Below are 72,089 nucleotides of genomic sequence, written 5' to 3'. Positions count from 1 at the left end.
CTCTCTGTTACATACATTGCATATTTGTACTCCTGCCACGCACCGTGCTGACATCTGACATTTCTACGCGATAGCTAATGTCAACAAAACTCCCGGGACTCATAACAACCGGCTCCTGATTGGAGCACTTGATCTTTCCTCTATTGCACTATCGAGAATCAACCTCTCGGCGCTTGACTCGGTTGTCTCCCTAACAACAGACAACATCGCCCCTGATTGGCTCACATAACCACGTGATTACGTGATGGCATGCGCCAGATGACAACACCATTCCCTGATTGACCTACACTTATGCCTCGATGTAGCCCGACCGCGCCCACCTGGAAGCCGACTAGCACGATACATTTACTTAGCGCTCCCTGGGCCTCGCGCTCATATCTTCGGGGTCCAGTCGAGGGTAGATGCAGGTACATAGCGGGTGCCGAGCGTCGAGGGCGTGAGTAAAGGCAAAAACCATCCATCGATTACTTTACTAAGCTAAGTACCTATCCAATGCTATATGATTGACTGTACGTTTACTCCCTTTGTTTCGGCAATTTGCAGGGTGTGCCAATTACGTTCCCACCCCCCTCCTGTGACCCATGGTGTGAATCCTTGGGATGTATGACGTTATAACGCATACTTTTACAACGCCTACCTTTACAACGAAATTTTTACAACGCAAAAACTATTACAACGCATACATTTACAACGAAATTTTTTACAGCGCATATACTTTTACAACGCATACCATTACAACGTAAGTGTTGGTAAGTATATATTTCTTTTTTTAATGTAATGTAAGTAAAATTAATATAATTTCATTTCATTTAATTAATTTATTTTAATTTTTTTTTTACCCTGTACCCCTGTACCCCAAAGACCCAAAACTGACCCTGAACCCTAAAAATACCCTTTTACCCAAAAACCCAAAACTGACACTGAACCCTAAAAATACCCCTTTACCCAAAAACCCAAAACTGACCCTAAACCCTAAAAATATCCCTTTACCCAAAAACCCAAAACTGACCCTGAACCCTAAAAATACCCCTTTACCCAAAAACCCAAAACTGACCCTGAACCCTAAAAATACCCCTTTACCCAAAAACCCAAAACTGACTCTGAACCCTAAAAATACCCTTTTACCCATAAACCCAAAACTGACACTGAACCCTAAAAATACCCCTTTACCCAAAAACCCAAAACTGACCCTGAACCCTAAAAATACCCCATTCTTTACCCAAAAACCCAAAACTGACCCTGAACCCTAAAAATACCCCATTCTTTACCCAAAAACCCAAAACTGACCCTGAACCCTAAAAATACCCCTTTACCCAAAAACCCCAAACTGACCCTGAACCCTAAAAATACCCCTTTACTCAAAAACCCAAAACTGACCCTGAACCCTAAAAATACCCCTTTACCCAAAAACCCCAAACTGACCCTGAACCCTAAAAATACCCCTTTACCCAAAACCCCCAAACTGACCCTGAACCCTAAAAATACCCCTTTACCCAAAACCCCCAAACTGACCCTGAACCCTAAAAATACCCCTTTACCCAAAAACCCAAAACTGACCCTGAACCCTAAAAATACCCCTTTACCCAAAAACCCAAAACTGACCCTGAACCCTAAAAATACCCCTTTACCCAAAAACCCAAAACTTACCCTGAACCCTAAAAATACCCCTTTACCCAAAAACACAAAACTGACCCTGAACCCTAAAAATACCCCTTTACCCAAAAACCCAAAACTGACCCTGAACCCTAAAAATACCCTTTTACCCAAAAACCCAAAACTGACCCTGAACCCTAAAAATACCCCTTTACCCAAAATACCAAACATATAACATTTTAAATATAAATATATACTTACCAATACTTACGTTGTAATCGTATGCATTGTAAAAGTATCTGCGTTGTAAAAACATGCGTTGTAAATGTATGCGTTGTAATAGTTTTTGCGTTGTAAAAGTTTCGTTGTAATGGTAGTGCATTGTAAAAGTTGCGTTGTAAACGTTACATACCGAATCCTTGACACCACAAAAGTGAGAATTTTAAATCTGTTAGCGCGATCGCGCCTGCATCTTATTTTGATAGCGATTCTGGAAATAATCTCCCTTTTTAAATAACATTACCTTTCTATAGCACGTATAGTACACAGCACTACCCACTTTTAGCGTTCAGAAGTTTGGGGACCATGGTGGTGATAACTATATTGTTATTTTGCCACATAATGTCTCTGAAACCACTAACTGGAGCACAATGGATTGACATAAAGTGATCAGCATCATTAGTCAATGTATGTTCTGTCCTACGTGTATGTCCTTGTCATTTTTTATCTACAGGTGCAGAAACCGTAAGTTCGGAAGCCTCCTAAACCAGGAGTAATTAGGAAGACACCATTTCTTCCTAATTTTTTTGCACTTTACACATTTTTGGTAATTTTCACTTTCACGTCCCTAGGTAAGGGTGGGCCTTAGAGAGTCCATTCCACCAGGGTTTAATACACGCTGAGTCCTGATGAATGCCAGGTAAATTCATACCGTTTCGTGGCTGAAACATGTCGACTGATAATTAGGAAACTACCACTTAATTAATTGTGGACGAATTTCCAACACATAATTTTAATCAATAAGTCCTTAGTGATCATTAGAATAAAGTTTAATTTTGATACACTACTGACCTTTTTTAACTATCCACCACTCACTAGTTTTCTTTGCACAACACTGCCTGAACCCACCAACCCGCTCCGCAGTAGTTCTGGCATTGTAGCACACAAAAGAGACACTCGGTCTCATTTGTGGGGCCCGATGATGAAGCATGTCATCACTAGGTGGTGAGCGAGGGCTTTCCTTAACGCTTTAATTGAAGTCATTACAACATATAGCAATCAGCCATTTAAGGTTCGGAAAGGACTTGCGAAATTCTGGCCAATCCTTCACACGGATCCAGATCTAGCAAAATGTGTAGAAGTGTCTCCACAAGTCACATTTAGGAGAGCAAGATCACTCAAAGACCTCCTCTGCAGAGCAGTCGAACCTCCAAAAACGAGGATTTTGGGGATGCATGGTTTCTACACATGTAGGAAGTGTAAGGCGTGTAAGAATAGTAAGAATCTAAAAGAAGTAAAATTATCACCTGGTGGGGAAGTTTATCGCATCAAAGATCACACTTCCTGCAATACTGAATTTGCAGTTTATGCATTGTTCTGCCCATGTAAAAAAGCATACATTGTCAGTACAATCCATAAAGCCAAGATCAGGATCCTGGAACATCTTCGAGCGATCAAGAATGGCGATAAACAGTACCCTATGGCCCGCCATTTTCAGTCATCACAAACAAAATACAAATCTTTTGAGTTTTTGTGTATTAGACTGTGTCAAACTCAATGAAAGGGGAGGCAACAGAGTACAGTGCCTAGATTAATCATCCAATACAAGACACTAGCACCAATAGGGCACAACTGCGATGAGGAGCTCCAGTTCATCTGGGCTAGGACAAGTCAAAATTGTAAGAATGTATTTTTCTGAGGAATTGTCGTTGAATTTAGTGAGTGACATTTTAAAGAAACCAGTAGTAGTCACAGAATGTAGTTTTATTGTTCTCCAGGGAGTATTCCCATCTTACATTTAACTGTAGCTAGGCCAGCAGAGGCTCTGATTATTGTTGTTCATGTATTAATTTATGTCTTGTGAGTCTTTTTGTTAGTGGTTATGTTGTCTCACATTTAGAATTGGGGGTGGGGTCGCACACTACTCACACACCAGCGGGATCGCCCCTAAGGACTGTGGTAAGTATAGTTCGTGTTCCGCGATGCATCTTCTTTCGATTCTCTGCTATCTTCGTCATCCCTGGACATGTGTTTCGGGGTATTTACCCCTCGTCAGCAGGGATTAGGCCATGTTCTGGGGTTGCCGGTGGTTGCCAAATATTGCTAGGTTTAGTACCACTCAGGCGCGCAGGTGCGGAGTCCCAGGCTCCTCAGCCAACTGCTCGAGGGAGCTTTAACATTACAATTGGGGGTGGGGTCACACACTACTCACACACCAGCGGGATCGCCCCTAAGGACTGTGGTAAGTGTAGTTCGTGTTCCGCAATGCATCTTCTTTCGATTCTCTGCTATCTTCGCTATCTTCGCCATCCCTGGACACGTGTTTCGGGGTATTTACCCCTCATCAGCAGGGATTAGGCCATGTTCTGGGGTTGCCGGTGGCTGCCAAATATTGCCAGGTTTAGTACCACTCAGGCGCGCAGGTGCGGGGTCCCAGGCTCGTCAGCCAACTGCTCGAGGGAGCTTTAACATTACAATTGGGGGTGGGGTCGCACACTACTCACACACCAGCAGGATCGCCCCTAAGGACTGTGGTAAGTGTAGTTCGTGTTCCGCGATGCATCTTCTTTCGATTCTCTGCTATCTTCGCTATCTTCGCCATCCCTGGACACGTGTTTCGGGGTATTTACCCCTCATCAGCAGGGATTAGGCCATGTTCTGGGGTTGCCGGTGGCTACCAAATATTGCCAGGTTTAGTACCACTCAGGCGCGCAGGTGCGGGGTCCCAGGCTCGTATGCCAACTGCTCGAGGTAGCTTTATCATCACAATTGGGGGTGGGGTCGCACACTACTCACACACCAGCGGGATCGCCCCTAAGGACTGTGGTAAGTGTAGTTCGTGTTCTGCGATGCATCTTCTTTCGATTCTCTGCTATCTTCGCTATCTTCGCCATCCATGGATACGTGTTTCGGGGTATTTACCCCTCATCAGCAGGGATTAGGCCATGTTCTGGGGTTGCCGGTGGCTGCCAAATATTGCCAGGTTTAGTACCACTCAGGCGCGCAGGTGCGGGGTCCCAGGCTCGTCAGCCAACTGCTCGAGGGAGCTTTAACATTACAATTGGGGGTGGGGTCGCACACTACTCACACACCAGCGGGATCGCCCCTAAGGACTGTGGTAAGTGTAGTTCGTGTTCCACGAGGCATCTTCTTTCGATTCTCTGCTATCTTCGCCATCCCTGGACATGTGTTTTGGGGTATTTACCCCTCATCAGCAGGGATTAGGCCATGTTCGGGGGTTGCCGGTGGCTGCCAAATATTGCCAGGTTTAGTACCACTCAGGTGCGCAGGTGCGGGGTCCCAGGCTCGTCAGCCAACTGCTCGAGGGAGCTTTAACATTACAATTGGGGGTGGGGTCGCACACTACTCACACACCAGCGGGATCGCCCCTAAGGACTGTGGTAAGTGTAGTTCGTGTTCCGCGATGCATCTTCTTTCGATTCTCTGCTATCTTCGCTATCTTCGCCATCCCTGGACACGTGTTTCGGGGTATTTACCCCTCATCAGCAGGGATTAGGCCATGTTCTGGGGTTGCCGGTGCCTGCCAAATATTGCCAGGTTTAGTAACACTCAGGCGCGCAGGTGCGGGGTCCCAGGCTCGTCAGCCAACTGCTCGAGGGAGCTTTAACATTACAATTGGGGGTGGGGTCGCACACTACTCACACACCAGCGGGATCGCCCCTAAGGACTGTGGTAAATGTAGTTTGTGTTCCGCGATGCATCTTCTTTTGATTCTCTGCTATCTACGCTATCTTCGCCATCCCTGGACACGTGTTTCGGGGTATTTACCCCTCATCTGCAGGGATTAGGCCATGTTCTGGGGTTGCCGGTGGCTGCCAAATATTGCCAGGTTTAGTACCACTCAGGCGCGCAGGTGCGGGGTCCCAGGCTCGTCAGCCAACTGCTCGAGGAAGCTTTAACATTACAATTGGGGGTGGGGTCGCACACTACTCACACACCAGTGGGATCGCCCCTAAGGACTGTGGTAAGTGTAGTTCGTGTTCCGCGATGCATCTTCTTTCGATTCTCTGCTATCTTCGCTATCTTGGCCATCCCTGGACACGTGTTTCGGGGTATTTACCCCTCATCAGCAGGGATTAGGCCATCTTCTGGGGTTGCCGGTGGCTGCCAAATATTGCCAGGTTTAGTACCACTAAGGCACGCAGGTGCGGGGTCCCAGGCTCGTCAGCCAACTGCTCGAGGGAGCTTTAACATTACAATTGGGGGTGGGGTCGCACACTACTCACATTTAGTATTGTTTATATTTTTACAGATGTTCCGGCAAATAGGGAGTTGAAGAAATGTGCAAGAGCAAAAGTATCGATTTTTGTATCTAATTTTTTTTGACTGGCTGCACAGCATTTCAAAAAAATGTATTCCAGCCCACTGAGGCTGAGTTTGTTTAAAATGTTTAAATACTTAATAGAATACGGGCGGCACAAGTTTTGGTGCACTCATAGTAATATATCTCTCCCTTAAAAATGTAGAGGCATTAGTGCCTTGTTGGGGAAAGTTGATAAATAATGTTTACTTTTGAAAACAAGGTTAGCCCACTTGGGCACAATAACCTTAAATGCACGAGCATTCCCACTTAAGAGCGTGATGTGCTTTTCTAATAATTACATGCACCAGAGTTGATACTCGTCCTCTTTGGCCCGCTTTGTTCTTATAAGTTTATATAAATTTTTTTTTTCTTTTTTTCCAAATTTGGTAAAACCAGGAATGAATTATTTTGGTTTGATTTTTTCACGTAGTCAATGAAAGTTTATGCACCAGCAATCAAGAACATCCATTTATTATTTTCCTCTGCACACAATTGAGAATGGTGAACGGAAGTCTGTTTACAGTGTTTTTGGATACTTTGAGCACGTCATGATTCTTTATAGACCAATGCCTTAACCACCAACAGCACTTGTGACCAAGAGACGTGGTCTCGAAACGCGTTGAGTGGAACTGCCATCTTTTTGCTGAAAATAAAATATTGCTGATACTGCATTCCGAGTTCGTGGAGCTGTGTTTTTCTCGGATTGAGATTCCCGGCAAGTGCCACAGTATTTCTGGATAATATATATATATATTAAAAATATATATATATACATATATATTGGTATTGCGCAGGGCTACCGGTACCCTGGTCATGAACTGCTCTGGGAGACGGACTCTGTCAATACCGGACTCTGCTGTTATATGTATATATATATATATATATATATATATATATATATATATATATATATATATATTAAACACACAAGAGTTGCCCCAAATGATGGCGCCCACACAGGTGTAGATTTCTGTATTCTTTAATGAAGTCTGCAGCTGAACAGGTAAGATGCATGCCAGCAAAAGTTCATGCGCCAACGCGTTTCGGGCTCCTGCCCTTCGTCATAGGCTCAGTAATGCATTGCGCACACACAACGTCTTTTCAAATGAAGTACCTGCCCCAGTGGGCGTGGCCGCTCTCCCGGCTTCATGGTACTTGTAGTTTATGCAGCGGTATTCCTCAAGTGAGTGTGCGTGCAGGCCGCTATTAAAGTCATTAAAACCCCAGTGGGCTGCTGAAATCACCTTTCCTCTGCTCATCCGCCGTAGCTAGGCTCCAAAAACAGCACCTGTCCCCATACAAAGGTGAAAACCGCCTGGTATCACCGAGGTCCGTGCTCGACAGCGGGGCTCCCATCGCGGCTTAGGCTTCGCCGCTCAATATTAAACACACAAGAGTTGCCCCAAATGATGGCGCCCACACAGGTGTAGATTTCTGTATTCTTTAATGAAGTCTGCAGCTGAACAGGTAAGATGCATGCCAGCAAAAATTCATGCGCCAACGCGTTTCGGGCTCCTGCCCTTCGTCATAGGCTCAGTAATGCATTGCGCACACACAACGTCTTTTCAAATGAAGTACCTGCCCCAGTGGGCGTGGCCGCTCTCCCGGCTTCATGGTACTTGTAGTTTATGCAGCGGTATTCCTCAAGTGAGTGTGCGTGCGGGCCGCTATTAAAGTCATTAAAACCCCAGTGGGCTGCTGAAATCACCTTTCCTCTGCTCATCCGCCGTAGCTAGGCTCCAAAAACAGCACCTGTCCCCATACAAAGGTGAAAACCGCCTGGTATCACCGAGGTCCGTGCTCGACAGCGGGGCTCCCATCGCGGCTTAGGCTTCGCCGCTCAATATTAAACACACAAGAGTTGCCCCAAATGATGGCGCCCACACAGGTGTAGATTTCTGTATTCTTTAATGAAGTCTGCAGCTGAACAGGTAAGATGCATGCCAGCAAAAGTTCATGCGCCAACGCGTTTCGGGCTCCTGCCCTTCGTCATAGGCTCAGTAATGCATTGCGCACACACAACGTCTTTTCAAATGAAGTACCTGCCCCAGTGGGCGTGGCCGCTCTCCCGGCTTCATGGTACTTGTAGTTTATGCAGCGGTATTCCTCAAGTGAGTGTGCGTGCGGGCCGCTATTAAAGTCATTAAAACCCCAGTGGGCTGCTGAAATCACCTTTCCTCTGCTCATCCGCCGTAGCTAGGCTCCAAAAACAGCACCTGTCCCCATACAAAGGTGAAAACCGCCTGGTATCACCGAGGTCCGTGCTCGACAGCGGGGCTCCCATCGCGGCTTAGGCTTCGCCGCTCAATATTAAACACACAAGAGTTGCCCCAAATGATGGCGCCCATATATATATCCACAATGTTCCAAGTTTGCCTTGCATAGAGACGCCACTCAGGTAGAAATATAGCCATCTTTTATTGCAGGTGACGTACGCTGCGTATTCCAGTCTCACAAACAAAACGCCAAACATGTTTCGGGCTCCATGCCCTTGTTCACTGGCTGCATGTGCAAAGTTCCTGCAGCTGTGTGGACTATCACTTTATCCCCACCCAAATGGGAGTTCCTTCAGCACAGTGGCATTGTGGGGTAAGTAGTCCTAACTGAGCCATGTTGGTTGCTGTCAGGGCTGTGCACATTCGTAAAAATAATGAATACCAAGTGGATGCTGTGCAGAAAGAATGTCACAGTGCAAATCAATATTTCTCCTTGCAATACCGGCATTTCCAACTCCTCACGATGCAAACAAGTCTTCAAGCATCAGAGGTACCGCTAGCTGCGCGGCGGGGCATCTCCGCGGCGAGGCACGCCGCTGTTTAACATCCACAATGTTCCAAGTTTGCCTTGCATAGAGACGCCACTCAGGTGGAAATATAGCCATCTTTTATTGCAGGTGACGTACGCTGCGTATTCCAGTCTCACAAACAAAACGCCAAACATGTTTCGGGCTCCATGCCCTTGTTCACTGGCTGCATGTGCAAAGTTCCTGCAGCTGTGTGGACTATCACTTTATCCCCACCCAAATGGGAGTTCCTTCAGCACAGTGGCATTGTGGGGTAAGTAGTCCTAACTGAGCCATGTTGGTTGCTGTCAGGGCTGTGCACATTCCTAAAAATAATGAATACCAAGTGGATGCTGTGCAGAAAGAATGTCACAGTGCAAATCAATATTTCTCCTTGCAATACCGGCATTTCCAACTCCTCACGATGCAAACAAGTCTTCAAGCATCAGAGGTACCGCTAGCTGCGCGGCGGGGCATCTCCGCGGTGAGGCACGCCGCTGTTTAACATCCACAATGTTCCAAGTTTGCCTTGCATAGAGACGCCACTCAGGTGGAAATATAGCCATCTTTTATTGCAGGTGACGTACGCTGCGTATTCCAGTCTCACAAACAAAACGCCAAACATGTTTCGGGCTCCATGCCCTTGTTCACTGGCTGCATGTGCAAAGTTCCTGCAGCTGTGTGGACTATCACTTTATCCCCACCCAAATGGGAGTTCCTTCAGCACAGTGGCATTGTGGGGTAAGTAGTCCTAACTGAGCCATGTTGGTTGCTGTCAGGGCTGTGCACATTCGTAAAAATAATGAATACCAAGTGGATGCTGTGCAGAAAGAATGTCACAGTGCAAATCAATATTTCTCCTTGCAATACCGGCATTTCCAACTCCTCACGATGCAAACAAGTCTTCAAGCATCAGAGGTACCGCTAGCTGCGCGGCGGGGCATCTCCGCGGCGAGGCACGCCGCTGTTTAACATCCACAATGTTCCAAGTTTGCCTTGCATAGAGACGCCACTCAGGTGGAAATATAGCCATCTTTTATTGCAGGTGACGTACGCTGCGTATTCCAGTCTCACAAACAAAACGCCAAACATGTTTCGGGCTCCATGCCCTTGTTCACTGGCTGCATGTGCAAAGTTCCTGCAGCTGTGTGGACTATCACTTTATCCCCACCCAAATGGGAGTTCCTTCAGCACAGTGGCATTGTGGGGTAAGTAGTCCTAACTGAGCCATGTTGGTTGCTGTCAGGGCTGTGCACATTCGTAAAAATAATGAATACTAAGTGGATGCTGTGCAGAAAGAATGTCACAGTGCAAATCAATATTTCTCCTTGCAATACCGGCATTTCCAACTCCTCACGATGCAAACAAGTCTTCAAGCATCAGAGGTACCGCTAGCTGCGCGGCGGGGCATCTCCGCGGCGAGGCACGCCGCTGTTTAACATCCACAATGTTCCAAGTTTGCCTTGCATAGAGACGCCACTCAGGTGGAAATATAGCCATCTTTTATTGCAGGTGACGTACGCTGCGTATTCCAGTCTCACAAACAAAACGCCAAACATGTTTCGGGCTCCATGCCCTTGTTCACTGGCTGCATGTGCAAAGTTCCTGCAGCTGTGTGGACTATCACTTTATCCCCACCCAAATGGGAGTTCCTTCAGCACAGTGGCATTGTGGGGTAAGTAGTCCTAACTGAGCCATGTTGGTTGCTGTCAGGGCTGTGCACATTCGTAAAAATAATGAATACCAAGTGGATGCTGTGCAGAAAGAATGTCACAGTGCAAATCAATATTTCTCCTTGCAATACCGGCATTTCCAACTCCTCACGATGCAAACAAGTCTTCAAGCATCAGAGGCTATATTTCCACCTGAGTTTGGCGTCTCTATGCAAGGCAAACTTGGAACATTGTGGATGTTTAACAGCGGCGTGCCTCGCCGCGGAGATGCCCCGCCGCGCAGCTTGCGGTACCTCTGATGCTTGAAGACTTGTTTGCATCGTGAGGAGTTGGAAATGCCGGTATTGCTAGGAGAAGCATTGATTTGCACTGTGACATTCTTTCTGCACAGCATCCACTTGGTATTCATTATTTTATGAATGTGCACAGCCCTGACAGCAACCAACATGGCTCAGTTAGGACTACTTACCCCACAATGCCACTGCGCTGAAGGAACTCCCATTTGGGTGGGGATAAAGTGATAGTCCACACAGCTGCAGGAACTTTGCACATGCAGCCAGTGAACAAGGGCATGGAGCCCGAAACATGTTTGGCGTTTTGTTTGTGAGACTGGAATACGCAGCGTACGTCACCTGCAATAAAAGATGGCTATATTTCCACCTGAGTTTGGCGTCTCTATGCAAGGCAAACTTGGAACATTGTGGATGTTTAACAGCGGCGTGCCTCGCCGCGGAGATGCCCCGCCACGCAGCTTGCGGTACCTCTGATGCTTGAAGACTTGTTTGCATCGTGAGGAGTTGGAAATGCCGGTATTGCTAGGAGAAGCATTGATTTGCACTGTGACATTCTTTCTGCACAGCATCCACTTGGTATTCATTATTTTATGAATGTGCACAGCCCTGACAGCAACCAACATGGCTCAGTTAGGACTACTTACCCCACAATGCCACTGCGCTGAAGGAACTCCCATTTGGGTGGGGATAAAGTGATAGTCCACACAGCTGCAGGAACTTTGCACATGCAGCCAGTGAACAAGGGCATGGAGCCCGAAACATGTTTGGCGTTTTGTTTGTGAGACTGGAATACGCAGCGTACGTCACCTGCAATAAAAGATGGTCATATTTCCACCTGAGTTTGGCGTCTCTATGCAAGGCAAACTTGGAACATTGTGGATGTTTAACAGTGGCGTGCCTCGCCGCGGAGATGCCCCGCCGCGCAGCTTGCGGTACCTCTGATGCTTGAAGACTTGTTTGCATCGTGAGGAGTTGGAAATGCCGGTATTGCTAGGAGAAGCATTGATTTGCACTGTGACATTCTTTCTGCACAGCATCCACTTGGTATTCATTATTTTATGAATGTGCACAGCCCTGACAGCAACCAACATGGCTCAGTTAGGACTACTTACCCCACAATGCCACTGCGCTGAAGGAACTCCCATTTGGGTGGGGATAAAGTGATAGTCCACACAGCTGCAGGAACTTTGCACATGCAGCCAGTGAACAAGGGCATGGAGCCCGAAACATGTTTGGCGTTTTGTTTGTGAGACTGGAATACGCAGCGTACGTCACCTGCAATAAAAGATGGCTATATTTCCACCTGAGTTTGGCGTCTCTATGCAAGGCAAACTTGGAACATTGTGGATGTTTAACAGCGGCGTGCCTCGCCGCGGAGATGCCCCGCCACGCAGCTTGCGGTACCTCTGATGCTTGAAGACTTGTTTGCATCGTGAGGAGTTGGAAATGCCGGTATTGCTAGGAGAAGCATTGATTTGCACTGTGACATTCTTTCTGCACAGCATCCACTTGGTATTCATTATTTTATGAATGTGCACAGCCCTGACAGCAACCAACATGGCTCAGTTAGGACTACTTACCCCACAATGCCACTGCGCTGAAGGAACTCCCATTTGGGTGGGGATAAAGTGATAGTCCACACAGCTGCAGGAACTTTGCACATGCAGCGAGTGAACAAGGGCATGGAGCCCGAAACATGTTTGGCGTTTTGTTTGTGAGACTGGAATACGCAGTGTACGTCACCTGCAATAAAAGATGGCTATATTTCCACCTGAGTTTGGCGTCTCTATGCAAGGCAAACTTGGAACATTGTGGATGTTTAACAGTGGCGTGCCTCGCCGCGGAGATGCCCCGCCGCGCAGCTTGCGGTACCTCTGATGCTTGAAGACTTGTTTGCATCGTGAGGAGTTGGAAATGCCGGTATTGCTAGGAGAAGCATTGATTTGCACTGTGACATTCTTTCTGCACAGCATCCACTTGGTATTCATTATTTTATGAATGTGCACAGCCCTGACAGCAACCAACATGGCTCAGTTAGGACTACTTACCCCACAATGCCACTGCGCTGAAGGAACTCCCATTTGGGTGGGGATAAAGTGATAGTCCACACAGCTGCAGGAACTTTGCACATGCAGCCAGTGAACAAGGGCATGGAGCCCGAAACATGTTTGGCGTTTTGTTTGTGAGACTGGAATACGCAGCGTACGTCACCTGCAATAAAAGATGGCTATATTTCCACCTGAGTTTGGCGTCTCTATGCAAGGCAAACTTGGAACATTGTGGATGTTTAACAGCGGCGTGCCTCGCCGCGGAGATGCCCCGCCGCGCAGCTTGCGGTACCTCTGATGCTTGAAGACTTGTTTGCATCGTGAGGAGTTGGAAATGCCGGTATTGCTAGGAGAAGCATTGATTTGCACTGTGACATTCTTTCTGCACAGCATCCACTTGGCATTCATTATTTTATGAATGTGCACAGCCCTGACAGCAACCAACATGGCTCAGTTAGGACTACTTACCCCACAATGCCACTGCGCTGAAGGAACTCCCATTTGGGTGGGGATAAAGTGATAGTCCACACAGCTGCAGGAACTTTGCACATGCAGCCAGTGAACAAGGGCATGGAGCACGAAACATGTTTGGCGTTTTGTTTGTGAGACTGGAATACGCAGCGTACGTCACCTGCAATAAAAGATGGCTATATTTCCACCTGAGTTTGGCGTCTCTATGCAAGGCAAACTTGGAACATTGTGGATGTTTAACAGCGGCGTGCCTCGCCGCGGAGATGCCCCGCCGCGCAGCTTGCGGTCCCTCTGATGCTTGAAGACTTGTTTGCATCGTGAGGAGTTGAAAATGCCGGTATTGCTAGGAGAAGCATTGATTTGCACTGTGACATTCTTTCTGCACAGCATCCACTTGGTATTCATTATTTTATGAATGTGCACAGCCCTGACAGCAACCAACATGGCTCAGTTAGGACTACTTACCCCACAATGCCACTGCGCTGAAGGAACTCCCATTTGGGTGGGGATAAAGTGATAGTCCACACAGCTGCAGGAACTTTGCACATGCAGCCAGTGAACAAGGGCATGGAGCCCGAAACATGTTTGGCGTTTTGTTTGTGAGACTGGAATACGCAGCGTACGTCACCTGCAATAAAAGATGGCTATATTTCCACCTGAGTTTGGCGTCTCTATGCAAGGCAAACTTGGAACATTGTGGATGTTTAACAGCGGCGTGCCTCGCCGCGGAGATGCCCCGCCGCACAGCTTGCGGTACCTCTGTTGCTTGAAGACTTGTTTGCATCGTGAGGAGTTGGAAATGCCGGTATTGCTAGGAGAAGCATTGATTTGCACTGTGACATTCTTTCTGCACAGCATCCACTTGGTATTCATTATTTTATGAATGTGCACAGCCCTGACAGCAACCAACATGGCTCAGTTAGGACTACTTACCCCACAATGCCACTGCGCTGAAGGAACTCCCATTTGGGTGGGGATAAAGTGATAGTCCACACAGCTGCAGGAACTTTGCACATGCAGCCAGTGAAGAAGGGCATGGAGCCCGAAACATGTTTGGCGTTTTGTTTGTGAGACTGGAATACGCAGCGTACGTCACCTGCAATAAAAGATGGCTATATTTCCACCTGAGTTTGGCGTCTCTATGCAAGGCAAACTTGGAACATTGTGGATGTATATATATATATATATATATATATATATATATATATATATATATACATCCACAATGTTCCAAGTTCCATATATATATAAATTCACGATTAGGCAAATTATATACGTGTTTACCTTTTTTAAATAAAGTTATCTTTTTTTAAATGTATATTAAATCTAAAACATTTTTTTAATTGTTTAATACATTAAATATTTATTAATTCATTTTATATATGTATAAAAACTATTTTGGACATCGATATTTTTTCCCAAGATAGTTGTACTTACCATTATAAATATAGGATGTTGATATTTTTTACATCGCTATTTATTACTCGATATTGTGGTATGGGGATATTTTAGTTGTCGACATTCTGTCCGTGATCCCTGCTGGCAAAGTTGCCTGGCCCATTTTATTTGAGCAAGATTTTGGAGCCCTCATTGAAGTGCTCAACAGCTGTCTTACAAGATGTCACTGCCACCTAATGAAGAAAATTAGATAGCAACGCCACAACCCTATCTCCCTCAGCCCCTACACTTACACTGCCTGTCAGTGTACCCTACATGGAATTCTTCAGTGATCAATGCACACTTGGATGACGGTCACTTCAGGTATCCTGCAGCCTCTCCCCCAGAAAGATGTGTGGTGCAGGGTATGAGGTATACTGCCAGGATTGTCCCTTGAAGAAAAACATTGAGTAAAGCAGAGGCAGGAGAGGGCACCAAAGTGCTTAATTTGAGCCTGTGGTATCCGGTGCCCACACTGGCACCGGCTCTTTTCATGAGCACCATTTAAGGACACATTAATTTATGGTAGGCACAGGAGATTAAATGATTTGCCCAGAATTACAGGATGTTGAACCAATGCCGAGACTAAAGCATGGCTCTCCAGCGTAGAAGTCAGCATCAACAAACAAGTTTAGCGCTGGAAAGTAAATTAGGAAAAAAAGATCTTGCACCATTTTGTGTCACTTTTGTGACGCAAACACGGTGCAAGAGCTTAGTAAATCTCCTCCTAAGAATGGCTTGTGCGTCAGGCACTAGTCATTTTTAACCCCTTCGCCAAAAGGCAAATTCCTCCACGGTGCGAGGGGGGGGCGGGGTTGGGTGTGGCGTTCCCATACTCAGGACGGCTCCCGGCCGTCATAATTCACGGTGGGCGTGTGCTCATGACGGCCGGGAGCCACCCGAACTCCGCACACTGACTAATTCTCTCGCACAGGCGGAATTAATACCGCGTGGGCTGAGAGGCAACGTTCGGCCTGCTCCCGTCCATCATGAGTACACACCTACTGTGATGAGCACTCAAGGAGGTCATGTATATTGAATTAATAAACACCTGTCATTGCGCTCATCTCTAGACAGCACCATAATGTGGCAGACTGTCATAAGTGTGGGTGTTGACAATTAAGTGCCGATGTCAAGCGCCGGAAAACACTGGCTCAAATTGACCAATGATGAGGGCTTGCTGCTGCATTATTCTGCCAGCTCTTCATTACCATGATGGCATACCCTGGGATGATCCAAATGTGACTGTATTTCCATCAAAGCAATGGCGTGAAGGAGGCAAATGGGTTACAAGAGATCTCAACAAGGCAAAGTAATATTAATGTCAGCTATTTACAGCTGCTATAAACAGACGTACTATAATTACATATATCATTTGCTAACACTTGCACCATCAATTGGCTCTACTGTGGGAGGTTCAAATAGGCGAGTGGCACTTCAAACCACCCAGTAGCCGAAAGTAGCAGACTCTGGAAGACAGATAAAGCTATCTGCGTTGGGAACTAAAAGGAGCTAGATTGATCTAAGGGAAGAAAAAGACTCTGCATGGAACTCATAAAGAAATTACTTTAAGGTGCAAGTGGACACCATGCCACAGCATCTAAAGAGTGCAGTCAACTCTTTAACTGGATCCGACATTTGGAGTTGGAAAGAAAAACAGTAGAGAAAGAATGAACAAAGATACCATGATAGCTGCAATTTACTGTAAGAAAACATTGGTGATCAGGTTATTGATTTTGCACAAGACAATACCATGCACTTGCCTAAAAAGGTATAAAACAACTGCAAAAGCCGTTACCTTTCAGGCAAAATTAAAATATATAAAAAACTCAAAATATATTAAAATATATTTAAAAAATCAGATATCTCCCAGGGAAGGGGCAGTATGCTACAATATCCTGAGGGCAACTGATCAAAAAATCACAAAATTCTGATTAAAAATTAGACCTGCAAAAAACTCACAGTAGATGTAGGGGCCATGATAGCTTACATTCTTCCCATTGATGTGTTGTCAGGCTTTTAAGTTAAAATACAGAACGTGAACCAGATACATGATATTGATTTAGCTTGATCTTAGCAGGATGTGGATAACATATTGTACTGGACTATTGGCTGGTACCAATTCCTAAACTTATAGCACAAGGACTTACAAAGTCATCCGGTAGACATCACAGCCGTGCACTGTTGCATCAAAGACCCACTAATCAACACATAATTCATCTACTTGCACTAAACAAGATATTTAACTATTAAAGTGAGACTGAAAATATGTTTAATGTAAGGAATATGGCATTAATTATATGAATCATTAGAAATAACATATCTATTTTGGGAATATTTTCCTCAATATTTGCAAGTACCTATTGAGTCATTTTGTATCACTGCAGAGATTTAGTAGTTTTTTTTATAGTTAGGTGTGGTTTGGTGCAGCAGTTTAAAAAGATCGAGTTATTTTAAAACCTTCAGAACAATTATTAATTGTATTACAATTTTATAAATGAGGAACAAACAGCAATCAGCCTTTAAGAGATTTCAATTGAAGCTAGAGCAGAGAGTTTAATATCATTATTTACAAATGTTTTCACTGTTTTTTTTGCAATCAACTGATTAAAATATGAAACATTCAAACATGTATTGGGTTAAAAATGCATAAATCCATACGCTGGCTTCGACCCCCCTGCTGTCAAAACGCCTATTGACAGATACTTTATAATACATCAAAATCTTTTGTAGGGAGTTAGAAAATCAAATGTATTTCATCATTTTCTACCCATTTGTGCTCTTTATGTGAACCAACAATTACATCTTAATTTAAATTCATAACAATCAATATTGTAACGTGATTAGTGGCATGGAAGCCAGTATTAACCCGTTTATCAATAATATTTTTGATGTATAACATTAGCTAAAATTGATTCCACAACAGTTCACTTCATGTTCACTTACGCCACAGTCAACACGTGTTTCGCGGTACAAAAACTTATTTATGAATTACATTTCAAATTTAATTGTTGGTTCAAATAAAGAACACAAAAGTGTACAAAATGATGAAATAATTATTTTCATTTGGCTCAATTGAAAGTTTGTGATGATTAAAATATGAGTCATTGATTTGTAAATATATACACAAAGCTAGTGGGCTATTTTAGTAATGATTTCCACTATATGGAATTGTTAGCTCCATGCTTAATGCTTCAGTAGATGAGCCAGAAGAAGGTGCAATAGACTTGAAGAGTGTGCTCCTTGATAGGTGATAGCTCTGCAAACTCAGAGAACCCTAGGGCTGCCAGTATGAAAAACAAGCACTTGCAAAGCCAATACGTTTAACTTGCATTTTAGTCCCTACAAAAGCATAAAAGAAAAACCTACTGCAGTGAAAAAAAAATTGAGTTCTGTCACAATGCACTCATGAGATAAAGACCTAAATTTACTATGAGTCAGTGTTGTCTTGATATGTAAATTAATCACTTATGCATTGCAATGGAAATATTCCACAGGCAGGGAAATGTTAAACCAAACAGCAAATAGCATGAGTTGGGGTCGAAAGCCCTCTCTATATTTTAAAGACTTGGTAATAACACTAGGTCGTACTCAGTTGTAGTATCAAAAACAAGAAAAACAGATAATGTTGACAACTAACTACAATAGCTTGGAATAAAATGAAAAAGCAAGAAAAACAGGTAGCTATGACAACTAGAATAGTCTGAAGTGAAAACAAACGACGGTCAGGAGTTAAAGAGGCAGTGGAGGAAGAAATTGAGTTAAGGAGTGGCAGATCTGACAGGGCCGCTGAATCCTGCTCCCCTTGCTCTGTAGCAGTTTGCAGGAAGCAATGGTTGGCTGCACACTCATATGAAGATCATATCCACGGCCCTGCCTTCCCCTGCCTGCAGAACCAATTTATTCGCAGGCAAGACATCTTTGCAGAGCGCGGGCTGCAAAAAGCAACTGAAGACAAGGTATAAGACTGTTCTATGAAGGTGCGAGCTTACAAGACTGACATCTCCTGTGCTTCAATGATAATGAAAGAGATGGGTTGACTGACACGATGGAAATGTGCATAGAGGCGCAATGAATAAATGACTGGGTTTAAGACAACATATTTACCAATCTAGTAACCTGATCAGGCTGAACACATAGCTGTTAACATTTTACACTAAAAACAAAGCTTGAATCACATGTTATGTAAAAAGATGTGAGTTTGAAATTGCATTTCTTGAACGTGGTATATAAGACAGTTATTAAATATATAATACGGGTATTAAATGGTTGTCTTTTACAGCTTTACTGTTTCATTTCAGAAACAACTTGCCATAGTGTAACTAAAACGTTGCTGCTGTAGCTGTTTAAATTTTGCAATCACACAGTCTTTGGATAATCAATTTCACATCTGTATGATATTGTGAAGCAAGGTAGAGAGGTTGTGGCCTTACGGACAGAGCTGCAAGTTGGGGAACCAGGCTCAAGCCTCGGCTCAGCTTCCTGTGATTCTGGGCTAATCGCTTAATCTCCCTTTGCCTACCAAAAAATGAATGTGTCCTTGTGTAACGTAACTGGTGCTCATGTAAAGCGCTCCAATACCTTCGGGTTGAGTTTGCGCTATATAAATCTGCAGAAAAAAGCAGTCCTGTTCCCTCTTTTTCACACCCTGATCATCCCACTGTATTACCCACCTTATCCAACTTTAGGGGCCAGAGGATCCACTCAACTGATTCTCATCCTATATCATTGACCTATCTTTTTCAGTCTCTTGTTACTTCCCACTTTCCACCCCTTTGCCGCTCGCGGTTCCCACAAGACTCCTGGTTGATTTCTGGGTCCCCTCCGTTTTTCACTACAAGGCTCTTCGATTAGTAACCAGCACTTCCCTTGTAAGTGTACTATCATCTCTAGGTAGGGGGATATCTAAATCTTTCTCACATTTTCTACTTTTACTCTCTGCATGCTTTCTGGCACCAATCTCACGGTGTCTCACAGCCACCCGCCACTGAACGGCTGTTCGGTCAATGCTCTTATATTACCGCAGAACAGAAGTAAGGCACTTTCCTTTTGGTGTGGCACCTGCCACTTTCCCATGCCGTATCTATTTCCCACCAGACATCATGGTGACATTTTATTTACGCTGGTGAGATTTGCAATATAAGCGAATTTTGCATAGTGCAACATTTGTCCAATTACTCAAAATCTGGGGGTTCCCATGCATCCACCCATAGACTTTAAAGCATTCCCAGATTTTCAAAGATTTGTAAACATGAGAATGAGTGAAAATGCTACGCCTTCCCGAGTGAGGTTTAACAAGGAGAAATATGTTTATTTCTCATTGTTATTTCCTTTTTCCACATGTGCTACAGTTTGCCATACATATAGGAAGAGGACTGTTGGACTTGGGCCCTTAGGGCAGGGTTACCCCTAGACTTTTTGCGTGAAATGGTGACCTGGCAATGGTGATTTTTGGGATTCTGCGCACTTTCACTGTGTCCCAGTGGAAAGTGCGTGCGCACTCTGAGTGCATGTGCTGAGCTAGGCCTGCCCGCCCATAGGAATGCATGGGGAATGTATGTGTCCCTGGTAGTTCCTGATGCGTGGGGTGTACAGGCTTGAGTCTGGTATGTGTGAACTCGTGTGAGTGAATGCTGCGCAACGGTGTATGCAGCATGTATGTGTCTAGTAGGGAAGCGCCATTTCTAGACATGGCTGTACGTGTGCTGTGAGAGGGCTGGCGTGTGATTGGCTGGAGCTGGCTGGCATGCCAGGCTCCAGGAAGTCTGGATGGGTCTGCCCGGTGGTGAGTGGGAGATCTGCATGAGTAATGTGTGGGAGGAGTGTACCTGTGTCCTGGATGGGCTGGGTTTTCCCCACACAATGCTGGCTCCGCCCCCCTGTGGTGTGTCTAATGACCCAAGCCCTGCCAGTGAATAGAGAGGGTGGTTGAGGTAAACAGAGTACTCAAGAACCAGCTGCGACTGGTTCCGCCCCCACTCTGCACCTTCAGACAAAGGAATGCACTGTATAAAAATGGGGCTGTGTCCCCACAGAAGTTGTTCTCTTCCAGGATCCAGAGGGGGGCTGTTGCTGCTGCTGCTGGGCCAGAGGACCGCCACTTGGGGTGTCTTCCTGCCTGGAGACCCAGTGTGCTGGCTCTGGGCCCAGCCTTGCCCCCCCCCTGCCTTGCTGAGGGGCTCTGCCTGGACTTTGGGGGCCTGAGCTCTCCCCTAGCGCTTGGGAGCGCTCGATTTCGGCCCCCAGCGCTTAATAGCGCTTTATTGGCTACTTTTGCGCAGGAGGCGCTTTAAAAATTCAGCTAGCGCAGGGGGCGCTTTAAATCGCCTTTTAGCGCTGAGGAGCGCTTTGCCTGCCTATCGAGTGCCCACCTCGATTCCTTGATAATTGCCAAGCCGGTGCCACCCGGCATCTGCACCAGATTCCTGCAGTGAAGCCTTCCCGCGGGCCGCCATTCTGCCCACGGCGACCCGGAAGCAGCTGACAGGCCGGCCAATCGCTGCGCGGCCTGCCCGGAAGTCCCGCCCCCGCAGCCTGAAGAGAGGAGGTCGTCCGAGGGTGCAGGCAGGGCTCCGGTGCTTTGGTGAGGGAGCCCCGCCCGCCGCCTTTAGCAGTACCTGGCCCCCAGGAGAGGGACCGGGTGACCAGAGAGAGGACGCCGCCTCCACAGACCGGTGAGTGGGGCGGGGGTTCCTGTCCAAGGAGGGGGGCGTCACCGGTGCCCACCCCCTCCCTGTTGTACCCTTCTCACTTTTTGGCACACCCTGCTGGCATTGGTGATCGTTCTTGGGCCCATCCGCCTGAAGGTACGAGTCGCACAGGCTTAGTACGACTCGTACCCCTTCCCTTGTCTGGACCGGCTGCGGTGTACGCATCTCACGCCAGATGCGTGAGGTTTGGTAGGGTCCATTGCCGGTAATCGTAGGGAGCGCACAGGAGCGTTCCAGAGGACCCAGACTTTGCAAACACAGTACCTGGGCCCTAAAGACAGAGCCTAAGCTTTAGAGAAGGGGTCATTGCCTTTTTGAGTCCCCAGGAGGGGGACTCCAGCAAAGAGGCTCACAGTTGTTTTCAGAGCCCTGAGAGGCTCCTACATTTCAAGGGGCATTTCTTTAACCCTGAGTGCCCCCATTGCTGTGTGCAGGAGCCCTGAGAGGCTCTGGGAGGGCCATTGTTGCTTTGAGCCACGAGAGGCTCTTGAGGGGCACATCATGAGTTAAGAGCCCAGAGAGGCTCAGGCGACCCCATTTTGTTTTAGAGCCCTGCGAGAGGCTCACAGCCCACATTTGTTTAGAGCCTAGAGAGGCTCTTTGGGTGCCATGTGTGTTTAGAGCCCAGAGGAGGCTCCAGGGGGCATTTCCTTTTGCCCACCAGTGTGCTTGAGCCCACAAGGCTCCATCGTGTTGCCCAATCTTCACCCAGCTGCCCAGCACTTTGTGGGCAGCTGCCACGTTTAGGACCCTGACACTTTGGACACAGGGCGTCCTAGCCCCAGCAAGGCCAGAGGGCCTAGGGACAGTCACAGGTGGTGACTTACGTGAGTTTGGCGCAATTGTACTTTCTATGCACCTCTGAATGTATTGTTTATGCGTCATGTGCCTTTACACCTCTGAATGAATGTTATGCATTGCATCATGTGTTTTGTTCTTACACCCCTACAGGTATTGTGATACATAGGTGGTTGTTTTCTCCCTAGTACAGGTGGTGCTAGTGAGGTCCTGGTTACCAGTAGATACTGGTTGTGTGCTATTTTGTGCTAAAGATTTTACATTCTAAAGTGCTATTTCTGAAAGTGTTACTTCTGATTCCTGACAGTGGTCCAGGTGGCCCTGTCTTGTAAATATCCCCTGTAAATTCTGCCCGTGCCTCTGGCACATTGTAAAGTGTGTGTTTTATCTAATGTGTTTTGGGTGTAATACAAAGGCTATTTTTATTTAACCTTGTGTGGAGTTTCCTTTGTGGTGGGCCTTTGGTTGTTGTTGCTGGGGTGCATGCGCAAATACTTAACTTACATCGCCTCCAAGTTTAGCCTTGCTGCTCGCGCCACGTTACCTAGAGGGTGAGTAGGGGTTCTCTTGGCGTGTAACTCCCTTGCCCTGACTTGGTGGTGGTGGTCTCTGACTGACTTTGGCGAAAGCCCTGGCCAGCCAGGGATCCCATTTCCAACAAGGACAATACAATTAAGTGATGTTTTGATGCAGTAAGATGTCCCTTCCTGCACATAAACAATACTGCATGTAACACAGACACCTTTGCTCAATGGTGCCTGCGTTGGGGGTAGGCCGCACACAGTGTGCCAGCGCTAGGATCCAGCTTAAGCGTGTGATATCTTAACTGATATTGTGCATTTCTGCTGTCTCCCTGTTAACCAACGCAATGCAATAACTTTGCTTTCTGCCCTACATTGCATGAAATGCAAGTAAATCTCACCCTAAATAATTTGGCTGGAATAAAGGATGTTGATCTACGGCTGTTGATTTTAACCTCCTTTTCCATGTTTCAAAATGAGCAGTTCCAGTTGTTAGGCCACATCTCCTCCCCAGCTTACATGTAAACACCCACACAACAGAAAATGTACTTTTCTCACCCACAATAAAATTTAAGAAATCTGAAGCCCCATTGTTCATGTGACTAACGGTGACTGACCAGGCTGTTGGAGGGACATCAACCGCCACTCAGTTGCTGATTAGATCTGCGCCAGGCACTGATGTGTTGTGCAAGGATGGGGAGGGCGAGGAGCAGGAAAAGTCATTCTCGCAGTGCATTCACTAGTGTACAGGCATGGCTCAGCTGCACTAACTGACAGACTTGCAAGCTGAAACAGCTTTTCCTAGTTGTTGAAGAAAGATGTGGAAAGCTATCCTGGTCTTACTATTCATGCATGTCTGTTGTCTCCGCCTGATGGTCCTATTACCTCAACTCATTATTAGGTAAGAGACCTTGATCTCTACTATAACCTTATAGACCGCTGTAGCGGGCTACACCAGCAATTCGGCTCAGGGCTTTAACAAGGAAGCAGGACGTTAATGCCAGTAGAGGGCAGAATGTTCTAACAAATAAAACAAAGGCCTCACAGAGGCCAAGAGAATTGAAATCCTTTCGGGCTCCTGAGGCCTTTTTTCACACCAACAGCTGTGAACAAACATTGGTATGTTGGAGCTCCAGGCTTCTACCAGCTACTAGAAGCCCGGAGCACTCCATTGTTTTCAAATGAGCTCTGGCTTATACCATCTATTAGAAACCCGGTGCACTCCATTGTTTTCAGTGGCGCTCCCAATATTCCAATTTTCTAATTCACATTCTGCTACAGGTGGTAAAACATGTGGAGTTACTTCTACACTGTTGTCTGGTGATAGGGATGCACACACATTGCTTTGCTGGCACTGATCTCATGCATACAAAGCTGGGAACACCAAAGTGGTACTTTGAAAATGGGGCGTGGGGGTTGAGAGGGTTGGTTTGTTTTGCAGAAACAAACAATAAATGATAGCAAGTCAATCTTAAATGAGCATGAGAGGTTCCCTCAACTGGACTCCTCCAGCTCGAGTGGGGAATAAGTTAGTGGGCACCAGCAAAAATACATTTTAAAAAACATGAGCTTGTAGACTCGTCCAGCTTGGGAAAGGTTTTGTCCATTACATTCTGGTACTTGCAATCCTGCTTATTCCATTAGTAATTCAGGAAAATGCTTGATATAATGTAAAGATAAACAGAAGTGGCTGCCTACTGTTGCATGGGCATGGGAAAACTGAGAGCACTGTTTTACCCTGGATTATCTATCCTGACGCATTTCTGTTGGGAATGTACTGAGAAACATAGGGTTACCAGATGTCTACATGTCACCAATCAGTCCATGTCCCTATCATGGGCTTTTTTTTACCCATTGGTATGTTGAGGTGTATGAGTTCCACTGAAGCAAATTGCGTAAACCAGGATTACAAACCCCATGAGGCATTAGTTTAAAACCCAGGACTGAAGTTTCTCAACCTTCATGACATGCAGTTGCATTACACACCTAGGAGCAGAGGAATGGAAGGTTACTGTATGATTTTATGCATTTCCAAAGATGTCCTCAGTGTGAGACCTTTCAAAGTCCTCTAATGGATCTTTATGATTTATCAGTTCTGAAAAGTATTACTGTGCCAATTGACAATAAAATGCAGCATTTTCCACAACAATTCAAAAATTCCTAGACAGGAAGGGGCAGATTTACAAGCCCCTTGTGCCACTTTTGCGTCCTTTTTAACATGGGAAAAGTGATGTAAGAGTGGCACAAGGGGCTTGTAAATAAGCCCCAAGATGTCTTCCTTTTTCAGTGGAGTAGTCGTAAAGCTAGCATACTGTTCCATGAGAAAAGTAGTGCTTAATATGAGCTGGTGGTTTCCGGTGCTCGGCACCAGCACATAATCACCGGCACTTGTGATAGTCTGCCACAAGGTGGGGCTGACTGGCTAATTTAGAAAGGACCACAACAACAGTTCATTATTAAGTCAATATACATTTAAAAATGACTGTTTCCTGCCGCTCAAGCCATTCTTACAGCTTTAGGGCTTGAAATAGTCCAAATTGTCACACTTGTAAGAGTGTGATGGTTAGTAGCTGTGTTAGTAGCTGTGTCCTCGGATGCTTGTTTCCGTTCTGGGAAGGACATGGCTTTTGTAGTTCGGACTGGACTGTTCCCATGGGGCACAGGGTCAGCGCTGATTTGCATATCGCCATTGTCTAACCCAGGGTGGTGTGGAGTGGAAAAACGATGGATTTGGGCCCAGATCTTTGGACTGGGGTGAATGTGTGACATTGATCCACATTCTGTCCATCATTGTTGTGTTTGCAATTACTGCTCTAAGTGTACTGGGGATGCTCAGACGTGAGTCCCAGGCACTCCACACCACTGGAATCAAGCTAGCCGGGCTGATGAGAGGTGTTACCTCGAAACCGGGCCGGTCCTCGGATGCTTGTTTCCGTTCTGGGAAGGACATGGCTTTTGTAGTTCGGACTGGACTGTTCCCATGGGGCACAGGGTCAGCGCTGATTTGCATATCGCCATTGTCTAACCCAGGGTGGTGTGGAGTGGAAAAACGATGGATTTGGCCCCAGATCTTTGGACTGGGGTGAATGTGTGACATTGATCCACATTCTGTCCATCATTGTTGTGTTTGCAATTACCGCTCTAAGTGTACTGGGGATGCTCAGACGTGAGTCCCAGGCACTCCACACCACTGGAATCAAGCTAGCCGGGCTGATGAGAGGTGTTACCTCGAAACCGGGCCGGTCCTCGGATGCTTGTTTCCGTTCTGGGAAGGACATGGCTTTTGTAGTTCGGACTGGACTGTTCCCATGGGGCACAGGGTCAGCGCTGATTTGCATATCGCCATTGTCTAACCCAAGGTGGTGTGGAGTGGAAAAACAATGGATTTGGGCCCAGATCTTTGGACTGGGGTGAATGTGTGACATTGATCCACATTCTGTCCATCATTGTTGTGTTTGCAATTACCGCTCTAAGTGTACTGGGGATGCTCAGACGTGAGTCCCAGGCACTCCACACCTCTGGAATCAAGCTAGCCGGGCTGATGAGAGGTGTTACCTCGAAACCGGGCCGGTCCTCGGATGCTTGTTTCCGTTCTGGGAAGGACATGGCTTTTGTAGTTCGGACTGGACTGTTCCCATGGGGCACAGGGTCAGCGCTGATTTGCATATCGCCATTGTCTAACCCAGGATGGTGTGGAGTGGAAAAACGATGGATTTGGGCCCAGATCTTTGGACTGGGGTGAATGTGTGACATTGATCCACATTCTGTCCATCATTGTTGTGTTTGCAATTACCGCTCTAAGTGTACTGGGGATGCTCAGACGTGAGTCCCAGGCACTCCACACCACTGGAATCAAGCTAGCCGGGCTGATGAGAGGTGTTACCTCGAAACCGGGCCGGTCCTCGGATGCTTGTTTCCGTTCTGGGAAGGACATGGCTTTTGTAGTTCGGACTGGACTGTTCCCATGGGGCACAGGGTCAGCGCTGATTTGCATATCGCCATTGTCTAACCCAGGGTGGTGTGGAGTGGAAAAACGATGGATTTGGGCCCAGATCTTTGGACTGGGGTGAATGTGTGACATTGATCCACATTCTGTCCATCATTGTTGTGTTTGCAGTTACCATCATTGGCAGCACGATAGGGGCAATGTGTGGTGCAAGCTGTAGTTGCCTTCTAAAGAGAGACCTGGCACATATTTTTTTTTAGCTAAGCACTGACAAAAAGTATCAAGTCCTATTGGTTTATTTAAGATGCTAATGTATTCCAGAATTTGAAATTTTGTTTGGCTTCGGCTGAACACAAATAGTACATTCAATGACACTTGGTGGTTGAAGTAAATCCCATAGTTGGATACCAGAGGGGGTCAATTAGCCAGTAGCGGCTGGCGGTGGGAGTGCTGCGGGGCGGTGAGGCAGGGCGGGGGTGAAGCTGGAGCAGGGTGGGGGGTAGTAAACTATGGAATAAGGCCCAACGGAGGTAAGTAAACAAAACGAATTTCGTTGCGCACGCTGCATCGCATTTGGCAATGCAGCGCGTGCAACGAAATTCATTTGATTTATTTGTTTGTTTACTTACCTCCGTTGGGCTGTATTCCATAGTTTACTACCCCCCACCCTGCTCCACCCCCATCCCGCCCCACTGCCCCGCAGCACTCCCACCACAGGCCGCTACTGCAATTAGCCCAATAACTTACCCTATTTAGAGATTCCCGCCTGCATGGCTGGGATCGCTGGGCTGTAAGTCCATTCTTCCATGAAGCGGATGCAGTCTATCCATAGGTGAATGCTAAGCAGGCTGACATCTTATTATGGCCCACTCTGCATCCTGTTTTATTTCCACAAGCAAACTCCTGGGATTTTGCTTTTGAAATACTAACAATGGCCCTGACACGAAACGTGGTTTCTCCCTTAGCTTGGGGGCCATTGTTTGTTTTTCCTTCCCAGGCAGGGACGTTCAGTGGGACTAGCCCTGCCACAAGCAGGGAAGGGTGAACACTACTGTCACTTGACAAGCCAAGGGTTTTTGATGGCAGAGCCAGCTGAGATGCCTCCACTGTAAACACAGTGTGCCTGAATCACATAGGTAAACTTACACAAAAGTGTGCAATTCACAAAGAATTTTACGAGCGGCATCTTTACGACTGCGGAGTCTCCACACTTGTGGAGCAGACCCCACATATAAAAAGATAGGTAGTCATAAAGATGCTACTTGCAAAATTGCTTTGTGAACTGCAAAAAGTTGTAAACTTACACAAAAGTGTAAGTTTACCTTTGTGAATCAGACCCAGTAATTTCCCCACCATTGAAAACTGTGAAATTCAGCCACTTCTAAATGAGGTAAGGATACTGAGGTGTATATTTACAAAAAGTGTTGAAGCGTGGATCTGCACCAAATTTGGTAGCTCCGCGCTCTGACATTTTGAAAATGCAGGGATGCGCCTTATTTACAAGATCACGGCTCACCCCTGGGGGGAGGTGGTGGGGGTTTGCCTGAGGGAGTTCTTAGAAATTATTTATTTTTTCTGGATAAAATACTTTGATCCAGTTTCGCCAGGGGTGGGAGTGAGCTTCAGATTTCTCAACAATCACATATACGTTATACAAGAAGGACGGCAGGAGGGGGGCCTTAAGGAGCAGTAGAAAGGGAGAGGAGTTCGGATTGTGAGAGGTACAGTTACAATTCGATATTTTGTAAAATAACAATTTTTAAGCCCTTTAAAACAGAGACAAGAGTGTGTGTGTTATTGTCTGCAGGTGTATGTAAAAATCGCAATTGAAATCCAACAAACACCTCACCATACCCGACTTAAAGCACCTGTACCTAACAATTTACTACAGAATACATTTATTAGGGGGCTGTAACACCCTCGCCCTGAAGCTACGCCCCTGGCATTTCTGTATGTATTTAGTTGTATATGTTACCTTTCAGTCATCAGAGGGATCTAGCCCACTCAAAGGGCGGGAGGGTGCAGGGGAGGTCCAATATCATTCCATCGTGCCCCCCCCCCCCAATTCCAAGAAGAGATCTGACCCTGAAAGACCAGCACATAAACCACACCCAGGACAGGCACATTCCAATTTCCTGCTCCCGGCTGGTGCAATGGCTGCTCTTAAATCACCAACATGCCTTTAACTGTCACCTGGTGACCATCTTCTGACCTTGCATCCCGTGAGGGTGTAAATAAACAGGTTCCATTTGATCAGGAAGACAAGAAGTCCAACAGCCTACACATTCTCCTCAGTGCGGCTGGATGAGCCATAACTAATCTACCTAGCAGTGAGCAGCCTCCTGTTTTGTTGAGATTGGACTTGCTGTAATGCATAGTTCGTGCAATTCAAGACAGCATGAGGAAGTGCTACCTCATACGCAGGGCCACTGGAATTATGTGGTAGTGTGGAGTAAGGTATGCAGCAAACTGCAAATTATGTGGCATAATGCGGCACATTTTGAAATAGTATTACTTCCTTTTCTCGTCATTTTTAAATTTAGTAACACTCTGTGGGCCTTGGTTGCACCACATTAGCACCAGTTTAACATCCAAATTTAGCAATAGAGCAACAGATAGGTGATGAGTCAAGCTGTGCAAAGGGCCTTCCACTGCGCTTTAACACGTGTTGTTGTGTTTTTAGTAACTTTTAAACCATTTGAGATAGATACAATTTTTTCTGTTAATATCTGCAGATTATGCGGCAGATGGTGGATTATGTGGAAAATACGCCATATCTATGATTATGCGAAATTCGGTGCCGCTGCACAAACGCATAATTCCAGTGGCCCTGCATGTGTCATGGTAGGCAGGGCGAGAAGGGTCCATTTCTGATTAATGCATGGGAGCCCTAAAAACATCTGGGCCATGCACATCTGCGCCAGGCAAATATCAATCAAAGAAATAACACAAAAAAATCCTGCAAAGAAAAGATAGGACAAACCAACTATTACAGACATATTGTGAGCACATGGATTCTCCCAGCTTGATTTTAAATCCAGCTGCAGCCCTTTTACTTGAAAGCGATGGAACGCCATGACACCATGTATCTTCTGGGCCACTTTAACACCAAAGGCCTGATGCTGAGTGCCGTGATAATTCCACTCGAGAGTTACTGATGCCAGGAGGGTACCCGTATATTTTGGGAGTAGGAATTATTTGGTGAATACAAGTGGGGCTGACTGTGAGGGTTCCCTGATAAATTAAGAATTCAGGGCAATTGGAAATTCCAGACCTGATTCATCTGGATATTCCTTGGGCCTCATTTATGAGAAATGACGCATCGCTGCGTGAAAGCAGCAATGCGTCACTTCTCAGTGCGCACTCCTTGCGACATACCTGATACGTCATATTTAATGTATGACGTATCATGTCGCAAGGAGTTACAGATACGTCAGTATTTCTGACTTATCTGTAAGCGCAAAAGTGACGCATTGCTGGAGTGTGTCACAAAAGTGATGCAACTCCAGCAATGCGTCCTTTCACATGGGGCAAACCCCATGTGAAAGGGCCTGCGTCAGTCTTACGCCTGCTGTGAGGCAGGCGCAAGATTTTGACGCAACAGCGTCCTAGAAGTGACGCAGTGAAATCTCATAGATTTCACTGCGTCACTTCTACAACCCTTTCTTGTGTCAATACGCCCCCCTTGCATACATTATATCTGGCGCAGGTATAATGTGGCACAGGGGTTTACAAAGTGACGCATCTACCTGGATGCGTCACTTTGTAAATATGGCGCAACAAGGTGCATTTTTTATGCCACTGGTGCGTCACAAAAAGTGACGCACCGGCGGCGTAAAAGTGACGCACGGCCTCATAAATGAGGCCCCTTATTTCCCCCGGATTATTTCACCCCAAGACTCCACCTTTCAGGAGGTAGAGTCTCCAGATAAAATGTGTACCATCTGAAGTGTTCACCATAACCATAATCCTGGTGCGGTTGGCAATTTCTATTACCGTCCATCAGAATTAGGAATGCACTCATTTCAAGGCCCCAAGTGTAAGCTTTGTGGTCACATGTTAAAAGTCCACAGATGCCTAAATGCAGCAGCACTCTGACTGGAGGAGGGACATTCTGGGACAAAGCAATGACATTATTCAGTTCTAATCAGGGACACATTTTGTGCCATTTCGAAGAATGACAAAGATAATTCAGGTTTTAATATACCCATCTTCAAGATAAAATGTTTAATTCCTGGATTCCCTAACCGTGGACGTCAGTTAGTTCATTAAAATGGCAGAGGTAGCGGAAGTGACACCACACGCCATTTGGATGTCAATCACAGCTGGGGCTGGAGTCTTGCGCAACCATTATCCATTCACCAGACTCCTGTTTCCTGCTGAAGGACTAGCAGGATGGAAAGGCTTGAACTGTTCAGAAAGAGGACTGTTAGAGGCATTTTAGGTTTCGCCCACATTTTGGTGAGGAATGGAATCTTTAGGCAAATCTGTTATACTTGTTTTGCCAGAGGTATGACTGGCATGTCATCAAGGGAAAACCAAGGGGCAGATTTACAATTACTGGCGCATCCCTGCATATCGGCAGGGATGCGCCAGTAATTGTGCGCCGCAGCTCCGCCACCCTTGATGCGCCGCATTTACAATGTGGCGCACAATGGGGCAAAAATGGCACCGATGCGTCACGCATCTGTGCCGTAAAAGCGGTGCATTGCTGGAGTTGCGCCGCAAGCGTGACGCAGCTCCAGCAATGATCAAGGGGCCCTATGTGCACAATGCTGTGTCAATCCTTACGCCTGCTTCAAGCAGGCGCAGGGTTTTGACGCAGCATGGGCCCAAAAGTGACTGCGTGAAATCTTGTAGATTTCACTCAGCCACTTTTGGGAGGCGTTCCTGCGCCGGAACGCCTCCCCCTGCGATGGTACGCCTCTTCTGGCGCAGGGCTTTACAACGTGATGCATCTGGGAGATGCGTCACCTTGTAAATACCCCGCACCATGGTGCATCTTTTGCGCTGCCGCTGCGTCACAAAAGTGACGCAACGGTGGCGTAAAAGCGGCGCAGGGGGCTTGTAAATCTGCCCCCTAATACCCTATTGCTATTGCTATGCAGGTGAATGCATCCTTCTATCTACAGGACTGGTTGCTAACCTTGTCATAATGATGGTAACGCCTGCCATATTATGGGTATCCATGGAATGATGGTTCATATCTCTGGCATATTTCTGGTCCTGACAGAATAGTGGTCATTCTTGACATACTGTAGTCCTGGCAGAATGGAGACAATTCTTTGCACATTGTGGGCATCCATAGCACAGTGGTATCCAAACCATAATTGTTCATTCTGGCACAGTGATGGTTACTCCTGGAATATTGTGAGCATTCAATAATCATTCATGAAGTGGTCATTGATGTCATATTGTGGGCATCGTTTGCACAAAAGTATAAGGAATTGGGTTGTAACCCATAAAAACCCGTTGTTTTTTTTTGTTGCTTTTTGATCTCTAGGTGTTGGACTGAAGCTGTGGTATGGGACCCTCTAATGGAGTGTCACCCACTATAAGCTCTATGGTAAAATTGATTTGTGTTGTGCACGCAAACGCCCATATGTTAAAATAAGGTCTGCGTCTGGCAAAGGTGGATTAAGAGCCTATGTACAGGGCAAGCGTGAACAGGTGTGTACACAAGGCTTGATAATTCAATTGGAAATCCAAAAGGAAATGTTCTATGTCCATTTGGCTGAAGTGTACATCACCAGTATTTAAACATATTTGCACTTAGGGTAAAATGTGCCTAAAATGTACCTTTAGATTTGCACAAGGTAGAAAGGTCAATGATGTGTCCTCTAGCAATTCCTGGGCCACAAACTGTTTAAACCAGTTTGCACTTTGGGTAAACTGTGCCTAAAATGTAACTTTTGATTGAACAGAGTAAAAATGCTCATTGATGTGCCATTTCCTATTAATTCCTGGGCCACACAGTTACCTTAAAAATACATTTTGCTTTACATACGTTTTGGTTCTCGAGTCATACATTTGTTTTTTTTCATTCGTCGGGTTTTAATGGAATTTATGTGTTAGGCTGTCCTGCTGGTTAAATGAATTACTCTGATGTCCAACTGTCAGGTCAAAGCCCCCCACATTAACAGGCTCATCCCAATGAGAATAGATTACTAATAGCAGTGGAAGGGATAAGGTGAAAACTCCATAAGCTGATTAATAGCGCCTTGTCTACTAGCTTGAAGGACGTTCCAATATGGGACAAAGGCAGGACAGAAAGATCTCTGGCTCCAAACACCACCGGTGGCGTCGTTGATGTCTTGGAGGGAAGAAACCAGAGCTGAGAAGGTGATGGTTGGTTCAGGGGAGAGTTGTGCTGCAATTTTGGATACACACACCAAGTTTAGTTCTTCCCAGAATATTGCGTAAGGGGGTGGACAATGCTTGATTTGTTAAGAAAATAAGTACCAGGGCTCTCCTCAGGAGGCCACTGCAGCTTACACCAAATATGGCCCATGCCATGGTGTCAATGATAGTAACAACACAACTACCAATCATCACGCTACAACAAGTGTGACAATTCGGACTATTCCATGCCCCCAAAACTATAAGAACGGCTTGGGTTGCAGGTAATAGCCATTTTTAATGTGTATTCAATTAATAATTAACTGTTGTTGTGGTCATCTCTAAATTAGCCAGACAGTGCCACTTTGACGCAGATTGTCACAAACATTGGTGTTGACAATTAAGTGCCGGTGCTGAGCACTGGAAACCACAGGCTCAAATTAAGCACTAGGGATGGATAGCCTGTGGCCTTAACAACAGAAGTGACAGGGGTGAAGGGACAGTCTAGAATTCTACCTCCATTTTTAAAATCCTGCACAAGACAGAAATGCTGAGAAGTAGATGAACGTGATACGGAAGATGGACAAGCCCTGCTGAAGAATCCCTATCAGAAGGACTCCACTCTGGACTTGTACTCCCTAATATCTGTGGACCCACTCTGTCTCCAGAACTAGAGGTCTAGCTCCCTGATTCCTGCTCAGGACCAGTAGAAGGTGGGGGTCCTGAAGGAAGTGGGTGACCTTGGACATCTGTGAATGAGTCCTGTTTGTGGGTGCCTCAGGAGTGATCACTTCAGGCTCTTGGTAGTCACAAAGGCATCATGCAAGTGGCTGAAGGGCTGACTGCTTGTGAACTGCAGGCAGGGACACTATTCTGTCAGGAGGACTGTGGGTACTATTGCCTGGAAGAGCCCAAGTGAGGAATCTAACAAGGCTGAACAGGCTAGCAAGGCCCGGCATTTACAGCCCGGATGCCATAGAGAAGGTGAAAGCTACGCAGCAGTGCCAGAGTCTGTAGAATGTCACAGAGAATCTCAACCACCAAGGGTGCCATCAAAACCTTTTGCAGAAAAGCCAATGTGATTTGGCCCATCAAGACTACAGATATAAAAAAAATATATGTTGCCGGTGTGTAGCCATTTCACTACTGCAGCGGGTGCCCTGAAAGTGAGGTCACTGGTGCCTAATGAGAAATCCCGTGTAGAAATGGCAATTTTTCAGATGGTAAGTTGGTTCCCGTAGGGGACTTGGACCACATTCACAATGTTCTTTATCCCCATAGTTAGAGATTGGGAACCACCCCTGTTCCAACCATTTATGAGAGAGGCCCTGGGTCCTGTGGATAGTCGTGGTGGCCAGGTCCCTAGCATGTCCCATACTACTCCCTGAATTAAGCAGGTAGTATGCAAGGAGAGCACTACTACTAGGAAAGCCACAAGGCTTTTTGACCTCTCATGACCCCACACTCTCTCTGCCTGAAGCTGATAGCAGCGTTCTAGATGTTGGTCTAATTTTGGTAAACCCACATTGCAGTGAAATGTTTATTGATGTCCATTTGTTGCAGTTAAAGCAGCATCCAATTTTGACTATGCCTAGGGATACCACATGCTGGTGCGTTTGTTGATACATTTTGTATCTCTAAAGGCTGTAGGCCTGACCTCGATACTGGGAACATCTTGAACAAGGCCAATAGATCTGATTTTGTATGACTGTGTAGCTTTGCATGATGTGTCTCACTGTCAGAAAATATGAGAGCATTGTGATTTGGGGTCTGCTGGTGCAGAAACCATTAAATATGCCTCAGAGATGCTGGGCTTAATATGGGTTTAGGTAGTTAGTTACCCACTGGGAAAACTTTTCTAAGGTATGCCTTTGTACCTCATATAGTTTGCAGGGCTTCTTTAGAGGGGGTTCTAATTTGTTTTTTTATAATTGTTTGTAATTGTGCGAGTAGATTTCAATTGTGTTTTTTTGTGAAAGAAAAGTACTGATTGGACAATGATTTATTTAGTGTTATTTTCTACATTGCTGAATTCTGAGTTTCTAGCCCACAACACCCACCAGAGACAGCCTCAGCCTGCCCTCTCTCACTACCCTGAGAATAAAAGGATAAAGGGGTACTTGGTACCCACTTTGACTGCCTTCAGTTAGGCAAAAGGCAAAAGACTCCTGTCGACACAAATGGAGCTCAGGAACCTCTACTTGCCCTGGGATCTCAAGACATGAATTTCTCGCAGGTGCTAATTCTTGACATATTGGGGACATCTATGACATCCTCACCTGCTATACTTCTGCTCGTGCATTAGGAAGGTAATTCATGACATATTATGCCCATTCTTGCCACAATAGTTGATAATTGCTTAATTATGATAATTCCTGGTGTATCGCAGTTAGTCATAGTATGATGGTGCCAAGGCAGATATATATATATATATATATATATATATATATATATATATATATATATATATATATATATATATATATATATATATATATATATATATATATATATGATTTTGTTAACGTTCACAAAGACTCAAAGCAGAGAGGAATCAGTGTAAGAACAAATGTAAAGCAGGTTCTAGTGTACATGCTTAGACAACCCCTGTCCATAACCTAGGGCAAATACGTCTTTGTGAATGACTGGGGTTTGTGAGAGGGTTGTTCAAGGTATTCCATTTGTTAATGTGTGTTACTTTCTGTTCCTACTATTGCCTTGATTATCCTGGAGAGGGAAAGGTGTTGCAGGGAGGGTGTGTCCTATATTAGGTGTGACCTACCCATACCTCATGATTTTCTCTCTTTCTTTCTATACTTCACCTATTTCCTTTTTTATTACCTCTTTCTTACTACCTGATTTATCTCTCTTTACCTCTTTTTATACTTTTCTGTTCATCGCTTCATACTGCCTCCTTCTCTCCAACTGTCTCTATCTGCCTCTTACCTCTTTCTTGAACTCAACTTTCTGTACTTTACCTCCCTTTTTTCTACCACTCTATCATGTACCTCAGTTCTTTCTCTCCTTCATCAATCAGTAAATGTCCACTCTTTCCTCTACCTCACTTTAAGTCTACCCCTCTCTCTGACTACCTTTGTCAATCAATCAGAATTTGTAGAGCACAGCTGTTTCACCCATGAGGGTCTCGAGGAGCTGTGGGATCATGCTGCTAGTTTTCCCATTAGTTGAACATCCAGGTCTTGAGGTGCTTCCTGAACTGCTGAAGCAGTGGTGAGGCTCTGAGGTGCAGGGGGAGGTTGTTCCAGGCTTTCACCGACAGGTGGGAGAAGGAGCTGCCTCCACTATTCGTCCAGTGGATGCATTGGGTGGTTGCTAGGGAGAAGGATTAGGAACGGAGTACCCTGGTAGGTTGGTGGAGATTTACTTGTTTGTTGAGTTACGTCGGTCCTTCATTGTGTAGTGCCCTCTAGGGGTGGGTGAGCAGCTTGAACTGGCATCTCTTCATGCTGCGGTCTCCATACTAGAGGGTAGAGGGGCGCTGGGGGCGGGGGAGAGAGGGAGTGGTGGTGGTCTCCAAGGGTGAAGTACCAGCCACGGCGGATAGGAGCAGGAGGTGAAAGAGTGGGGGATACCAGCGGTGCTATGGGGAAAGAGACAGGATTGAGGCAGAAGCAGGATAGGCTGGCCCGGAGGTAGGCAAGGCAGACAAAGAAAGAAAGGTTTATGTAGCAGGCCAAGGCTGCCAGGAGCTAGGGGGACGGGGACGCTCCAGGGCAGCTACCTCCCGAGAGTGAGCAGATGCTGAACAGGCAGAGGGGCAGATGCTGAGAGCAGGGGCAGGAAATGGAGAGCGAGATGCGATGCAGATGGGGCGACTTTACCTGAAACTGTGGTGGCCCAGCTCGGCCACCTCCAGACTCAGATGGGCTCACCTTTGGCCCAAGATTTGCCCAGGCACCAAGCGTTCCAGTGAAACGGGAGTTGGCACCCTGCTTTATGGTGCTTGGAGGCAGGAAAAAGCAGGTAGTAAGTCTCCTCCCAGTGGTGGAGGCTGCTGGGAGGTGTGATCTTGCTGGAGGGTCTGGAGACCTCTCACTATCATCCTCTGCCACATCTAACTTTCACTCTAATGTCTCACCTTAACTTCACCTCAACTTCTCTACTTGATCCTTCTCTTATCCTCTCTACCTTTTTCTTTCTACATCTTTCTATTTCAACTCTCTCTACCACAGCTAACACTGCATCACTTCTAACTACGCCAGTTTTTTCTCATATATCACATTCTGCGGGGTGCATCATTTTCCGATGGTGCCCCTACTCAGCAGCATGACATGCCTTTTCAGCTGTTTCTGGGGGTTCCTTGGGGCTCGCTGTCCCCGGTATGCCCCTAAGCTTCAATCTGACTAAGAAGATTTACGTAGCTGCTCTGGGGGCTCGTCTGGGGGTCAGAGAAAGCCTGGTCTCAATTTCCTCCTTCCCACCCTGGTCCGATGCGGTGACAGCACCGTTGCGCGGAGGGCGTGGAAGGGTAGAGACAGGCACTTCCCGTTGGGGCGGTTAGCGCTCTAGTTGCCAGCACAGATTCTCAGGAGGGATTTAAGGCGCAGAGGAAGGGGCCACGATGTGGTGAGTGGGCTGTGGCAGGGCCGCTTACTGCTGATGCGTGGAAACAGTTGTTTGGGCAATTGTAACTGGAGAATTGATAGCGCAACATTTTAAACCTCAAGCACGATCTGTTCTTTAAAACTAGACCTGTATTTTAAACGCGTGTTTTCACTTTGTGTACTAGTGGTACCTACCTGCTCTGGGGGCTCGTCTGGGGTCCGAGAAAGCCTGGTCTCAATTTCCTCCTTCCCGCCCTGGTCCGACGCGGTGACAGCACCGTTGCGCGGAGGGCGTGGAAGGGTAGAGACAGGCACTTCCTGTTGGGGCGGTTAGTGCTCTAGTTGCTAGCACAGATTCTCAGGAGGGATATAAGACGCATGGTCAAATGGCCGCGCAGCGGACGCGCCAAAGGCACGCCCGTCTGCGCCTGTCCGCGGCCGTTTGGGGACCGGGGCTTGAACCCCTGTCCGACCCAAGGGGATAATACATGATGGTAGGGCGGACCTACTGAATTTATGCCCACCTATGAGGTATGCCTGTAGAGATAGCATGGTGGCCACTCAAGTAGGCAGGTGCAAACATTGCTCTTTTACTTTGAATAGGGGGCTGTACGGTCAGTAGGGAAGGAGGCCTCTTTCGGGTGGATTACTAAACTGTAGGTCCCTCAGCAAACACAACATCGAGATCTCGGAGCTCCTTGTTGACGAGGCACTCGATGTGCTGTTTCTTACTGAGACTTGGCTGGGGGCCAACTCAGATCCGGATATCGTAGAGGCACTCCCCTCTGGTTATACGATAACCAGAATTGACAGAGCAGTGCGCAGGGGTGGAGGGATCGCAGTAATCACAGGAGTTCCCTATGAATGTACCATGGACCCCATATCGGTGACTAGTAGTGAGGCGGGCCGTTTTGTATTAAAACTGGGCCCCAAATCTTCAGTGACTGGGATTCTTATATATAGACCCCCTGGACCCTTAGGGAACTTCAGGGCGAGTTTGCTGGAGGGCATGGCCCACCTCGCTATTAGATGTGACAAACTCTTGGTTCTGGGTGACCTTAATGTCCATTTCGAGGACCCTATGCATAAGGAGGTGGCTGATCTGCGCTATGACTTGCAGTCAATGCAGCTGGATTTAAAATCCTGCTCCCCTACACATCAGCAGGGACACCTGTTAGATCCGGTGTTTGCAAATTGGGAGAAGGGAAAGGTAATGACTCCGCTACCAGTTCCTTGGTCGGACCACTTTCTGGTACCATTTAGCATAGATATGACTACAGAAGAGATTCAGAAGGGGGTAATGAATAGTTATCCATGTAGGAAATGGAGAAATTTTAATCAGAATAACTTTAACAAAGAGCTGAGAGAAGGGGGCCCCCCAGGAGGCTCGCACAGTGAGACTGCAAATGAGAACCTGGAGAGGCGAATCCTTAATGCCCTCAATCAAGTGGCACCATTGCTCCTGAATAAAACAGTGAATAGAGAGCAGAAATCTGCTCCTTGGTTTACCCCCACCCTGCAGCAGGCTAAGGCGGGATGCAAGCAATTGGAGAGGAAATGGAGAAAGGGATTTCGACCCCAGGACAGATTGTTATATAGAGAAGGACAGAGGAATTATCAAAGCTTACTCAGAGGGGCTAAAGCCACTCACTACAAAGCTAGAATTGGGAAAGCTGAGAATTCCACCAAAGAACTTTTTTAAATCTATAAGGAAATTTCCACAGTGGCTAGTTTAACAGCATCTAGCAATGACTCGGTGGAAGAATGTAACAGGGTGGCAAAATACTTTTCCCAGAAGGTGAGGAATATTTACTCCTCATTTTCCGGTAGCCCTGTGAGTGGAGATGGTTTTGAGGAACATGTGGGAGATTGTGAGACGGGGCTGAGACTGAATCAATTTACTATCCCCCCCCTGAGATTTAAGGAGTATCTGTCTCAGTGTAAAATCTGGCTCCCCTAGAGACCCTGCTCCTCTAAAGGTGATGGGAGAAAGCTTGGAGATTCTTGAGCCCTATATCCGACATGTCCTTAAGGTCTCTTTTTCCTCACACACACTGCCAGTTAATTGGAACAGAGCAGTGGTTCTGCCCATCAGGAAGAATTCGAATGTTAGCCAGGATATTTTAGAAAATTTGCGGCCCATCTCGTTGCTGCCGTATTTAGCTAAGGTAGCAGAGAGAGTGGGCGATAAACAACTTATGGCGCATTTGGAAGATGCTAATCTACTTCACCCCTCTCAATCGGGATTTCGGGCAGGCTACTCCACGGAGACTGCTCTACTACGAGCCACTGAGACCATCAGGCAGGGAGCTGATGCGGGACACACCATAGCACTGATAATGTTAGATCTCAGTGCAGCGTTCAACACTGTGGCACATCACACCTTGCTACAGTGTCTGAACAGAGGTGGTATCTCAGGTCCAGCTCTGAGGTGGCTAAAATCCTTCTTAGTAGGGCGTAGCTTCCAGATCAGACGCGGTGCCTACTACTCCGAGGACATCGTATTGGAGCAGGGGGTTCCTCAGGGCTCTGCCCTGAGCGCAACCCTGTTTAATCTTTACATGTCTCTGCTGGCAGAGATTGTACAGGCGTTTGGGGTGGAGGTAGTCTCTTATGCGGATGACACCCAGTTGCTGATCTCCCTATCGCAGGCGCCTTCGGCTGCGCTTCCAGCTTTAGAGCATGTATGCAGGAGCTTGCCTCCTGGATGGACAAGAACTGCCTAAAGCTAAATGGTAGCAAGACCGAGGTGCTGGTGGTAGGTGGAGACAGGTCCAGCTGGACCTCGGAGTGGTGGCCGCCGAGTCTGGGTCCCACCCCCACACCTTGTACTGAGGCAAAAAATCTGGGGATTTGGGTAGACCCCTCCCTCTCCTATGACGGTCATATTCGTTTAGTGGGGAAATGTTTCGGAGTTTTAAAATCTTTACGGAAAACATTGGACCTTCTCCCTCGGGAGGCCAGACAGACGATGATACATGCGCTCGTTACTTCCCGTCTTGATTACGGAAACCTACTCTATCTGGGAACCTCTGTCAAGAACCTGGGAAGGCTACAGGTTCTTCAGAATGCTGCAGCAAGGCTGGTTCTGATGCTGCCCAGAAGATCGGCGTCGAAGCCAGCCCTTGAGCTTTTGCACTGGCTCCCTGTTAAACAAAGAGTGCTGTTCAAGACACTACTTACCTGTCATTGGATCCTTCAGAATGTGGCCCCCGCATATCTGGGGAATCTGGTTACCAGGTATGTACCCGGAAGATCCCTCAGATCCTGTGGGACCGGGCAGCTAATTATTCCTAAGAAAAAGAAGATGAGAATGGGTGGTCGATCGTTCCGCTTCCTAGCAGCACAAAACTGGAACAAACTTCCTCCATCTCTTAGGCTAGAAAGGTCGGAAGCCAACTTTAGGAAACTACTAAAAACCTATCTTGTCACGGCCTAGTTTTCTCTACTGGTCGGCAGAGTTCTGCACTATATGTCCTCTCACCCAGCGCGGGGACACGCCGAGATGGCGAAACCAGGCGCTCTATAAATTTCCTTATTATTATTATTATTATTATTAATGAATTTGTGTGATGAATAGTTTGACATATACATGGGCGAGTTTGGCGCTGATGACGTCTGCTCGGTTTACTCATACACTCCATCATGACACCCGAGACATTATCTTTGAGTTTTAAGAGAGTGAGACCCCTACGCAAATCTGAGGAAAAGCATAATGGTCCATTGCTCCTGAAAAAAGCATAAGCTACAATTATACGTAATTCTCAACACTGTCCATTTGCCTAATGAGGCTGTAGACTCCTTCGTTACCCAATTTAAAGAGGTGTTCATCACTGCAATTTTGAAAGATACAGTTTTGTAGGGGTTTTTCGCTCTCAGCAAACCGCTGCTTGTCAGTCTGCTATTTTCTGCCAAAAACTATTGTAGACGTCTTGCAGACTAGAAGATGTTCTAGCTATGACCAGAGCATCATTCGTGTTTTCTATCAAGCAGAAGTCATCAGTTTCAAAAGTCTGTTCAACGCAGTCGATGAATCTGTCCATCAAATCAAAACTGAGAAAAGTCAGGCACGTGCTACCGCTGTGTCTCCATGTACAGCACACGGGCACCTGCAAAACTGTCCAGAGCTTGCACCAGAACTGTGGGAAGACAATCCCTTCCAAAGTGTTTGCTGGAATCAAATACAAGTGCTCCCTCTTACAAATCCTTCACTTCACCCACTCCTACAGAGCAAACTACTGACAATACCCGATGTGCATATGGATTGGCCTTAGCCGAGAATCAGAGACAAAACAGCATGGTGCAGATTTACTAGCCCCTTGCGTCATTTTATGCTGCCGGCGGTGGCGTAAAAATGCGGTTGATTTACAACGTGACACATCTAGGGAGATTTGTCACGTTGTAAAGTACTGTGTCACATTATACCTGCGTCAGGTATAATGTATGCAGGGTCGGGGGTTCCCATGCAAAAAAGCCTCGTAGAAGTGACCCAGTGAAATGTACAAGATTTCACAGCGCCACTTCTAGGACCCAGCACAATGAGTATAGGCCTCCCATGCATTGCTGGAGTTGCGTCGTGCTTGCGACACGACTCCAGCAATGTGTAACTTTTGCGCCAACAGATGCGTCAGAATTTCTTACACATCTGTGTAAGAGATCTCCGCTAAAGTGACCGTTCGGGGGACCTGTAGGGCATTGCACTGCCGGCCCGACCAGAGGCTACTGCCCAATGATGAAGCATGATTTCCTTCGGGGGGTGTGAGGGCAACAAGAGACAAGATTTGTCTTTTCTCAAACCTCCCCTTGTTTCACTGAGTCCAAGACCTAGTACCCCCTCCTCTCCCCCTGCCTTTTCTCTTCCTTGGAGTGAGTGTGTTGCCTCTCGCATCACTCACTTTGGAACAGTTCCCTCCCTTTGTTGACTTCATGGTGAGTTTGGGGCACGGCCACTGGACCATTAACTAGCTCCTGGCCACCCCCCCTTTTTTTGACTTTGTATTAAGCCTGAAACAAGGCCGGGTCGAGTCCCACTTTAAAGTTTGGGTTTCCCAGCATTGGGTTAGTGGGGAAGGGAATGATGGGAGACCTCTACATAACCCTGCCCATCGCAAACCTTCACAACTGATCTGATTATCGGGGATAGGTATAGGCCTGATGGTCGATTAGCCTGGCACAAGAATTGGATCTGCCGTAGCAGAGTACTCGCGACAGCCTGATCCATAAATAACCAATGCTTCTCTAGCTCCACTCTTGACCATTCGACCAAGTAACAAAGCTTTGCCACATTATAGTAATGGAGTAGACTCGGGTCACCCCTTCTGTTGGAGGACGCCAACTATGGTCTTGCTTCATACGATAGCGCCTGTCGGCCCAAACGAAGCGTTGTAAAACCCCCTCTAAAGATTGTATCATCCCCGGTGGGGTTGGAGAGGAAGACCTTGGAATAGGAAAATAATCCTCTGGAGAACAGTCAACTTTGGGGCCCCACGTGGCCTAGCAGGGACTGAAGAAACAATTTACAGCAGGTCATCTCAGCTCATATGTGCTGAGCAAGGAGTTGATAGTTAAGATTTTTGGTGTACTCCAATGTCCTTGAAACTGAATCCCCAGGTGAGGTATTCACCCGACGTCCACTGAAGGGCGTAACCCTGTGCGAGGTGACCCATGGTCTCTGGCTGGACTGTTAGGTTAAGGGCTTGTGATTTATTAAGGCTCATGCTAAAGCCTGATGCCTCCCCAAACTCTTCTAGCTTCTTCATAAGGAATGGAAGGGTATCTCTAGGGTTGTCGAGAGCCACAATAACATCAACAGCATGTAAGCTGAGGAGGTGTTGCTCCCCCCGAAGCGCACTCCGCTGATATTAAGCTGATCTCTCACCCTTTGAGTGAGTCTACTCCATTACTATAATGGCATTTCCTAGTATATGATATCAGCGTTTCCTGGGGCTTATAAGTTAAGTTGTCCCTCATGCCTGTTCTACTTACTGTGTTAAAACGTAAAACATGTCTTTCAGCCTCAGAAACCATAGGTTTCAGGGATGTTCTAGTTAGAAATTATTATTTAAAAAAACCTTTGAAATTCACTGAAAAACCATAGGTTTAAGGGACGTTATAGTTAGAAATTAGCATTTTAAAAAACCTTTGAAATTCACTGAAGAAACCATAGGTTTCAGGGACATTATAGTTAGAAATCATAATTTAAAAAAACCTTAGAAAATCACTGAAAAAAACACAGTTTTAGGGACGTTATAGTTAGTTGGACATTTCACTAGTACAAAACCAGAGAAATTCAGCCGTTATAGTTATTTGAGGTAACTATAACTCACGCCCCTGCAGTGTACTGCTGATGACGTCACATATTACATCATTCATGACATGGTCAGTGACATCACTGATGACATCTCAAATGACATCACTGATGACATCATTCACGTGATAATCTGATGCACCTCCTCACAGTCTAATATAACCTTTGATACACGCACTCTAAAATACAGACTACCATTTTCGAAACAATAGACACACCAAAACCAGTTACTACATACCCTCTCACTGGTTCCTAGGTCTACACACGCATCCACTCATTCACCCATATGGTAACTCATACATGCAGTCACTCATCAATATAGCACTATCATATGCACTCATACACCTATACAGACACTCACACCCCCAATCAACCATAGAGTTCCTCACACACCTAGTCAGTCATGCAAAGAATCAATCACACTCCCATTTACTCACCTATACAGTTATACACACACCACCTCACTTATTCATAAAGATACTAACACATACTTACTCTCTTATACAGTCACTGACACAAGCACCCACTCATCCATACAGAACTCTCACAATCACTCACTCTCACATATAGTGATTTATATACTCTAACACTGACATATACTGCCATTCCCATATGCAGTTACTCACACGTGTACCACTGAGACATCCATTTACTCACCAACACACCCATACACACACCCACCCACCCATACAGCCCTTCACAGATGCACTCTAGAACCCATACGCCCAGTGAATCACCCACTCACACATCTATGCACAGTCCCACACCCCCACCCACCCACACAGACACTCAGGCACCCATACAGATACTCAGACAACCAATCAATTACCCATAGAGACACTCATGTAGCTACTCACCAACCCATGCAGCCACTTACACACCAACTAACAGACTGATACAGACATTCACACAGTTTACTCGCTAACCCATGCATTCATTCCAGACACATTTAATCACTCACGTATACAGTCAGTCATGTACCTACTAAATCATCCATTCAGACACTCATACATCCACTTATTCTTCAATACACCTTGGCATTATATATATAAAACATATTTAAACTTTACAGAAACACAGTCATTGGATGATGTCATCAGTGATGTCATCATTGATGTCATTTAAGATGTCATCAGTGATGTCACTGATCATGTCATGAATGATGTAATATGTGACGTCATCAGCAGTGCATTGCGGGGGCACGGGTTATAGTTAGCTCAACTAACTCTAACTGCTGAATTTCTTTGGTTTTGTACGAATGAAATGTCCAACTAACTATAATGTCCCTGAAACCTATGGTTTTTTCAGTGAATATATATATATATATATATATATATATATATATATATATATATATATATATATATATATATATATATATATATATATATATATATATATATATATATATATATATATATATATATATATATATATATATATGTATAGGAAACATAAAAAACATTAACAAATCAACTGCGAAATATTACATTACAAAGTAAATAACTATAACAAACCGAAATACATTTACTAAAAATATAATTTTAAAAAGTATAAAACTTTATATAAATATGTATATATATATATATGTATGTATATGTATGTATAAATAATATAAAATTTAACAATTAATAATGATAGATTCATTTAAACAATATTAATAAAAGTATTGAAGTCTGGGAATAATAGATGGATAATGTACTATTCTCACTCGAGTTTGTACAACAATAGGGAAAGTATAGGACTTTGGAGGGGTTACATTTACTGTTCTCACTCCAGTCTGTGTAACAATAGGGAAAGGGTTGGCATTCAGAGGGGTAGGGGTTACATTTTGTATTCCCACTCCAGTCTGTGCAACAGTATGGGAAGTGTTTGACTTTGGAGGGGTTACATTTACTATTCCCACTCCAGTCTGTGCAACATTAGAGAAAGTGTTGGATTTCTGAGGGAATACATTTACTATTCTCACTCTAATCTGTGGAACAGTAGGGAAAGCGTTGAACTTTGGAGGGGCAAATGTACTATTCCCACTCCAGTCTATGCAACAGTAGGGAAAGCATTGGCCTTCGGACTATTTAAATTTACTATTCCCACTCCAGTCCGTGCAGCAGTAGGGAAAGAGTTGGACTTCGGAGGGGTTAAATTTACTATTCCCACTCCAGTCTGTGCAACAGTAGAGAAAGTACTACACTTCAAACACATGACATATTTGAATAACCCTTTAAATTTACAACAAATATAAATCTTAATATAAACATTAGTAATTAACCAAATATATATATATATATATTCACTGAAAAAACCACAGGTTATAGACCATATATAGTTAGGAATTAGCATTTAGAAAACCTTATTTTACTCACACAAAACCATTGAAATTCCATATATAGTTAGTTGCACTAACTATATATCGTGCACCCGCAATCCACTGCTGATGATGTCACATATTACATCATTCATGACATGGTCAGTGACATCACTGATGACATCACTGATGACATCTCAAATGACATCACTGATGAGATCACTGATGACATCATCCAGTGACTGTGTGTTTCTATAAAGTTTAAATATGTCTTACATATTGAAGAATGAGTGGATGTGTAAGTGTCTGGACGAAGGATTTAGTAGGTGCATGACTGACTGTATGAGTGAGTGATTAAATGTGTCTCACTGACTGCATGGGTTAGTGACTAAACTGTCTTAATTTGTGCATCATTATGTCTGTTGTTCTGTAAACTGCTGCATGTGTTGATCAGTAGCTATATGAGTAACTATATGGGTTATTGATTGATTGCCCAAGTATTTGTATGGGAGACTGAGTGTGTGTGTGGCTAGCTGGGAGGTGTGTGACTCTGTGCAGATCAATCTGTACTTGTATCAATGATTGTATAAGAAGGTAAGTATGTGTTAGTATATGTTTGAAAATGTAAGGTGCTCTATGTTTAACTGTATAGACAAGAAAATGGAAGTGTCATTGATTCTTTACAGGACTGACTAGGTGTGTGAGTAACTCCATGGATGAGTGGCAGACTGTGAGTGTCTGTATAGGTGTATGAGTGCATATGATAGTGTTGTAAAGATGAGTGATTGTATGTATGAATGATTGTATGGGTGAATGAGTGAAGGTGTGTGTAGACGTAGCAATCAGTGAGTGCGTATGTAGTAACTAGTATTGGTGTGTCAATGGTTTCAAAAATTATACTCTCTTTTTAACACTGGGTGAAACAGAGGTTATATTAAAATGTGAGGAGATGCATTGTATTGTCACATGAATGATATCATCAGTGATGTGGTCATTGATGTCAAATGAGATGTCATCAGTGATGTCATCAGTGATGTCATTTGAGATGTCATCAGTGATGTCATCAGTGATGTCACTGACCATGTCATGAATGATGTAATATGTGACATCATCAGCAGTGGATTGCGGGTGCACGATATATAGTTAGTGCAACTAACTATATATGGAATTTCAATGGTTTTGTGTGAGTAAAATAAGGTTTTCTAAATGCTAATTCCTAACTATATATGGTCTATAACCTGTGGTTTTTTCAGTGAATTTTCAAGGTTTTGTAAATGCTAATTCCTAACTATATATGGTCTATAACCTATGGTTTTTTCTGTGAATTTCATTGGTTTTTTAACAGCTAATATCTGTAGCTGTAAAATGTATTCTTCTTTAAATCCAAAAATATATTTTATATGTTTATGAATAATTTTTTTTTTTAATATTTTTTTTTCTTCGTTCCCGCTTCGCGAATCGGGAAGCTTCCCGTTAGCTGACCTTGATGCCGCGAAATAGACCGCGAGCCAGTAAACGTTTCTTTACCGCAAGTGCCGCGTTAGAAAACAACACCGTGACGCCTCCCGTCCGCATGACGTTTCACGTTGTCGCGTGATACGTCATATGACGTGCTACGTTAGCGAACTGGTACGCGAAGCGAGTCGCAAAGCGCAGGTTTCTGGAAGCAAACCGGGAGGCCCTGCAAAGCGCTTAACGTAAACACAGCAAGTCATGTGACTTGGTAATAACACTTTTCATTGGTTCATTTCACTTTTGGTTTCCTAATGATGTAAGACTAGGTCATATAATCTAAAATGAACACTTTTGATTGGTTGAGAACTCTTGTTTTTCCCAAATGATGAAAATCCCTCCTTCTTTCCTCACTCTGACTTTCATCATTGTGAGAGAAAGACCCTTTGTGATCACTGAGCAATGGCTTCTTTAGTAGCTTCAGCTGGTGCTTCCCCACCACCTCCACCACATCCAAGGAAGAGTGGACCACCTGCTCAAGTTATAATTCAACAAGAAGAAGAAGAAGAGGAACAGGACGACGAGCACGAAGAGAGGCAGTTTTTGCCTGAGCAGCCCAGGACGTCTCACCGGAAAGAAAACTTCATTTGGCAATTTTTTTAAATTCCCAAAGGTCAGAAAAAAGTAAATGCAAGATACGTAACTTGCCTTATATGTCAAGATAGACTGTCCAGAGGAACCGAGAAAAAATACAGTTTCGGAAACTACACAATGCATCGCCATATGACTAGGTGGCATCCTAACAACTACAGTGCTGCACAGTTTCGGAACGACCTAGATAATCTCCCTATTATGGCCAGAAGATCTGTTGTACCGGAAGTAACGGGACCAGAGGGCAGGGAGATGGTGCCAAATATACAAATGAAATTTGGTGAAGTAAAACACACCTGCGTATTTTGCGATGGATTCATTTCCTACGGAGAAAAAAGCATCACTCTGATCAACAGAGCTATTGACTATCATATGCAAGTTTGTACGAAACGCCCAAAATAATAAATACTTCTTTTTTTGTTTTGTTGCTCCTGTTGAGCCCTTTACAATGAATCGTTTTCATTGCCCCCTCCAAGAAAAACCCAAAAAAATATAAAACTTCAGAAAAATTCAAAAAAAGTAAAAAAATGTTCCGAAAAATAATAAAAAAAATATAAAACAACAAAAACAATAAAAAAAAAGTTCTTTTCAGAACTACCTCCCCGTTATTAAAAAATTGGTACAATATTTGGAACTGTGCCAACCTCTATTTCTCTTAGTTCGCTTCCCAGTTCGCTCGCCGGTACGCGAACTAGAAGCGAACCAAAAACAGTAAGTATAAGGGAAGGAAACAGACACTTATGTTAAAAGAAAGACAGCTATAGGGGAGTAAACTAGAGATACTATTACCCGTAATCCACTGCTGATGATGTCACATATTACATCATTCATGACATGCTCAGTGACATCATCAGCAGAGGAATGCGGGTTTTTTGGCAACGTGCCTTATCCACGGTTTAATAACGCTGCCTTTTGCTTTATATAAGTTTTCAAATTGTATGAAATATATACCAATAGGTCGTTATGAACCTTTAGGTAGTGCTTTTCTTCATGAGGTCTGGTCGCTTCCATACACATACAGATGTTTCAAAGATGATCAAGAAGTTTATCTGAATGGAGAGGAATGCACTGAGACGCCAGATCATTCACTAATGTGTAGGCACATACAGTTACACGGTTCATGCAACAAACACCGACCAAATATGGCTTGCGTGTTGCAAGGCACGCCAGTTCCTGCTATCATCCCCACGTTCAAGTTGTTGGAAAATGGTAGTTATTTGATGCTCAATAATGAAGATTGTTCTGAGTTAATTGAAAAGGGTCTGCACCTCTGTACGGGTGTTCGCTATGTGAAGCACGAAAGTTTCACGGGCCGAACTCAAGGCCACCTCTCTCTGAGACAAAAGAGCTCTTATTATTGCCATGCCGTTGAAATCTGTCCCAAGGTTGGTATTTGTGGCCAGATTGAAAACTCCCTATGTTCATGTGTGGGAGGAAATAGAACATTTCTGCAGCAAATAACCCGTTCACTTACTGTTACGATAAAAGGAATACTTTTAATTCAGATTTGCCTTTCAATTTCAGCAAGATGGTTCCGACTATCTTTAACGCATCCTCCACAAAGACCCTGGCGCACTTTTTTAAAGTTGTTACCAGTGGTCTCGTGACTTCATTTGAGAAAATCTTTGGAGTCATCCCTGCTTCCTTTCATTCCATTTTCTCCACTCCGGTTCGTGGATTGGCATTTTTACTTGCATTACCAGCGGACGCTCTTGTGCTTTTTTACATTTTTAAATATGGATGTCCCTCCTATGCAACCTCCCACCCTGCAGCTGCTGACACTGTTCCGCAATCGCATGCTAGAATATTATGGCACAATGCCGTTGGCGATATTAAGCACGGCATATGGATTATCTTTTCGATTCTCCTACTTCACCTGTGTCCAGCCTGTATTTCACTGCCTGACCTGTGATTTCGATTGGGCCATTGATTTGTGTCTCTGCGGACCGGTTTCTCCTGACGTCGACTTTAATCAGCTGATGACTCCTATCATTACTCACGAGTTGGTTTGTCCTGGCGAAAGGATTATGGCTGTGGCATTGATGCATGGACTACTTGGTCCCTGGAATTTACTGGCGGCAGCACAGTCTTTCTTGGAACAGAGCTTTCTTGAAAACCCACCGAGCTGTCCTCTGATGGTGATAGAGGATCCGGTGCTGGGAGAGCACGTATGTTCTTTTCCGCTTTTAAATTGGATGGCTGAACTGTTTTCGGATGAAGACGGTGACTTCCTATTGGAGGCTGTTGCAGCTTATTTTGCATACACAGTTATGTCATAGACCTTTTTCATGTTTGATATGCTGAGTACTAGCATTTCATTGACAATTCATTGACTTATTTGTCAAGTTTTTATTATTTACCTTGCCTATTGGCTTAAGACTCGATAAAGTACTTGGCTGTTTTATTTTTCTTTAGCATTAAATTTTCCTAGTTTTTAATGCTTTACCTTGCGGACCGTCCACATATAAACTTGCAATCTGCTCTCATGAGATGGCACTTCTATTATCTTATTCAGTTCGTTTCCGGATCATGGGGAGGTGTCATCTAGGTCCTGGATATCTTTACACCGTGTTAAGTTAGCATGGGCTCATTACCGGTTTAAACGCCATTTTTCCTTTTTTGCAACTTCTGCACACGACACTTAGTTGTTGCTTTAGCTTTCCACCTAGTAGTTCATCGTGGTTTACATGAGAATAATATGTTATTGCTCTACTATCTGCTTTGCTTGTTAAACTATATCTGTACAGCGAGTGCTAAAGTTTCAAGAACAACACGATACAGAATTGTTATGAGGTCTGATCTCCACGACTTCATACTCATAACATAAGTGCAACTTCTGCCAATTCTGGGCATGAGGCGAGTTTTATATTGCTTTGCCGAACACACATACACAACAGTTGATGCGGTTCACATGAAGAGAGAGCTGGTGTATGCTGATGTGATTCCTTCAAATCTAAGACACTAAAGTATGGGCACGCCCTAAACCAACACAAAGAGACCTTCTTAGCAAATAATATAATATGTGTATTAGGGAGGGTGAGATATAAGCAGCCGCGGGCCGTGGAGGGAGTTACGGTGGGGCAGGGAGGCGGGGAGGGGGAGAAGCAGGGTGGAGCCCTCTCTACCTTGCCCCTCCCCCTCCCCGCCTCCCTGCCCCACCGTAACTCCCTCCACGGCCCGCGGCTGCTTATAAGTGTTGCTAACTCTTATTCATTTACTGCATGTTAACATACTGTCACCATTCGCTTTTTATGTACTAGTAACTATGCTGGTAATTTTGCTACTGATAATATGTGTACTTCTATTATCTAAGATACTACGCCTGAGAAGACGGCATTAGTAAATAAACATTTCAAATACACATGTGTTCTTCTTAACTCCATGTTCTGGTTTCTAAGAAATATATAACGACCGACTGTTCATGAGTTCCACGTATCCTGAGGTACTATAAGTTCATATTCTGGATTGTCTAAACATTGAGAGTTTGTTATATCCAATGTGACACTGTACCTAGCTTGTTAAGGAGTTTTTGATTACTAACGTGAGTTTTGGGACACCCTAATTCGCCGAGGTTCCAATCCTCTGTCCACAGTTCTGTGTGAGAACAGAAACCCTGCGACAGGGGCACCCCCGACCCTTGCTGGAGCTTCATCACACTTGCGATACAACTCCAGCAATGCGCCACCTTTACGGCACAGATACATCACGCATCTGTGCTGTTTTTGCCCCATGATGCGCCGCATTGTAAATGCAGCACACCATAGGTGACGGAACAGCGGCACAGAATGACTAACACATCCCTGGTGATGCGCCAGTCATCATAAATGTATCCCTATGCTTCTTATCTTGTTAGAGATGAACCGCCATATGTATCATCAAAGTTTTTTGCATTTCCTAAATAGCGAACTTTAAGGAATAAATAGCGATTCTTTACCATTCCTAGTTTGCGATTAGCTATTTGCTAATTACAAATTACCCATTCATTTCCTTCATTTCCATAGGGCGGTTGGACTCACTTTTAGCTCGAACGGCTGAATGGATTTCCACGAAACTTGGCAAAATTGTAGGGACTGGTAGCCCGATGTGCCTTTGCTATGTCTCAAGATATATGCTCCAGTGGTTTTTACGAAAATTAACTTTGAAAAATATATATTGGGCTACATTGGCCTATATATATGTTGGAGCCCAAATGTAGCCCAATGTAGCCCAATGAAGCCCAATGTAGCCCAATGTAGCCCAAAGATGGCCGCCAGACACACAAAAAAACAAATGTAGCCCAAATATCAGCCAGATGTAGCCCAACTATAGCCCAGTGACAGAATGACCAATCAGCTTCGCAAACCTCCGTTACGCGAAGCGGAGCGCTGTTACAGATATATATCTTTTTTTGAACGTTAATTTCTCAAAATCCACTGGAGCACATATATTGAGACCTAGCAAAGGCACATCGGGCTACCAGTCCCTAATATTTTGCCAAGTTTCGTGCAAATCCATTCAGCCGTTCGATTATTATTATTATTATTTTTTTTTGCCCCGCGGGGCCCTTTTAAAACCTCCACATCAAACCTAGGGGGTCAGCGAGGATCTACTATGCCCCCTTATAGTTATTTCCCCCTTTGTTTTGACCTCCTCTTGTCTCTCGATCCTACCGAGAGACAAGATGGCGGCCGCTACGGACTTTTTGGAATGTTGACAGACGCCGGAGAACCAATCAGCTTCGCTTCACAAAGCTCCGTTGCGCGTAAAGTACGCGAACCGGAGCGCTGCCTGGTCCGCTGTTACAGATATATATCTTTTTTTAAACGTTAATTTCTCAAAATCCACTGGAGCACATATATTGAGACCTACAAAAGGCACATCGGGCTACCAGTCCCTACAATTTTGCCAAGTTTCGTGCAAATCCATTCAGCCGTTCGGACTAAAAGTGAGGCCAACCGCCCTATGGAAAACTCAATGTTAAAAACACGTTTTGGGACCCCCCTTTTTTCTCGGCCCCCCCTTGACGAACCCCCCCCAAATTTTCAAGGGCTGCTCAGAAACAAAATGTGCCATTTTCCTGAAAATTTCAGCCAATTCCGTCCACAAACGCCAAAGTTATTAGACATAGAATTTTCAAAAAACCCATAGAGAAAAAATCCTAACTATATATACCTACTGGCGACCGCCAGTAGGTAATATAAATATATATATATAAACATAAAAATCAATTAAATTATTTGTATGATTATTAAACAATTTAATAAATAATCATTAATTAAAAACTGTTTATTTATGTATTACTTAATTAACTTCCCACACTATAACCCCACAAACATAGCAGCCCACACTCAAAATGTAACTAAAATAAATTGGCATAACACAATTAACATAATTAATAATCAATTAAATAATTACTAATACATTAATAATGAATTGCTAATTAATTACTACTTAATTAGCTTTCCACCCTTTACCCCTACAGACCTAGAAACACGCTACAACACTATAAAGTACTATTAGCAATTAAGTAAAAAATTATAAATCAGTTAAAATTATTAACTATATTAAAATATATAATTACCATTTATACAAACAATAATAACACATAACAATAATACATGAACTAAAAACATAAAGATAATTAAAAACAAATATGTTTTACAACTATATTACAGAAAACAATATTAACAACAACAATAGATTCAACAATTTTACTTACCTGAATAAAACAATATTCTTGACAACAATATTTTTGCATCACAATATTTTTGGAATATAATATTTTTTTCTGTCAATCGATATTTAAAACTCAATATTTTGTACAAATACCAGATGATACCAGTCTTTTCTTCAATATTCTTACTAAGCCTGGTGTATATAAACACTCTTTAGCGGAGATAACACTTGACATGGAGAAAGATTTGAACGTATGGATTTAGATTTTATTTTTCAGAATTTCAAGTGGTTTGGTTTTGGCTCTAAAATTATCAATTTATTAAAATGTTTAAACTCATATGTTCAAGTTTCTATTTTTGTCAACCGTTTAGTTTCTTTGCCTTTCAAATTAGATAGCGGAATGAGACAGGCTGCCCCTTATCCTCATTGGAGTTCTTTATAGCTTTAGAACTCTTCCTATAATGACTAAGGCAAAATGATGATATACATGGGTTTACATTTGGTGAGAAGCAAATAAAAAAGTCCGTCTATGCAGACGTTATTCTCTTAGTCTTATGAAATCTAGAGTCATCATTACCTTCATTCATGGATGAAGTGAAAAGTTTTTTGGCAGTTTCAGGACATAAGCTAAATGCTGATAAATGTGAGATTCTCTCTATTAATAAATAATGCTTAACAAATAGTTTATTTGCCTCTGAATTTACATGAAACCCACTCAAAATGAAATACTTTGTGTAGTGGTTTACAAATTCTATAAAAAAACAGTTAAATTTTTTTTAATTCATACCATTAAAATAATTTAATCCTTGACTTCCCAGTGAAAACCTTTGCTTTTATCAGGATGGAGTCGGTTGGATTCCATTAAGATAATGCTGGTTGCTAATATTCTAAATCCCTTTCTGTGTTCCTTAAAATATTCCATCATATATATATTTTTTTTTAAATATGCACTGCTTGCTTTCCCAATTTGTAGTGAAAAAGAAACATCCTCATATGTTGCTAAGAAACGAAGTAAAGAAGATGGAGGTGTTCATTTTCCAGACTTCATAGTGTATCATAATGCATTATTCTTAAAACAACCCTCACATTAGCTATTATACAGTAACACTAATTCTGCTCCTCTCTCAGTGGATGTAGTAAATCTTTCATTGATCCTTTTTCTTTTAAAGAATTTCTGTCTTTTACACAAAAACTGATGTATCTGTCTCTTTGTACACTTACAAATGCTTGTAGATAGTTAAAACATTTGCTATTCATTCATCTTGGGGAGAAAGAGCAACTTTCTTTTTCGTCGGTGCAGCACAATAAATATATCAAATTAAAAAGTAGATCAATATTTGGGAATTTGTGGGGAATCAAACGCCTTATGTGTGTAAGACAACGTACTACACACAATGCGTTGGTTTCCTTTCAGGAGACGCAGTGTCACTTTTAATTTACCAGTTTTGTGTGAAAAAAAGATTATAGTGTGCGCAGAGCAATCGCCTTCTACTGTTATTGGCTTCATTTTAAAAGGCATCCACAATTTAAAGAGCATTTAGAATGTCCAATGCTGCTAGATACCAATCAGAAGTAGAATGGCAAAGGGAGCATTATTTCACGTTTCTTCGTAATCACATTTGTGCAACAAGATTCGGCGGAAAACCTTCTGGTGCCACAAATGCTACCCACATTTTTTTTTTATATACAATAGTCTTATGATGACCCCCAAGGCTATTGAATACAATGGATTCTAACTTACTGTTAGATTTGCAATGATGAATCATCTAACCTAAAGCATGTCTTATTTACTTGCCAATATACCTAGGATTTCTTGTTGAAAGGTTGGAAACAGATAAACTCAGTTTTTTGCTACAAATGTTCCCTTCAGTTATCCAAACATATATAGGAAGTCTATCTGAAGATTGGAATAATGTTCTCTGAATGTTCATTTCACAGACCAGATGCTTGCAGTTGATTTTGGAAGGATGCTAAGAATTTAGCTTCCCAAGTTGTTTTGTTGTTTTTTAAAATACTACCTTATTAACATTTCTTCCAGTACAGTGGAGGTTCAAGCTGCAACGCCCGTGATGTACATACAATAATATCAGCAAGAGTAGCATGCAAACTTGACCGGCCACTTCACTGCCTACAATCAGGGAAATAGCAGAGACATTAAATCACAGGGACATAACATTCACCATCATCTCAGTTTCAACCATGGTGGATGCCAGTGTCTCAGCCCAAACCTGTTTAGAATTTGACCTGTAGCTAAACCTAGATAAGTGTAAAACCGTGACTCATAACCTGGCAGGAAAAGGAAGCGCCTTGACAACGTGTGTGCACTAGAATAAGCAGAAGGGTGTACAGGAGCAGTGTTCTCCTCTTCAATGGGCAGGGAGGGGAGTGGTATAGAACCCACTGAAGTATTCACTTGCTATAGGTTTGCTCTAGTAGCGTGTGTTGGTACACAGAAACATAACCTTAGTGTGCTCCCCTTTCGGACACTCAGTCACTATCATGTTTTGGGCGTGGATTTCTTCCTCGTCCCGGGTGGGGAATGCCTCTGGCACATCCACCCAGAGCCCCACAACAGGCTGCCTTCACACCCCTGCCTCTCCTCATTCCGCAGTGCTGTAGTCTCTGCTCTGGCCCACAGTTACACAGAGGAGCGCCAACAAGTATGTGGGGGTGGGGGGGCTCTCTCGCAACTTACAATGGACTGCAATTCCCCTTTATGCCATAATCGTTTGTTAGGTACAGAAATCTAGTACCCACTCTGCTTCCTGTTTCATTGGTAGATGTCCAGCAGACAAGCATTGTTGGTGCCGACAACCCTCTTACCCTCTACATCTGCTACTACTGCACTCAAATAGCGCTTAATCACAGAGCATTCCCATACCATATAAATGAACCCAGAATCTCTCAGGGCACATCTTGGGCACTGCATGGGGTCTGTCTGATGCATGATATTTATCATGTGGGGAGTCAGATAGGCCGTGTGTATATAATTAAATTGTGTTTATTTAAAGCAAGCGTTGGTGTGAGATCGTGTGGACCTGTTCCATAGCCAACTTCCATTCCCTATCCTGAAGCTAGCTACCCAAGGCAGCCTCCCACCACTCACGTCTACATGGCAGATCATCCATGGCCATGTCCAGTGCTATTTTATATAATCACAATATTAACTTACGCCAATGCCTAAAAATTAAACGGACCTGCAGTAACTCATGCGTCTGGGGTTCCGTCGGGCTCCCAGCCCATAAACACCACATGGCCACACCTACCGCCTCATATGTGAGAAACTGGGTGCCTGGGAGACCACTCTCCTCCATCAGGGAGTCCAGCGTGCGCAATGAACCTTCCAGATAGCAGTCCCCCACGGTCTCTAAGCTCACCTCAACCCACTGCTCCATGGTCTCTAAGCCCACCTCAACCCATTGCTCCAGTTACTGGTCTGAAAAGCCCCACCAGAGAAATCGCCGGGGCATAGAGCGATGGGTGATGCAATCGGGCAGCCATGGCCTTTTAACACCTCATTGTGAACTTCAAAAGTGGCAAAGGTCGAGGACATGGCATGACTTGTCCCAGAATCCAAGCTACTACAGCACCATTGCGTTGGAGTTCAGCATACCCTCCTAGGTCCTGTGTATCCCTTCCCGCCAGCCATCTGGTTGGCAGATACAGCTGCATCATGAGGAAGTATAGGTCCATGTCAGGAAAACCTAAGCCACCCTTTCAGGTAGGTCTGTGCAGAGTAACAAGGGACACCCAATTTCACCCCTGTCCTACTCCAATACCCACAGTGCGACATCCTTGGCCTGAAACCAACTCTTCAGGATCCAAACCGATGGGTTAGTAAAGTAGTATAAGATGCTAGGAAGGACCACCATCTTGGTTAGAGCAACTCTAGCCATGAAGGGGAGTTTAATATACCACCAGAATGTAATGCTGCCTCCAAGTGCCTTTAGCACGTCCCCCCGATTTGCTTCCCTTGTGTCCTCCTCACTGTTGAATACATGCACCCCCAAATATTTCAGCTGAGTTACGCCCATTTGATATGTTGCTCTGAAATGGCACAGTGTGTGTCTACCCAACCAGAGACCAGTGGGAAGGCAAATGTCTTCTCCCGATTGGTTTTGAGCCCTGAGGCTGCACTTAACTCCTTCAGTACAGACATGCACCAGCGTATACCGAGGTCTGGGTGATGCAGACATATATGTAGATCATCCGCGTAGAGGAACACAATATGCACTTCATCTCTTAATGGTATCCCCAGGGTTTTCCCTCAACTCTCATGCTAGCAAAAGGTTCCACCATCAACACAAAGAGCACTGGGGAGAGGAGGCAACCCTGGCGTATCACCCTGTAGACCCCAAAGAATTGGAAGATGCAGCCACCCACCTTCACTCGAGCCTGCACATCTGCGTAAGGCAGGGCAGCCCATCGGCCCCAGTGGGGTTCCAGATTTATTCTCGGCATCACCTCCTGCAAGTAACAGCAGCCAAGCATGTCAAAGGCCTTCCCTGGAAAATTCCCTCTGTGTATCATCCATTAGGCGGAACAATCTGTGAATATTGTAAGAGGTGTTGCACTGTGGAATTAAGCCATTCTTGTCAGGGTGAACAAGTGTAGCCCCACCAATATTTTGCTCAGTAATTTTTAATTGATGTTTAACATCGATAAAGGTCTGTATGATCCCACTTTGGAATGTTTACCTCCTGGCTTAGTCAATCAAACAATAAGGGCCTCTTTGTGGTGGCCTGTAGGTGCCCCACTTCCAGCGAGTAGGCGTAAAGTGCAGCAAGCATGGGGGTCAAGACTCTAGCATAAACCTGTTTTGCCCCTAACTAGGTCCACAATAGCAGCATTGATCTCTTCCTCTAGGATGGGGCCTCCAGGGCCTTATGGTCCTCCATGCTCAGATGCAAGATCTGTGCTCTATTCAAGAGGCCATCTAGGTCTAAAGCCGAGGGATCCGGTTGTGCCCCATGCAAGTCCAGGTAGAGTGTTGGGAAAGCGTCAAGTATTTCCAGCTGCAAGTACACTAGGTGCCCCTGCTTAGGCTTAATTTGGGTGGTAGCATGGCTACGCTGGTCTTTGTGGATCAACAAGGCCAAAAGCCTTCCTGCCCGCCCACCCTCACCTGGACAGCTTTCCATATATTCTCTCCAGCTGAGGGAACGCAGCTGCTCTGTGACTACTGCAATCTCCTCTCTATGCGCCAATAATCTATGGTGTACTGTTGAGTCTGAAGTAGGAGAGCACTCCATGCCCCCAGGCCGTTTTCCAGCACTGTCAGCCAGTTACTCAGCAGTCCTACCCACTGGCCACTGCTGAAACCCCAGATCACTACCTTGAATACCTCCCATTCAGTGGCCATATTCCCCATCGATCCCGCATTGTGATCAATGTAATTACTGATGGCGACTGCTAGGGGCTCTCAGAAAGTGGGTTCCAAGAGGGAGGAGGCTGTCTGTCTCCATGTGGGTATTGCCGAGTTACGTCTCCCCATGCCAAATTAAGATGTTCTGGGCTATGGTCAGACAGCATGTGTGCTAAGTGTTTCACCCTGGTGACAGCCCTATGAACTACTGGGCTGCAAAGCCAGCCATCCAGGCAGATGTGCAGATCGTAAACCAGGGCATAATAAGTGTATTCCTTCAGGTGTGCATGTGTTTCCCGCCATATGTCTAATAACAAAATGTGAACACCATCCCCAAAAGTGAACCAATAGTTTAATCATCGAGGAGTCTGAGGGAGATGGGGCAGATCTATCCAGGTTCGGATCTGCAGTGATGTTGCAGACTCCCCTCATGAGCATCAGTATGTCTGGTACACGAGCGAGCAGTGGGGCGAATGTGTTGTAGAATTATGTTTGGTGAATTTGTGGTGCAAATGTACTGTCCAGCATTATATCGGTTGCATTTAGACATCCCCAAGGAGGACCTACCTCCCCAGGACCTACCTCTCCTCTCTGTTGATAATGTACAGGGGTGATCCCCAGCCTAATCCACATCAGTATGCCCTAAGTACATGATGAAAAGGATGTGGCGTATATCTGACCCCCTCTATCTCCGCCTCAATGGATCCACCTTCCCATTTAGAAGGTGCGTCTCTGGAAGTAGAGCGCACATTCCAACTAATTAGAGTTTAGAATGTACTATGCAACATAGTGATGCATAATCCAGTCTACTGATATTCGTCCCTTGCCAACTGAGTCCACACTGACCTCAACACCACCCTCAGAGGAACACTTATCTACAGACCTCCCGGACCCCGACCATAGTTCAGCGACACCATCACCGACCTCATCAGCACCCACGCCCTCGCCTCCGCGGACTACATCCTCCTCGGGGACCTGAACTTCCACCTCGAGAACAACAACGACGCCAACTCCACCGCCCTGATCGACAACCTCGGACTCAAACAGCTCGTAATGACACCCACCCACCCCACTGGACACACACTGGACCCCATCTTCTCTGCAAGCCCCCACGTCTCCTTCAACCACACCACCCAACCCCACTGGACTGACCACAGATGCGTCCACTTCACCTTCAGGAAACCCACCACACACCACCGCACCCAACAGCTACCATGCCGCTGTTGGGGCAAGGTCACTGAGGACCAACTGACCACCACCCTCGCCCTGAGACCACCCACCGACCCCACCGACCCAGACACCGCCGCGACCAACCTCACACAGTGGATCAACGACTGCGCCAACACCCTCGCCCCTCTCAAGACCTCCACAACCAACCACACCAACAAGAAAGCCACCTGGTTCACCGAAGACCTCCGGATCTCCAAGCACATCTGTCGGAAGCTCTAGAAGAAATGGCTCCACGAACGAACACCAGACAGCCACACAGCCCTCAAAAGCGCCACCCGCAAACACCACCAACTCATCAGGACCGCCAAGAAGACCGCCTTCAAGGACTGCCTAGACAACAACGCACACAACACCAAAGAGCTCTTCAGCATCGTGAAAGAACTCTCCAACCCCACCTCCAACACCAACGACATCCCACCATCACAAGACCTGTGCGACTCCCTGGCCACCTTCTTTTACCGCAAGATCACCGACATCCACGACAGCTTCAACTCCGACACCCCCACACCCATGACCGAGACCTCCACCCCGCGACCTCCACCCGCACCAGTCACTTGACCGCCTGGTCCAGCATCAGCGACGAAGACACCATCAAAACCATGAACTCCATCCACTCAGGATCCCCATTGGACCCCTGCCCCCACCACGTCTTCAACAAAGCCAGCACAACCATCGCGCCCCACCTCCGGAAAACAATCAACTGTTCCTTCGAGACAGCAACCTTCCCAGAAAGCTGGACACACGCCGAGATCAACGCCCTTCTAAAGAAGCCCAAGGCGGAACCCAAGGACCTCAAGAACTTCCGGCCCATCTCCCTGCTCCCATTCCCGGCAAAAGTGACAGAGAAGATTGTCAACAAACAGCTAACCCGCTACCTCGAAAACAACAACATCTTGGATCCTTCCTAATCCGATTTTCGCAGCAACCACAGCAGCGAGACCGCCCTCATCGCCGCCACTGACGACATCAGGACCCTGATGGACAAAGAAGAAACAGCCGCCCTCATCCTCCTGGACCTATCAGTAGCCTTTGACACAGTCTGCCACTGCACCCTATCAGCACGCCTCCATGACGCCGGTATTCAAGAGAAGGCCCTGGCCTGGACCACATCCTTCCTCTCCGGCAGAACCCAGAGCATCCGCCTCCCACCCTTCTGCTCAAAAACCACAGAGATCATCTGCGGCGTCCCACAAGGATCCTCCCTCAGCCCAACGCTGTTCAATATCTACATGGCACCTCTCGCCCACGTCGCACGACAACATAACCTCAACATCATCTCCTACGCCGACGACACCCAGCTGATCATATCCCTCACCGAAGAACCCCACACTGCCAAAGCCAACCTCCACAGAGGAATGACGGCCGTAGCCGACTGGATGAAGGACAGCAGACTGAAGCTGAACTCAGACAAGACGGAGGTCTTCATTCTCGGACCCACCCCATCAGCCTGGGACGACTCTTGTTGGCCCACATCGCTAGGCACAGCCCCGGAACCCACGGACCACGCACGCAACCTGGGAGTCATCCTCGACTCCACCCTCTCCATGACCAGGCAAGTCAACGCCGTCTCCGCGTCCTGCTTCAACACCCTCCGAATGCTCTGCAGGATCTTCAAATGGATCCCCCTCGACACAAGAAAAAACGTCACCCAGGCCCTCATCACCAGCAGACTCGACTACGGGAACGCCCTCTACTCAGGAACAACAAACAAGCTCCTGAGACGACTACAACGAATCCAGAATGCCTCGGCTCGACTGATCCTCAATGTCCCCGCCGCAGCCACATCACACCCCACCTGAGAGGCCTGCACTGGCTCCCCGTCAACAAGAGGATCACCTTCAAGCTCCTCATCCACGCACACAAAGCACTACACAACACCAGACCTACTTACCTCAACAACCGACTCAGCTTCCACACCCTCACTCGAAGCCTCCGCTCAGCCAACCTCGCCCTCGCCACTGTCCCTCGTATCTGGAAAACCACCGCCGGCGGCAGATCCTTCTCCTACCTCGCCGCCAAGACCTGGAACACTCCCTACCAGCCTACGACAGACTCAGGACCTGCTGGCCTTCAGAAGACTCCTCAAGACCTGGCTCTTCAACCAGTAGCGCCCCCCCCCAGCGCCTTGAGACCCTCACGGGTATGTAGCGTGCTTTAGAAATGCAGTGATTGATTGATTGATGTCCCAAACTCCCGTTCCCCAAGGCAGTATGACAATGACCAACCTTCCGGACCCTATCAACCACCATCAACAGCAGTGCAATCATGCTCAATTTACTCCACTATTATGGGGGAGCAAGTATGGGGTGGCATTCGACTGCACAGCCAGTGGTCACCTGCCCGACTCCCCGCTCCCACCCCATAGCAATTAATCGCTAATATTTGCAGAACCAGTGTCAGGGGCCATCAGTAGACAGATCTCCATTTGCCAGTCTTGCTTTTCCCTATGTATGCACCATTAGTACAGTCAGATAATACCTTATAGGTGGACTTCACGTAGGGCACGAAATGTTCACAGGCATCCCCTCCATCAAGCGGTATTCTAGAGTTCATCCGCTTGCATGGTGTGATTGCCGGTCAAGACAGTTCAACATCCGACTCTTCCTCCAAGTCTCTGATGACCCAGCTCGACCCAGATGTGCAGTTGATAGTACCTGAGTGTCACAATGCTGCAAATAAGTTTGCGGTCTTGAGGGCTTCCTATCGGACCCTTATGGTCTGATCTTTTGAGGGCTTAACCACCCTTAGCCGCCAGCGGTGTCTGCATCTCTCCCTTTTTGGCCACGCAGTCTTCGCCACAGAGCTCCATTCGTATCTGCTCTGTGTAGTTCCAGCCATTCCCAGGCAGCTGTAGGGTTATCAAAAAAAAGATCTTTTGTCACATCGACAAATGCTGTCCTTTTATTGTATATACTTGCTGGATTGTCCACTTGAAATATACCCACCTATCAAGAACGCTGCAAGATGAGGTACCTATCATGTTAGTGCAGGAGGCGCGCCACCACTGGGGACGGCAGACCACCCCGGAGGTGGAGGTTGAGCCAGGACCTGTTGCGTCCTCACCAGGGCAAAGAATTTGGAAAGACCTTCTGGGACCACCAACCTCCCAAGCCAGACCTCCAAGTAGCGAACCATGTCCTGGCCTTCCACTTTTCCTTTAGCTGCCCTATCCACACATTATTCCGCCGACTACAGCATTCTGCATCTTTCGCTAGTCTGTCCACCCTCTTAGTGAGTTCAGACCCTTGGGTCTCAGGCAGCTCTAGTCAAGGCAGAGCTGTCGCGGAGGCCCCCTCAATCTCTGCTACCCTACCGCTTAGTTTGCGGTGGCTGTCTCGCAGGATTATTTGGTGCACTGTCAGCAACTCAATCTTCTACTCCAGGAAGTCTCTGGATTTGTTAATGGCCTCCAGAATCTGTGCCAAGGTGATATCAGCAGGCTCCCCAGCAGGCACCTCTGGGCACCTTCCTCTTTTCCCCTAGGGGACACGCTCCACGGTGGGGGTGACTTTGTAACAGTTCAAGAACCCATGATGGACTCCGATTGTGCCCTAGTGCAACCCATGCCCAGCAAGACCAGCATCAGCCAGGCGTTGCTGCAGGTCCGTTCGCCTACTAAGCCAGCACCGAAATCCTCTTCAACGGTACAGCCAGGACGGCACTTCAGCTGCACCACTGTAAGCGTCACCACCGTGAAGGACGTGGTGGTCAAGCTAGGGCTACAGCCCCCTCTCCCACAGTAGGTACCACTCTCGAAGAGCCACTGGACAGCCAAAATAGTCAAGTCAAAAAAGAATATTAAAAACAGAAAAGATCACAATATACTTCAATATGCTCAAGTATGTAACGATAACAACATAAATAATAATACTTGGCAAAACCGCCCAAAATAAAATGTGGCTTCTCCCCTGTCACCTACGCTGTAATCTGACCTATAATGAAATTATTAGGTGAAAAACATTAAGAGTATATGGCAGAAAGAGATACACTTCTAGAAGCCAAATTGTGCGTATGAGAATGTAAAATCTGGGCCCAATCTTGGCTTTCCTGTTTCACCAAAAGGTGTGATCCTAGACAATGTTGTATTTCAGGGAGCCTTCTTTTTAGCCTGCAGGTATCTGGCTGAATAGGACTCCTCCCTCTTAAGATCTTTCTCATTGCCCTGCAGGGCTCTTCTTCAAAGCAACAGGTGGGGGTAGGGCAGACGGCGGCAGGGCAGCAGGACGCAGACAGCAATCAAGCAAGCACTGCTTTCACCCCCACACTCCATTTGTTCTGCCACGCAATTTCGTGGTAAAGGAATGATTGCTGAAGGGATATGTGTGGTAAAGATTACCACTTCCCCGACCCCCCTTCTCGGCCCAAAGCCTTAAAATTCTATTTTCCTACCTCAACCCCCCTCCCGCCCTGAGGGCTGAAACCTACCCTGCTCTGCCCTTAAAACTACCCATTTCCCTCTCCTGCCCTGAGGCCTAAAACCCTGCCACTACCAAAAACTGCCCGAATCCATTCCCCCTTCCTGAGCTCTAAAGCTGTTCTTAAAACAACCCCTATCGCTTCCACTGGTCTGAGGCCTAAAACCCTGCCCACATTAAATAAACTACCCACACCCCTTTGCCGTGAGCCATAAAAATTGCCCCAGCCCTGATACCTGCCCCTTTCCCCTGCCCTGAGCACTAAAACTCAGCCCCCTTGCTCTAAAACCTACCCTGACCCCAGCCCCCTCCCCTAAAACCTATCCCCCCAACCCCAGCCCCAGCCCACCTTACCTCTCCGCGTCACGGACCTTCCTGCAGCGACCCTTCCTTCCAATTCCTCTCCCAGCCCTCTTAGACAGTTAGAATGCCGACTGCCTTAATCACGTTTATACGTAGTTAAGGCATAGGCGTGGTTAAGGATAGCTTTGTTCAGCTTGCAGGGAAATGGCACGCGTGTTTAAGGCCGGGTTGTAAAGGCTGTTTCCCATCTTCGAATAACTAGATCCACATCAGGCTCTTATTCAATATTATAGATAGAACTTAGTGGTATCGTCCATAATGCCATTTAGCAGCCTCAAAGTGCATTGTTGAAAATGGTGTTGGTTGCAGAATCACGTACCTGTCTGTCAGACGCTGCCTCTTCACCCACTTCTACTACTCCGTGAGCAGGAACAGGAAGTACCCAGGCTTCCTGACTCCCCTAGCCAATCACGAAGTTGCTGATTGGTTTGAGTGCCGTGGTTCGGCACTCAGGGAGGGACTGGGAGCCTGGACATATTCTCCACGTAGGCTGTGCAACACAGCCCGGTGATGAACATGCTAAGTACGCATGACTGTTTGGCCGACCCTAGACGGCCGGGCAGACTGTCATGCGCACTTACAGAGTGTCACCACTCCTCCCACTGCTCCTCTGATACAGACCAGCCCCACCCCTAACCAGCTGAGCAACGACAGAAATATAAAATGATAATAACAATGCATTATTATCATTTTTATTTTACCTTTTTCACCTGCTCACAAAGCAGTGGGGCAACGCTCCTCAGCCTCTGTGAAGGAGCCGCCCCTCAAACATCGCTATATCGAAACTGATGTAAAGAATTGTGCTGGCGTTGCTCATGTAGGAATATGGTACAAACTCTCTGTAAATGCAGCACACCTTGTGGTTTTACAAAACTGCAATTACCTTTGGAACCTATCCTCGTCTCCTTTATTCAGAGCAGACAGATGGTGGCATCAGCACGTCTGCTGGGCCGTGGGAGCGAGACATCAATGCCCCAGCACGCACAATGTGCCACAGATTGGGTTTCCTAATGATGCTGCCTGCTGATTATTTTTTAAGAGGTGAGTTGCAAGGAGAGGTGGGAAGAGGTGATTCTGATGGTGAAGAAACAAATCACCATAAAACGAAAACGTAGGGCCTTAGAATGTGGCGGACAGGATTCTCCATCACAAAAGTCCCATCTTCTGCATTACAATTACTTTATTTTGTTTTTGCAGCTTTATATCGCGCAAATTCAACCCATAGGTATTGTATCGCTTTACTTGAGCACCAGTTAACATCCCACAAGGTCACATTGATTTCTTCGAAGGCACGGGGAGATTAAATGATTTGCCTAGAATCCCAGGAAGTTGAGCCAACACCGAGACTCAAACCTAGTCCCCCATTTCCAAAGTCGGCAGCTCTGGTCGATTGCACTAGTTATACGGCAGACGGAAGAGTTACTATGTTTTGATGGGGTATCCTCAGTGCTTAATTTGAGACGGTGGTTTCCGGTGCTCGGCACCGGCACTTAATTGTCAAAACCGGCACTTGTGACAGTCTCCCACAAGGAGGGGCTGTCTCAGGTGACCACCACAACAATCAATTATTAATTCAATATACATTAAAAATTACTATTACTTGCCACCCAACCCATTCTTATAGCTTTGGGGGCCTAGAATAGCCTGAACTGTCACACTTGTAGGAGTGTGGTGGTTAGTAGTGTTGTTGTTATTATCACTTGCAGCATGGCAGGGACAATGTGTGGTGCAAGCTGCCGTGGTCTCCTGACGAGAGCCCTGGCACTTATTTATTTACAAACTAAGCACTCGGTGTCCTGTCTCAATAATGCTCGTAGGGGCAGATTTACAAGCCGCTTGCGCCTCTTATACGCCGCTGTTGCGTCACTTTTGTGGCGCAAAAGATGCGCCATGGTGCGGGGTATTCACAACGTGACGCATCTGGGAGATGCGTCATGTTGTAAAGCCCTGCGCCAGAAGTAGGAGCACCTGCGCGGGGGGGGGGAGTGATCCGGCGCAGGAATGCCTCCCAAAAGTGGCTGAGTGAAATCTACAAGATTTCACTCAGTCACTTTTGAGCCCATGCTGCGTCAAAACCCTGCGCTTGCTTGAAGCAGGCATAAGAATTGATGCAGCATTGTACAGGTAGGGCCCCCAGAGCATTGCTGGAGCTGCATCACGCTTGCAACGCAACTCCAGCAATGTGCCGCCCTTATGGCACAGATGCGTCACGCATCTGTGCTGTTTTTGCCCAATGGTGCGCAGCATTGTATATGCTGTTGATATGCAGGGATGCGCCACTTATTGTAAATCTGCCTCGTAGTTTTTACATTTTCCTGGGGCTGGGGGAGTGGGGAGTGGAAGGGAGAGGGCGGAGTAGATGACGCCATTTTGAATATACACATATAAGCTATGTAGTAACTGGATATTCTAGAGCTGAGAAGCTCATCCCCTACCACTGAAAACTCTCCTCTGAAATAATCTGCATATTAACGTTCTATTTTGAAACATTTTTAGCAGAAGAACGGCCATTGAGATTGTTCTGGCCTTCGACACCGTATATTCCTATTTCTTTTCTAAAAACGATGGTATGCTTTGCTCAAGTGTTAAATTCAACTGATAAAAAATCCTGCCTGGGACAAAGAATGCGAAGGACAGCGTCTACCATGGCAGCCTTTTAAATTTGAAAGTGTGTTTTTAATAGCAATCAGGCAGAAAAGAAATGTAAGAGAAGTCGAGCTCTTTGTTAATATGTTCTCGTTTCTCCGGAGATGCATTTTGTAGTTAATGAATAGCAAAGGCGGGTTGGTTTTCTGGCTGCATAGGCACGGCTCATTTTCTGAAGAAGATTAGTGATACCCGAGCCACGTGTAACCCGAGGACAGGAAGCCGTTCAAACAAACCTTTATTTGTATTGCTGTCTCTGTGCGCAAAGCTTCCCGCACCTTATGAAATTGCTAAATCCTGCTCTGTTCCATCTGATATTTGATTTGTTTTCAATAATTTGCCACAGTCTCTGAGAGGGGCATGGAAGCTCGGGGAGGAGGTGATTTTGCTGTACAGTGCTGTGCAAGCCTTCACCGCTCACACCTGCCGCGTCTACAGTTTGGGGCAGATTTACCATTTATTCACGCAGTGCAGTGCAGCAACCGCAAACGCAGCGTGAAAAGGAGAGAGGAGGAGAGTGCCATATTGACAGAAATAAGGCACTCTCCTCCCCTCTACCTAGCGCCGGTGCTAAAATCAGCTCCCATGCGCCACGGAGACACCTTTGCGCCATGGTGCAAAGGTGTCTGTATAAGATAGCATAGGTTTTGTACTGGAAGGGTATGCGTAGACTTACTTTTACCCTTTTCCCTTTTCCCTTTTTAGGTCGAGCTGGCGTTGGAGCGCGAAGCGCTCCCGCCAGCGAGACTATAGTCACCTTCCTCCCTGTCAAGGGAGTAACAGCTGTGAACGAGCCCGATACAGACCTGGGCACGAGCCGACCCAGGTCTGTGAACGTGCTTCAAGGTTGAGCAGCTTGTGCACGTTTGTTGGACGTCAGGCGCTGCAAGCCCGCCAGACCAATTATCCCAGCATGAAACTCTACTTCCTGAGTGCCACAAGACCAATTATCCCAGCAGGAGTCTCCACTTCCTCAGGCACGCAACAATTATCACAGCATGAGACCCACTTATCACAGCATGTCAACAGGCGCCCCAGGCTGCTGGAGCACTCAACTAGAATTAATGTGCAGTTGAGTGCTCCAGCAGCGTGGGGTGGCTCTCTGCATGCTGTGATAATTATCACTTTGGGGCCTCATGCTGTGATAATTAGGGCGGAATGCTCTATTTGCAGCACTGAACATTTTCAAAGAAGGCGAAGCAGTGACATTCATTGGAGACACTCACCCTCACGCCCTCAGCCCCCTCACCCTCACACACCTCCTCACCCTCACACACACCCTCACATACCCTTACCAGCACAGCAAAACACAACACAACACAGCACAGCAAAACACAACACAGCACAGCACAAACGCAGCACAGCACAGCAAAACACAACACAACACAGCACAGCACAACACAGCACAGCACAGCAAAACACAGCACAACACAACACAGCAAAACACAACACAACACAACACAACCCTCACGCCCTCACCCCCTCACCCCTCACACACCTCCTCACACACCTCCTCACCCTCACACACCTCCTCACCTTCACACACCTCCTCACCTTCACACACCTCCTCACCCTCACACACACCCTCACCTTCACACCCCCTCACACACACCCTCACATACCCTTACCAGCACAGCAAAACACAACACAACACAGCACAGCAAAACACAACACAACACAGCACAGCACAGCACAACACAGCACAGCACAACACAGCACAGCAAAACACAGCACAGCAAAACACAGCACAGCACAGCACAGCACAGCACAGCACAGCACAGCAAAACACAGCACAGCACAACACAGCACAACACAGCACAGCACAGCACAACACAGCACAACACAGCACAGCACAGCACAGCACAGCACAGCAAAACACAGCACAGCAAAACACAGCACAGCACAGCAAAGCACAACACAACACAGCACAGCACAGCAAAACAACACAGCACAGCAAAACACAACACAACACAGCAAAACACAGCACAGCAAAACACAACACAGCACAGCAAAACACAACACAGCACAGCACAGCACAACACAGCACAGCAAAACACAGCACAGCAAAACACAGCACAGGACAGCACAGCAAAACAGCACAACACAGCACAGCAAAACACAGCACAGCAAAACACAGCACAGCAAAACACAGCACAGCAAAACACAGCACAGCAAAACACAGCACAGCAAAACACAGCAAAACAAAACACAGCAAAACACAGCAAAACACAGCAAAACACAGCACAGCACAGCAAAACAAAGCACAACACAGCACAGCACAACACAGCACAGCAAAACAAAGCACAACACAGCACAGCACAACACAGCACAGCAAAACAAAGCACAACACAGCACAGCAAAACAAAGCACAACACAGCACAGCACAGCAAAACAAAGCACAACACAGCACAGCAAAACAAAGCACAACACAGCACAGCACAACACAGCAAAACACAGCACAGCAAAACACAGCACAGCAAAACACAGCAAAACACAGCACAGCAAAACACAGCACAGCAAAACACAGCACAGCAAAACACAGCACAGCAAAACACAGCACAGCAAAACACAGCACAACCAAGCACAGCACAACCAAGCACAGCACAACCAAGCACAGCACAACCAAGCACAGCATAACCAAGCACAGCACAACCAAGCACAGCACAACCAAGCACAACCAAGCACAACCAAGCACAGCACAACCAAGCACAACCAAGCACAGCACAACCAAGCACAGCACAACCAAGCACAGCACAACCAAGCACAGCATAACCAAGCACAACAAAACATAACATAACAAAAAATAGCATAACAAAAAATAGCACAACAAAAAATAGCATAACAAAAAATAGCATAATAAAAAATAGCATAACAAAAAATAGCATAACAAAACATAGCATAGCATAACAAAACATAGCATAACAAAACACAGCATAGCATAACAAAACACAACACAGCATAACAAAACACAACATAGCATAGGATAGCAAAACAAAACATAGCCTAACAAAACATAGCCTAACAAAACATAGCCTAACAAAACATAGCCTAACAAAACATAGCCTAACAAAACATAGCCTAACAAAACATAGCCTAACAAAACATGGCATAACAAAACATGGCATAACAAAACATGGCATAGCAAAACATGGCATAGCAAAACATATAATAGCATAGCAAAACATAGCATATCAAACACAACAAAACATAGCATAGCAAAACAAAGTATAGCATAGCAAAACATAGCATAGCATAACAAAGCATAACAAAGCATAGCATAGCATAACAAAACATAGCATAGCATAACAAAACATAGCATAACAAAACATAGCATAGCATAACAAAACACAACATAGCATAGCATAACAAAACACAACATAGCATAGCATAACAAAACACAACATAGCATAGGATAGCAAAACTAAACAGAGCATAGCATAACAAAACAAAGCATAGGATAGCCTAACAAAACATAGCCTAACAAAACATGGCATAACAAAACATGGCATAACAAAACATGGCATAACAAAACATGGCATAACAAAACATGGCATAACAAAACATGGCAGAACAAAACATAGCATAGCAAAACATATAATAGCATAGCAAAACATAGCATATCAAACACAACAAAACATAGCATAGCAAAACAAAGCATAGCATAGCAAAACATAGCATAGCATAACAAAGCATAACAAAACATAGCATAGCATAACAAAACATAGCATAACAAAACATAGCATAACAAAACATAGCATAGCATAGCAAAACACAACACAACACAACACAACATAGCATAGCATAACAAAGCATAGCATAACAAACACAACAAAGCATTGCATAGCATAACAAAACAAAGCATAGGATAGCAAAAAAACATAGCATAGCAAAACAAAACAAAGCATAGAATAGCAAAACATAGCATAGCATAACAAAACGAAACATATCATAGCCTAGCAAAACATAGCATACCAAACACAA

Source organism: Lissotriton helveticus, chromosome 10 (genome assembly GCF_964261635.1).
Source record: "Lissotriton helveticus chromosome 10, aLisHel1.1, whole genome shotgun sequence".
In the NCBI taxonomy this organism is placed as follows: Eukaryota; Metazoa; Chordata; class Amphibia; order Caudata; family Salamandridae; genus Lissotriton; species Lissotriton helveticus.
Note: the sequence above shows the minus strand (reverse complement) of the source record.